Source organism: Euphorbia lathyris, chromosome 1 (genome assembly GCF_963576675.1).
Source record: "Euphorbia lathyris chromosome 1, ddEupLath1.1, whole genome shotgun sequence".
Lineage (NCBI taxonomy): Eukaryota > Viridiplantae > Streptophyta > Magnoliopsida > Malpighiales > Euphorbiaceae > Euphorbia > Euphorbia lathyris.
In genome coordinates this window covers 59,933,901-60,005,989 of record NC_088910.1, presented here as the reverse complement: position 1 = coordinate 60,005,989, position 72,089 = coordinate 59,933,901, and the positions used below count along the sequence as shown (strand labels likewise).

The following is a 72,089-nucleotide window of genomic DNA, read 5'->3' as shown; positions in this document are numbered from 1 at the left end:
CTTGTCATCAGATTTTTCCTTCACCTCAAAGTTCTTCATTGATATCTCATGGGTCAGCAATGAACCGATGAGTTCGTCATATTTGTAGGTGGTTAAATCCTGAGCTTCCTCAACTGCTGTCTTCTTTGCTTGCCAGTCTTTTGGAAGACTCCTGAGTATCTTTTTGACTTGTTCTTCCTCAGTGAAGATTTTCCCAAGTCTCTTGAGCTCATTAATGATGTTGGTGAACCTTGCGTTCATGTCTGAAATGCCCTCATCATTGTTCATCTCGAACAGCTCGTACAGTCTCATCTGCTGATTCACCTTGGATTCTTTTACTTTGTTTGTTCCCTCGTAGGTGACTTCCAGCTTTTTCCAGATCTCTTGTGCCGACTCACAACCTGAGATTTTGTTATATTCTGCAGCATCGAGCGCACAGTGAAGCATATTGATAGCCGAAGCATGGTTTTGAAGCTTCTTAAGATCATCCTCTGTCCATTCAACCTCAGCTTTAACAACTGAATGGTCATCAACAACTTTCACAGGTACAAATGGGCCTTGGACTATAGATAGCCAGACACTCATGTTTGTAGCTTGAATGAAGTTTTTCATCCTATTCTTCCAAAAGGTATAGTTTGACCCGAAGAATAGGGGAGGCCTGGTAATGGACAGCCCCTCAGGTAATATCTGAGTTGTCTGGTTTCCAGGGAGAAACCGAGTGCTGTTTTCGCCCATGGTATGGATCAACTCAAGGTTGTTAGACCTTTAGTAATGAGCTTTTAGGCTCTGATACCACTTGTTGGTCCCTTGTAAGGTTGCAAATATAGTTCCAAGGGGGGGTTAGGAACTATTTGACCTTTTTAAAATACTTTGGGCAGATTTCTTTTCTTTAAGAAAAGTTTATAAAACAGCGGCGCTTACCACTCAGCAAGACACTGGCTTAGTCAACTAGTGACTAGGACAGCTTCGTTGCTTAGGTCAGAAAATAGCACTTAGAGTCTATTCCTGAACCTTCTCGTTGGTAGCGCACAACTCAGCTTGACCTCTTTTACTTGGTCAGTTTTAGTTTGTTTTAAGCAAGCAATATGAATAAGGAGTTAAGGTTTAGAAATACTTCACTCAGCAGATTTATCCAGGTTCGGCTTCTTCTAAGCCTACGTCCTGTCCCCGGAACACCTCCGAGATTTCAAATCCTCTACTGAGCTCTTTAAAGGTAGAGCCTCAAACCTTTTACAATATCAGCAATTGAGTATGACAAGAGTACCTTCCTCTATACTTCTACTCAATCCTAATCTCTCCGCTGAGTACTTAAAACCGAGTACCCAGCCTCTCCTTTCTACTTCTAGAAATGATAAAGATTTTGTCCTAAACAACAATTGCTAGAACACATTAGATGATTGAAAAACAATCACTCTAGACTTTTACACAAATGAATAGACTTTGTAGTGTAAGAACTTTGCTTTGCTTTTGATGGAGAACTTTTGTATACGTTTGGTCAGCGTAGCGGCTCTTGCTCAAAGTTCTCTAAAGAATGTGGATTCTGAATGCTCTATTTATAGAGAGCTATGAGAGCTTCTGGTTATTTCGAATTTCGAAATAACCGTTGGAGACAAACGGCTACAGGTCGCTTTCACTGAGTCTGCCAGCAGTTCTCGTTAGCCAATCAGATTCCAGCGTCTTCTGTTCTTCGGTCAGTGAGTCAGTATGTTCCACCATTTTGGGTAATGTCAACCAGACAGCTTGTTGTGTCTTCTGACCTTTACCTAATGAGGAAATACTTTGTCTGGAAGCTGTCTTATGGTCAGTAGCTGTCCTGCACGTTTTGTCGAGACAGCTCAGCAGCTTCATACCGAAGTTGTCTACGTGGATCTTCTCGATCCTTCTTTACTCAGCATGCGTTTCATCACTTTAACGGCGACGTTTTGGAGATATGCGGGCTGAGTGATCTTTGGCTTGTTTGACTTGGGCCTTGATTTCCATATAGGGCTTGAGCCTTATGATCTTTATGTCTTATGATAAATTATAAACTCAACATTGAACAAACACATTAGTAACACTAAATCAAAGCATTTAAACTTAGTGTGTTGTAGAATATTTACTTTCACTTAATTAATTTTGTCAAATCAAAATCTTGTGGAAAGGTGTTTCAACAGGATCCACCGTATCAAGCGTGGTTTGGCGTCCTGCTTAGTCATCAAGTACTTGAGAGCTGCGTGGTCAGTGTATACGATAATTTTGGATAATACAAGATATGACCTAAATTTATCGAAAGCAAAAACAACGACAAACATTTCCTTTTCCGTGATGGAATAGTTTTGTTGGGCCTCATTGAGCGTTATGCTCGCATAATAGATAGGGCGAAAGAGTTTATCCACCCGTTGGCCCAAACAAGCGCCTACAGCCAAATCACTCGAATCACACATGAGTTCAAAGGGGAGGTTCCAATCGGGTTTCACCATGATAGGTGCATTAACTAGTTTTTCCTTTAGTGTAATAAATGCAAGTAAACATTCGGGGGAAAAACTAAATTCCACATCCTTTGCAAGGAGTTGGGTCAATGGGGTTGCTATCTTAGAGAAATCCTTGATGAATCGTCTATAGAACCCCGCATGACCCAAGAAACTCCGAATTCCCTTAACGTTGATGGGTGGAGGTAGTTTTTCAATTACCTCGATCTTGGCCGGATCGACCTCGATCCCCTCCCCGGACACCTTGTGTCCCAAAACAATGCAATCTTGAACCATAAATTGATATTTTTCCCAACTGAGCGCAAGGTTAGTGTCTTCGCAACGTTGGAGGACCTTATCAAGATTACTTAAACAAATTTCAAAGGACGACCCAAAAACAGAAAAATCGTCCATGAAGACTTCCATGAAATCCTCAATCATTTCGGAGAATATAGCCGTCATGCACCTTTGAAAGGTGGCGGGGGCGTTACAAAGCCCAAATGGCATCCGCCTATATGCAAATGTCCCATACGGACAGGTGAATGTCGTTTTTTCCTGATCCGAAGGATCGACGGGAATTTGCATATAACCGGATAAGCCATCGAGGGTGCAAAAGAATTTATGACCCGCCATTCTTTCCAACATTTGGTCGATGAACGGCAAGGGAAAATGATCTTTTCGGGTGGCTTCGTTAAGTTTTCTATAATCAATGCATACTCGCCACCCGGTTACTTTCCGTGTGGGGATTAATTCCCCTTGATCATTTTCCGTCACCGTTGTGCCTCCCTTTTTGGGAACACATTGGACCGGGCTAACCCATGGACTATCGGAGATAGGAAAGATTATACCTGCGTCGAGGAGTTTGATTACCTCGGCCTTCACTACCTCTTTCATATTGGGGTTAAGCCGTCGTTGCGGTTGCACGGAGGGCTTGACTTTATCCTCCATAAAGATGCGGTGTGTGCAAATGGTGGGGCTGATCCCTTTTATGTCGTGAATGGTCCACCTAAATGTGCCTTTATGTTTTTGTAATACCGCAATTAGTGCTTCCTCCATTTCCGCTGTCAAAAGTGAAGAAATAACAACCGGTAAGAAATTAGGAGGTTGCAAAAATACGTATTTTAAATTAGGAGGCAAGGGTTTGAGTTCCAAAGTTGGAGGTTCCTCAAGGGAGGTCTTCGGCTTTGCTTTGCTATCCCGGTCTAAACCCTCAAACCGGCTCCTTGCCAATAGACATCGTTCTATTTCGGAGGAGTATTCAAACGGCTTGTTCAATGGCTCCTCATCCAAATGCTCAACACCATCTATTTCCGAAGAGGTTCCCGCGGAAGACCTATCACAAAATTCTTCAACAAAAAGATCAATGGAGTCCACGAAATTTACAGAATTACAATCTGCCATGGTATTAGATGGAAATTTTATGGAGTTATACACGTTAAATTCTACCTCTTCGTCTTGTAACCGTAGGATGAGCTTACCTTCGTTGACGTCAATGAGAGTCCTACCTGTTGCAAGGAATGGTCGTCCTAGGAGGATTGGTACCGAATCGTCTTCCACCATATCGAGCACTACAAAATCGGCGGGGCAAATGAACTTGTCCACTTTCACTAAGACATCCTCCACAATTCCTTTTGGCCGGGCAATGGATCTATCGGCCAGCTGAAGCGTCATATTGGTAGGCTTAGGTTCTCCCAAGCCGAGCTTCCTGAATACAGATAAAGGCATTAGATTGATGCTAGCACCCAAATCACATAAAGCTCTCCTAAACTCAACATTACCAATCGTGCAAAGGATAGAAAAACTACCTAAATCCTTGAGTTTAGGTGGGAGTTTGTTCGTTATAATCGCGGAGCATTCCTCCGTGAGCGCTACCGTCTCATTATAATCCAACTTCCTCTTTTTGGCGAGGATTTCTTTAAGAAAATTCGCATATGTGGGCATTTGCTCCAATGCTTCCGCAAGTGGAATGTTAATGTGAAGTTTCTTAAAGATTTCCAAAAACTTGCCATATTGGTGGTCCAATTTTTCCTTTTTAAGTCGTTGTGGAAAAGGGAGCTTCGGCACATAAGCTCCAATTGGGTCACACACATTTTTATTCTTATCCAAGGAAGTTGAGGGTTTTGGATCCGAATCGGGGTTGCTTACCACTTCCGGTTCATTACTTACCTGTGGAGCGGGTGGAGTCGCCTTTGGAACCGGTGGTTCCAAACCCTTACCACTACGGAGAGTTATTGCTTGTGCGGTCTCCCAATCTTTTGGTCTCGGGTTTTGTTCAGTGTTAGTCGGGGGAGACCCATGTTGTCTCCCTTGTCGTTGGCGACTTAATTGGGCCACTTGCTGTCCCAAGTCCCTGCAAAATGCTTCATTGTTAGCAAGACGGGAAGATATTTCTTTAAGAATATCAATTACCATTGCGTCTTGTGCATTGCTAGGAGGTTGTGATTTTTTCCCTGCTTGGTCATGAGGGCATTTGCCCAACCCTTGTTCCACAAATTTACCATGGGGTTCGGATGGGGGCTTCAATACATTCCACTCGTTATCATAAGATGGAATGTGTTGAAGCCTCCTTCCGTTATTGTTATTGTTATCGTTATGGTGGTGATAAGCATGCGTGTTAGGATAGGAGTTATAATGAGAATTATACCTTTGTTGTCCCCCTACATAACTTACGCTTTCGGTGTCACCGGTAAAAGGGCTTCCGGCTTGACAATCCTTACCTTGGTGGCCACCACCACAACGAGAGCACACTAAGACTTGTGCTGAATTTTGGAGGCTCACTTGCGCCATTAAAGCGTCCAGTTTCTTGTTCATTTCGATCATGAAGATTGTGGGAGCCTCATTTTCTACGGCAAATGTTTGATGCTGCGAGGGTCCGACAAGGCGATCTTCTTGCCATTGGACGCTTTTCCTAGCTAATTCGTGAATGAGCTCATACGCCTCGCTTGCCGATTTGCGAAACAAATCCCCACCTGCGGCGGAATTAAAGGTTGCACGATTAGTAGGTGTTAGACCATGATAAAAAGTATTTACTAAATCATGCTTAAGGATATCATGATGGGGACAGCTTCGGAGCAGCTTTCGGAACCTAGCCCAAGCTGAGTGGAGGGCCTCGTATCCAAGTTGCCAAAAGGAAGTCATATCTTTTCTCAATTTAACCGTTTTAGAGGGCGGGAAGTAGTAAGATAGGAACTCCTTCTCGAGTTCCTTCCACGATGTGATCGATCCCGCCTCTAACGAGTGCAACCATTCCAACACCTATCCTGTCAAAGAAAAAGGGAATAGTTTTAGTTGGACGGCCTCAACTTGAATATTATTTTGCCGTGACGTTTCGGCACACATAAGAAATTTATCAAGGTGTTCGTTAGGGTTTTCATGGGGTTCCCCTCCGAATTGACCGAATTGTTGAATTAATTGGATCATGCTAGTCTTTATTTCAAATGTGTCGGCCGGAATGGTGGGGGCAACAATTCCGTGGCGGATTTGAGGACGATGTGGAGCAAGAATCTCCAACATCGAACGCGTGTCGTTGCCTTCACCATTACGGTCGTTATTCACGGGCTGTTTCGGCGCCCTTTGGTTGATCTCGGGCTGGTTAGCTTCATCGTTGAGATTTGCCATTCTCTCTTTTCGAATCCTACAAAGAGTACGTTCAATTTCGAGATCAATAGGAATAAGAGAATCACTTTTCGATCGGGTGTGCATAAAGTAAAAAGAGGTATAAAAGGTTATCAACAAGAGAGAATAATGTTAGTAAGAGTATATATAAACAATTTATACAAAAAGAATGCTTAAACTAACAATGAAACGTTTTTGTCTAATATTGTAGGAAATTATAAATCCCCGGCAACGGCGCCAAAAACTTGATAGGCGTAGGATCTAGGTGTGTAGAGCTTTTCTAATGACGACTTAAATGTGTATTGCGATGAATGTGCTACTAATATGGATGTGATCTTTCTAATGCTCTAACTCTACTAGACGCAACGACTACTTAGGGGCAAGTGTACCTCGTCGTATCAAGTAATAATCCTGTTAAGACCGGGTATCGAATCCACGGGATTTACAATTACAAGTATTAGACGACTCGATTTCGTATGTTATTTAAGCGGTAATTACGTTGGGGTGAAGTAAGACACAACTACACACTATTCCTCACTATTGGCGACACAGATTCATGTGGCTAAAACTCTATGAAGTGGGATGAATATGATAAGTTATAGCTATGATAAACAACGACTCTAAATGTATACGGATAATAGTTTACTCTTGCAAAGACGACCAAGTGTAGTAGAACTGACCCGTGAAGCACTTAACTACGTGATTCCTAGTCAAGGCGTGTCTAACGCGGGGGAATTAGAAACTAGGGCCCGTAAGTTCCGTGGCTTGTCAATTCCTGCAGTTTCTGGTTTGTCACTTCCGGTAAGGCGACACCTATATAACTCCCTAAAGATAGCCCGAATGGCGGCGGTAATCGCGTTCTCCTATACAATAATCAATTATCAATATCAAAACAAGCAATAAACATTAACACATGAAGGGAAATAGAGGTTATAAATCATAAATTATAAATATGGAAAGTGATTAGATGAAATACAACCAAGCCTAGTACATAGGAAGAGTACAAGCTAATTAGCAAGTAAAAAGGGAGAATCCGCCCTTGGAACTAGCTAACCGGACTCAAAGCCGTCTCCTAGGTCATGGAGGTGGAACTCTCGAGCTTGGTGACGAATGGTGGAACGGAACTTCGATGGAACGCCGGAACAACCGAACAAGCTCTCGAGGGGGAGAGTTTAACTACAAAATCTGAATCTAAATTACAAGGAAAGAAAAGAGTATAGTTTAGCTCTCTAATATGTAATTGGTCCCCTAGTAATGTTCAAGAGCTATCTATTTATAGACATCAAGCAAGGGCAATGTTGTAATTTCACACAACACAAGTATGGAGCAACATGATTTGGTGCAGAAATCCCATGATACGCCCCGCGTAAATTGGACTACGCCCCGCGTAAATGCCCATCCCGTTAGAAATCTCCTGCATGTGGACCAATTCCGTGTCTAATTGTCTCAAACACGCCCTGCGTAGAGTGGCATACGCCCCGCGTGTTTGAGTCTCTGAAGTTTTATTGCTTGAATTGGTGCTTTTACGCCGTGCGTAGCTGAAGTACGCCCCACGTAAATGAGTCTCTGATCTTTTTATGTTGAAGAACTGCCTTTTACGCCCCGCGTATATGGTGATACGCCATGTGTATGGAGAGTTGACTCCGGGAGACAATGCAGTCTGACTTTCAGGATTAGGCCAATTATTGCCGACATGTGTCATACGCCCCGCGTAGAGTGGCATACGCCCCGCGTAGAGTGGCATACGCCCCGCGTATGCTGAGTCAGTTCCACATGGCTTCTGCGGATAAGGCAATCATTACCGACACCATGTTTCACGCCCCGCGTAGGGGATTATACGCCCCGCGTATGGAGTGGATTTTTGCTCCTTTCTCGTACCTGAAATACAAATCTTGAGAGCCGAGTTAGCTTGACGTTTTTATTTCCTAAACTAATAAAAAACGAGGAAAATAAACTGAAAGTACGAGATTTATTTTTATTTCTTTATTTTATCAAAAACACTTTGTTTTTGTAATTAAATTTATTTATTTTATCCAAAATCAACCCGTAAATCACACTAAAAGATAAGGGTAAAATACCCCTATCAATAATTCAACTTACTTGTGGCATTGTCGTTTAGGCCATATAAACAAGAGACGCATGCTAAAGCTACATTCAGATGGGCTTATAGATCCAATCGATCCCGAATCATTGGAAACATGCGAATCATGTTTAAAAGGTAAAATGACAAAGACACCCTTTAGCAATAAAGGTGAGCGTGTATCAGGCACTCTAGGACTCATTCATTTAGATGTATGCGGTCCTATGTCAGTCCAAGCAAGAGGAGGATTCATATTCTTCATAAGCTTCATAGATGACCATACCCGATATGGTTACATCTACTTGATGAAGCACAAATCAGAAGCTTTTGAGAAATTCAAATGCTTCAAGAATGAAGTAGAAAATCAATTAGGAAAGAAAATAAAGACGCTTCGATCTGATCGAGGTGGCGAATATCTTTCAGATGATTTTCTGAATTATCTAACTGAATGTGGGATACGCTCACAATGGACACCTCCCTATACACCACAACACAATGGTGTATCCGAGAGGAGAAACCGTACCCTACTAGATATGGTGCGATCCATGATGAGCATGGCCTTACTTCCAAAGACGTTCTGGGGCTATGCCTTAGAAACTGCCCTCTTCACCCTAAACCGAGTACCAACTAAATCCGCTAGTTCCACACCATATGAATTGTTCGTTGGTAGGAAACACGTATTCTCATTTATGAGAGTATGGGGTTGTTCAGCATTTGTCAAACGCATTGCGTCCGACAAACTAGATTCGAAATCTGATAAATGTTTCTTCATTGGATACCCTAAGGAAACTAAGGGATATTACTTCTATCATCCAGATGATCAGAAAGTAATAGTATCCAGGCACGCAACCTTCTTAGAGAAAGAGTTTCTCGAAGAAACACAAAAGGGAAGCATGATTGAACTTGACGAAGTTGAAGAAGAAGAAACACCGACTGAAACAACAGAGGCGGTTGAGGTACCCGAAGGAGTCCCATTAGATGAGACTCTAGTGCCACCCATTCGTAGATCACAAAGAGTTCGTGAACTCCCAGTTAGATATGGTTTTCTAGTGGGAGATGATAATGAGGTTCTCGTGTTAGACGACGAACCCGAAAACTATGAAGAGGCTCTTACTAGTCCAGATTCTAAAGCATGGCTTGAGGCCATGGATTCTGAAATGGATTCCATGTATACAAACCAAGTGTGGACTTTGGTTGATCAACTCGAAGGGATAAAACCCATTGGGTGCAGATGGATCTTCAAAAAGAAGACAGACATGGATGGAAAGGTTAGCACCTACAAAGCTAGGTTAGTAGCGAAAGGATATCGTCAGAAGCAAGGAATTGATTATGATGAAACTTTCTCTCCTGTGGCTATGTCCAAATCAATCAGAATCATGCTTGCAATTGCCGCCCACTATGATTATGAGATTTGGCAAATGGATGTGAAAAGAGCTTTCCTAAACGGAAACCTGCTTGAGGATGTATATATGATGCAGCCTGAAGGTTTCATATCGAAGGATGCAAATAAAGTTTGCAAACTTCAGAGATCCATTTATGGACTCAAGCAAGCATCAAGAAGCTGGAATAAGCGTTTTGACGAAACCATAAAACAATTTGGTTTCGAACAAAATTGCGAAGAAGCTTGCATTTACAAGAAAGCAAGTGGGAGCTCTATAGCATTTCTCATACTATATGTGGATGATATATTATTAATGGGAAATGACATTGCTCTACTACAGTCGGTAAAAGTATGGTTATCTGGTAACTTCTTAATGAAAGACCTTGGTGAAGCAGCTTATATACTTGGTATAAAGATCTACAGAGATAGATCGAGAAGACTGCTTGGTCTTTCACAGGCTACATACATTGAAAAGGTGCTAAATCGGTTTAGCATACTTGAATCGAAACGAGGTAACTTACCCATGCTACATGGAGTAAAGTTAAACAATCATCAATGTCCTAAAACCGATGATGACAAAAGACGCATGGCTGTAGTCCCGTACGCCAGCATAATCGGTTCGATTATGTATGCTATGCTATGCACTAGACCTGACGTAGCGTTCGTGTTATCTGTAACGAGTCGTTACCAAGGAAATCCGGGAGACGAGCATTGGATTGCCGTCAAGAACATTCTTAAGTACTTGAGAAGAACTAAAGATATGTTCCTAGTGTACGGAGAAGGTGATCTGAAAATAGAAGGATTTTCAGACGCAAGTCATCTCACAGAATGATTTTAAATCCCAATCAGGATACATATTTATCTTGAATGGGGGCGCGGTCAGTTGGAAGAGTTCCAAGCAGGGAAGCGTAGCTTTCTCTACGACCGAGTCAGAGTATATTGCAGCTGCGGAAGCAGCAAAGGAAGCGGTTTGGATAAGAAAGTTTATTACATAACTTGGTGTGGTGCCTGACATTGTATATCCCATTACACTGTATTGTGATAACAATGGAGTCATTGCGCAAGCAAAGGAACCACGGTCTCATAATGCATCCAAGCATTACCTTAAGCGATACCACATCATAAGAGAGATTGTGGCTAGAGGAGATGTGAGAATAGAAAGAGTACCTACAGAGGACAACGTTGCAAATCCGTTGACAAAGCCCTTAACCCAGAAAGTACATGATCGTCATTTAACTTCTATTGGGATAAGTTTTAGAAACAATTGGCTTTAGTCCAAGTGGGAGTATGTTGGGGTTTAGTGTCCTATAGACAATTGTTCTAGGATACAAACTTAATGTAAATGAATTATTCTTTATATCATTTGTTTTAATGAGATATATGTTTTATAACTATATAAAGGCAATCCATTTTAAGCACTAAATAAAGTCTAATAAAAGGAAATCCGTAAGTTTGTTTAAACTGATTATAAAGTGTTCATACAAGCATGAAGTGAGACAAAACTTTATAATAAACTAATAAACTTAAAACCACCCCAAGTCAAGTGATATGTTTAGGATTGATATATCACTGTTGAGACTTGCATGTAACAATGTCTTCTGTCCGATAGAAAGCTGATCTCACAAGCTTCATATATACAGATATCTGGACAGTTACATGGATATGATGAAAAGTAGTTCATTAGGATTGGGGATCCGATTTGAGATAACGGGATGGGTAGATTCGTCCTTGTCACCTATTCATCTCATTGGTATTAATAGGTATAACTAATCCTCAGACTCAAAGGAATATTAATTGGTATTCTGGATTACGGAATGTGACGCTTTGACTCTGGTGTAACACGATCCTTAACAGAGATGACTCTGGGGTGTGAACAGTAGACGTTGGGTATCACAGGAAGTGATTGCGGGATCGTTATATATTGGATTGAGCATTTATCACTCCCGATAAATGGGAGATACATCCAAGGATCGCTTGTGGAAGACTCGACTCTAAATCCTTGCAAGGTGATAGCTTAAGACTTGAAATACAGATTTCACTTAACCTATCTATTTGAGTTGACTCGGCCTGTACAAGTAAAACAAACGTCTCGCTATATGTGACTTGACATCATCCATAGTCATAAGATTCAGTTCAAGGATGTAGTTGATAAAGGATCGAATTATACTATAACTAATACGGAAAGGTTAACGACAGAATCAACCTGTCTTCTTATGGCTCTGGGGGAATGATTACGGACTTGCTAATCACATACTCTGTACATCATTCCGTTATGCAAAGATTAAATATAATTCTTTGAAAATTAATTTAATAGTTGCATACGGCCAGAAGTAATAGGAACCTAATGGATCACACATAAGACTTGGAACCTAAAAGAGAGATAGATGTTAATTAATTGATGGAAGCCCAATTGAGCCCAGTAAGGCCCCTGGACTATAGGGGGTCGAAATTTATGTATGCCTACATAAATAATTAGTTTGATTTTATTAATCCTAATTAGATTATGATTATGAATTAAATTAATTAAAGGATAAATAAGTTAGGAGTTTTAATTAGATTATATTACTCCTATTATTATCCAATAAGGTTATTATTATTATCCTTGATATATTAGATATATAATGAGATAATAATTAGGAATTCTATCCCGAATTGAATTCCTATTCAGTAACCTAATTCTATCTAACTAGGGATTAGATACAAGTGATTATATATAACCCCCTATAGGTGAATTTCGGCCAGCTCAACTAAGTTAGCCCTAGTGATTTTCGAAATCCTATATTGAAGAGAGAGAGAAAATTTCGAACCCCCCAGTTCGAGGACGAGATTTTCTACGGCTTCCTTTGACCAATTGATTTCATCTATTTCTCTTTTCTTTGATCTTGTGTTGATTAATTAGAGGCAATCTATTTTGGTTGCTATTCAAACGGTTGATTCTAACTTAATCCTACCGTGTTTTATTCCGTGCTTGGAAATTCGGAGAAGAGTTGTGGGCACTTCATTAACAACGGTAGATTGATCATCAAAAGGTAATTCTTCTAATCCCTCTTTATATGAAATAACGATTAACGGATCCTAGGGTTAAATGGAAATAGGTTAAAATTTTTATATTTCCGCTGCTATACCTTAGCCTAATTTCCAACAAATGAGAAAGGTGATGATGTCATGTATGTGACATCACTTAGCATGATATCAGATGTTCCCCACCTCCTAGTCTTTAAGACATTTTTTCAGAATTCTTTTGTAAAACAAACCTTTTGTAAAAGGTTTATTTTGTTATTTTGCTTTAAAGCCGTCATTTTCTTAGAGTCATCATGAAGTTCCCTATAGTTTTGCTGACGTGTTGGCTGGAGGATGGGTCTAAAATCCGCGCTTGGAGGCTCTTTAATGAGAGTGCTTGTTCTAATGCTGGAGACGCTTCACTTCCCTTCAAGTGTTTTCTGTTTCCTTCTTCTCCTTTATCTTCTTGTCTTTAGTTGTTGGGTCTTCTGCATATTTTCTTTCTTTCCTTTTTCTGGAGACTCTCAAGCTTCTGGATTTTTCCATATCTTTACTTCTGTCGAAATCAGTTTTTTCTTCTGTTTGTCCTCCTCTTTCTTCCATTTATAATGGCTCGAGTGGGGTCCTCTCGGAGTAAAGGTAGGGGTCTTAGTAAGAAGAGAAATCCCAAAGATGAGGAAGTTATGGGGTCTCCAAAGCCCAAGGTTCCTTATTTGAAGAATTTTGAATAACCTTCCACTCTTGATGATCTTACCCTAGCCATATTGGTGTCTAACTACCCCGAATTTTCTCATCTTGAAGTTAGGGTTCATTCCATCGACCAGGTGATAATCGAAGCACCGGAGGGCCATTTGGGATTTTACGATATTTTTCTTGAAAATGGGATGCGCCTTCCCTTTTCCGACTGCATTCTGAATGTATTGGGGGAGCTTGGGATATGCCCCGCTCAATTGTCTCCAAATGCTTGGCTGTAACATTTAGGTTTGGTTAAGGTTTGTGAGGATTTGGAGTATATGTTGATAGGACGTCTTTTTTGACACATATGGACTCCTCATTAGGGACAGATCGATGATGCTTTGTATATCTCTAAGCTTTCTACCAAGATGCCTTCATTTGTAAATGATAAACCTTCGAACAATAAAAACTTCAAGCCTCGTTGGTTTTGGAATTTGTCTTCCCAGGGATGAGAATGGGAAAATTTTGGGGGACTCCCTTTAACCCATTGATTTTCCTTTCTGCTGCTCCTAGAATCCGGCTACGATGGAAAATGATGCTTTTCGAGATTCGTCTCCTCTTTCTAATGATGAAAGGGATATTTTGGATGGTTTGACCAACCTGCACCTTAGTTTCTCTAAGGATTAGCTGGTGAATCATTTGGCACGAGGTAGGCCCTTTTTAGTACTGGATGAGGAGCACATGGTTCATCTGGAAGGATCTCCTACCTATAATCGTATCCTTAGCTTGTCACTCGTCAGCTTAGAGATGTGCTAGTGAAGAGGCTGCGGCTGCGGCGAGGCGTGCCAAGGTTGCCAAGCTTCGGGTTGAGGAAGAAGTTGACGGTCCCTTGGTCATAGCTTCTTGCTTACATGTATGGTTGCCCCTTTCCCCCTCTACCACATTCTGCAGTAGTTCTTTGAGGGCGGCAGAAGGAGTGTCTCTTTTCAATAAGTATGCTGTAATTTCCGTGTTGTTTTTCTTTGATGTAATTGTTTCGATGGTTGTCTTTTGCATGTTTGCAGCTACGACCTCAGCTCCTTGTGTCATTGGAATTCATGTCGTGCCCTTGGCGACCGTTCCCATCTCCTACGATGGTCCTGTTGAATCAGTTGATATTCCAAAAAAATCTCATGTTTTTATAGATTTGGATGAAGATGAAGCAATGCACACTCCTGAAGAAGGTGGTTCTGACTGGGGCTAAAGAGAAAGTTGTGATTTTAGTCGAAGCCATGACTGCTACCGAAGCTGCTTTTATGAATGCTTCTAAACAGAAGAAGCATAATTTCACGGAGATAATCGAGCTACATATGGGATCTGAGAACTATGATCCCCAAAAGGACAATCATTTTAGTGGGCTCTATGAAATTTCCATGCATCCTCCCGCCTAAAATGAAGATTTACATGTTGGGAGATGCTCAACATGTGGAGGGGACTGAACCTGGGGCTTTAATCATAGTTCCCCTTAATGATCCTTCAGCTGCTGCTGCTGAAGCCGGTGTTGTTGAGAGTACTAAAAAGTCTCTCAAAAAATGTATTGCTATACGAATGATAAAGTGAAAAGGCTCTGCCACAAAGAAATCTGCATAAGGCGGGGCTTGAACATCACGAGATGAGGCTCCATCATTGGCCGATATAAGGATAGGAGCGAAATGAAGCTGTCTCTCTGCTCCCCCGCCTTCATCCAAAAGGACTAAAGCTGCTTCAGAAGGAAGGGAGCTTACGCATCCTACCGCTCTATTTATCCCTATGCTTTGCTGCTCTATTGTGGGTTCGAATGATTCACGTGTCCCATCTGTTGTGTTGTCCTACGCCTCTCCTTATTTAGGAGTTCTAACGATTTGTAGGGGTACAACTATGAGTGTTTTACAAATGCGCACACCCAAGGCTTCCATGAACATGAGGAATGTACACATCGGCAAAACAGGGCTAATCGGGTAATAGTGCAAACTATGCAAGTGTTGTGAAATGATGCAACAAACATATTTTTAATATAAGACAATTTTAGGTTTATTAATCGCTAGACCTTTGAAGTTGTTTAAGTCCTTTACTTTATCTCCATCGGAGTCACCACTATGAGCGGCCGCGGAACCCGATTACCTTTTACTCCCGCGAGGGAGGAGATGGATTTCTGGCAAATTAGATTCAGGTTTTATATAACACCATCACTTACCGTTTTTAAGGATGACGCTTAGCGTGTCCCTTCCGGTGTATGCATTCTTTATGTTTTATACCTTAACCTCTTATCATGTTTTAGGCTAAGGTATTTATTTCAGATTCGCACCCGAATTAGATGCTCGGGAACATATTAAAATTAGATAGCATACGGGCTCACAACATGCTACCTCTTCAGAGTTGGGTTCAGGACTTAAACTGTTATAAAAGTCTCATTAATAAACACGTAGACTTGTCTTTTATTAAGATATCATATATTTCTATTCCAGTTTCAATTTAAATATCATGAAATCGTTCGAAATCGATAACTAAATACTGGAATATAAATTATTACATCAATTGACAAATGGCACCATTCTGCCCTAATACATTAAATCTAGCCATAAAAATTAAATCTATTAAACCTGCAAGACAATAAACGTTAGCTGCGTGTGCTTTGGGACCCATCTTTCGAATTTAAATTATGATGCCAGAATCAATCAAATAGGACTAATTTATTCCTAAGATCTAACACGTAGCATGCATTTATTCCGAAGCCTAAATTAAATGTCTAGACAAATTTTAATAGAAATGCCTACAATACCCCTATCCTGGGATTGATTTTATCTTTATTTGCAGATTTGTCTTTATTTGCATATTTTGGTAGAAATAGTGTATAAAGCCCTCCTTTTCACTCACATTCACTCACTTTCAAGTGGATTTCACAAAGTTTCAAGTGATTTTCACTCCTTTTCTCTCAATTTCACTAAAGATCTTTTCTTTCTTCTTGCAAAATGTCCCCCCATTCGTCTGGTAGTTTCTTCCTATTTTAGTAATGGGAAGTGGACAAAAACTGCAAAGAAACTGACTAGAAAATGCCCGAAAACCATCAAGAATCGCCGATCGAAGACCTCGTCCTCGATCGAGGAACAGGTCTTTGATCGAAGATCATTTTTTACTTCGAGTATTTTTTATTCTAGAAATGTCAAATCCAAAATAGATTTTGATGGAAATAAATTAAAACAAACTAAAATGACTCAGAAAACTAGGCCCGGGTCCTTAGCTCGTATCTCACCCAGCGCATCGTGTGAAGTCCACCTACACCAACTATTAGCTAGAGTGCAACGTAAACTCATCACTAGGGCCGGAAAAAGTCCATGGTCACAAGTGTCGAATAAGGTTTGTATATTTAGTTCTATCTTTGCTGAAGGGAGAAGCCCTCTGGTACGTTCAACAAACTCAGGTATGGTTGGGAACATAACCATTTGGAATAAGTCGGAAAAGTTCTCTTTTATAGGTATCTATCTGTCTACCCATTATGGAAGGAGGCCATTAGAGAGTCTTCTCGTAGCCCTCATTGATAGCACACCCTTAAACAAGCCGATCACCCGAAGAGTTTCCACATTTGGGTTCATAAACAACCTATTGATAATGTCGAAACAATCGGACACTAGAGGCACTGCTATCAAAGACTCGGTGATTGCTTTATTGTGCATCATAGTTTGTATATTAGGGAAAACATGGCTCCCATGTCCTTTTTGTAACTCTGCATTGTCACAAAAAGTGTTATAATCATTAAAGGAGGAATTTAGTACCCTCAAGCAGTCATCCCCATAATCACCCACAGGGTGAGGCAACTGTCTTAGCTAGGAGGATAGAAAGACGCTACGTAAACCTTCTTTGGGGAACATGATTCAGCCTAGATACGTTTTCCTTACCTCTATCATAATGTAAATGAGGATTCTCACAATAAGCTTATATGATCTTGAATTATATAAAGACAATATTTATCAAGGGAAAAGTCTATGTATGAAATCAACCACATCACCGTAAAAAAGATAAGAAGTTATTATTAGTTGTTACTATTGGTGTAGCCATGCATACAATAACAACAGAAGTCGATAAGGTTTATGAAGAAATACAGTAACAATATACAAGCAAGGTGCATAATAATTGATATTCTTAGATATAATGAAAATGTTGGACGAACACAAAAATACCTAATACAGTCCAAGAAGGAAATAATAATAACAACAACAAAGAAAAGACACATCGGGTCCTCTATTCCTCATCTTCTAAGCCTTTTCCCTTGACATAATCTATTGAAGATACAAGCTTAAAGATAGAGTTTTGATAAACATTTACAGAAGAAGAAGAAGAACAATTCGAATAAACAAGAGAAGAAGAAGAGAGACTCTTGGTTTTCTTTCTCGAAAGAATGATGGAGTGATTAAATGTCCAAGTACAAATGACAAGATCACAAGACTTTAATTCCTCCTCTTTAACACGCAAACAGACATCCAAGGGCAGTTTGGTCCTTTTGCTTCTGCCAGGGGGAATTCCGCCTTTTCCAACCCAAAGGCACATTCTAGAAGAAGTCCACTACATTATAGTGTCCCCTACCACATCCAATTGCATCCCAAAGCCACTCCACCATTGATTACAATGGTTGTGATCAAATGGCCATCATCAAGACACTTGTCTTATTTTTTCTTGCTCACTAAGTTTACTTGATAAACAATCCTAGCATTTAGATATAAATGTAATAGTTAGAAGTCATTTTATTCTTAATGAGAAATCAAGGAGTTTAAGAATTTTACCTCATTCTACTTTAATATGGTATCAGAGCAAATTATAATCTTCTCCTTTTTGAGTAAGCATCAATGGCTGCTCCTATAATCAATTCTAGCAGTCCCTATCACATTCCACCAAATGAAACTCTGGCTTTATCCCTCGTCTCACAGGAACTCTCTGGGTCTAATTATCACCAATGGTCTCGAGCCGTCACGGTGGCCCTCATGTCCAAAAATAAGTTCTCTTTTGTCGATGGAACCATAAAGGCACCAGCTTTGGATGATGCCATGTATAATCAATGGGAGAGGTGCAACAACATAGTCATCTCATGGATACACCATGACATTTCCCCCTCCATAGCTCGGAGCATTATGTGGCTGGATAAGGCAGATCAGATATGGGCTGACTTGAAGGAGCATTTTGCTTAAGCAGACTCATTAAGGATTTTAGAACTTCGGTGAGAGATTCATAGCCTGAAACAAGGTAACGGTAATGTTACTGAGTACTACACCAATCTTAAAATACTCTATGATGAACTGCTAAACCTACGACCTATGCCCAAATGTACCTGCCGGACGGCGTGCAGCTGCGCCTTTAAGATCTTGCGAGATCAACAGGATGCAGACCAAGTGATCACCTTCCTACAGGGACTGAATGAGTCCTATTCCACCGTGTGTTGCCAGATCCTCCTTATAGAGCCACTGCCGTCGCTCAACAAAGTTTATGCTTTGTCTATCTAGCACGAATGACAGATTGGTCTTGCACCTGTCAAACAAGGAGAAGGAAATGAAAGCAATCCGTTCACAGGGTTCACCAACACACAAGGCAGACAAAATAGCAACCGCAACAACTCAAGGTATGCAAATCGTAAAAACAACAAAAAAATACATCCTTGTGCACTTATTGTGGAAATACAGGCCACACTGAAGACATTTGCTTTAAGAAACATGGTTATCCGCCAAACTATGGAAATAGAAACAAGGGAAATCCTTTCAGAACCAATCAACCCAAGGCCAACTCAGCAGTGAATCAGGGCAGAAACAATGGGGATTCTGGTGAGGAAGATAATAGGCAGGCAAACGTAGAACCGTCCACTCTAACCAAAGACCAGTATCAGACGCTAGTCTCCTTATTGCCATTGAGTCATTCAGGGAAAGCCCCGACCTCGGGCAGCAGCATCAATACCTTCGTCAAGGGAGACAGTTCTGGTAAAAGCCTAAACCCTAACTCTGTTTCATTATGCTGGATAATAGACACGGGAGCCACATACCACAACATTTGTGACACTAAACTATACAACTCATACACAAAAATAGACAAATGTTGGGTAAATCTGCCAAATGGAGAAAGGGTTAAGGTAGAGCATGTTGGTACTGTAATCCTAAGTCCACAATTTGTTTTGCATAATGTCCTATGCATACCTGCTTTCAATTACAACCTCATATCGACTAGTAAATTGTTGGATACTAGTGAACTTGCATTGTGATAACTGGGTCCATGTGTGTGATACAGGACACAACAAGTTGGAAGAAGATTGGCTTGGCTAGGGAGCATGAAGGCCTTTATTATTTAGAAAACCTATTACCCAGTAGTCATTGTTCTGTTTTTTCAATTAAAGCAAATGTATGGCACCAGCATTTTGGCCATCCCTCTTACGAAAGGATGAGAGTGTTGGTCCCGTGTAACATAATAGGATTAGTTCCAAGGGGGGGGGGTAGGAACTAATATAACTTTTTCGCTTAATAATGCTGACGTAATTGAATGTTTGATAGTTTAACTTAGTTTCAGGTCAGCAAGGCTGAGTGTGGTGTGAGACAGCTTTAATCAGATACTGACTAGAGTTGTTTCAGTTGTGAGTTGGGAAGTAACATTTAAGTCAGTTTCCAACTCAGCACTCAGATTACTCAGCTTCAGCTTGTACAGATTATTTACTGAGTAATTTTAAGCAAGCAACACATACATATATATATTAAGAGAAAGGGTTAGAAGTTACTCAGCAGACTTATCCTGGTTCGGCCGCTCCGCCTACGTCCAGGCCCCGAAATCCTTCCGAGCTTTTTCAATCCTCTACTGAGCTCTTTAAAGGTAGAGCACAAACCTTTTACAATAGCAACTGAGTATGCAAGAGTACCGTCCTCTATTCGTCTACTCAATCCTATCTACCACTGAATACTATAACCGAGTACTCAACTTCTCTCTACTACCGAGTATTATAACCGAGTACTCAGCTTCACTCTTCTAACCTTTTACAAATGATAAGAAATTGTTCTTAATACAACAAAGAACACTTTAGATGACTGAATCAATCTAGACTTTTACACAATGATTGGAGTTTGGTGTAAGAGGTTGCTTTTTCTTTTCAGACAGCTTCTATTTTGGATTTTGACTCAATAAAGATTTTCCTTTTTCTGTCTATATCTTATATCTTAATCCAAGTGATGAATTGGCCTTTATATAGTGATCTTTGGGGCGCCAATTATTTGAATTCCGACATAGCCTTTGTGGGGGAACGGTCTTCTTTCGTCATCACTCGGTCAGCTTTCAAAGCTGCAGGCCAATCCTGTCTTCTATTTCTGACAGGAGCCAAGTTTGTCTTCTTATGCCAGATTTGTCTTCATATGCCAGGTTTGTCTTCTGGCAAAAGTTAGATGGTCCATGCTCTTTCTCAAAACGGTCTCCAGGACAGATTCCAAGGCTTCTGATTTGTTTTAGAAATTTGTCAGACCTTGTCTTGCAAGTTGATGGATCATTGATGCTGACCTGACGACTACTCAGCTTGACTCAGCGGCTTTGCCTTCAAGCTTTTCTGAAGAAGACTTTTCTTTCGCAAGGCTGAGTTGCATTCTACTCAGCTTCTGCTGTGTGACTTACTTTCGCTGACTTTGTCTTGTCTTTCTCTTATAGATTCTTAGTTCTTATTCTTGTTACTTAACTTACTCAACATTGAACAAACTCATTAGTACAATTAAATCAAAACACTTAAATTTAATTGTTTAATCATGGGATTAACTTAAATAATTTTGTCAAATCAAAATCATGTGGAAAGGTGTTTCAACAGAGAGGCCTCAACTTACCCTGTAATACTTTTGATTCATCTAAGGAAATACCATGTGACATTTTCCAAAAGGCTAAACAGAAAAAGACATCATTCTCAAACAGTCATAACATAGCAAAAGAATGTTTTGACCTGATACATGTGGATATATGGGGTCCTGTCAAAGAATCATACTCTAGCAAGCGTTATTTCCTAACTATACTTGACGATCATAGCAGGTATACATGGGTAACACTAATGCAAACAAAGGGGGAAGCAAGCACAACATTACAATAGTTTTGCACATACGTAAAAGACAGTTCAACAGGGACATAAAGACGGTTATGATGGACAATGGCCTTGAGTTCATCATGAAGGATTTTTATGCAATAAACGGAATCATACATTAGACATCATGCCCAAAAACACCAACAAAATGGCAGGGTAGAAAGAAAACACCTTGACATCATGAATCCACACAGGCACTTATGTTTCGAAGTTCCTTGCCTAAGGAGTTTTGGCCAGAGGCAGTCAGCCACGCAGTCTATCTCATAAACATGTTGCCTTCGACACCTATCCTAGGACAGACTCCTTATCAAAGGGTGTACGGAGAGAAAAGCAATCTAGAGGACCTCAAGGTCTTTGGGTACCTGTCGTATGCATCATCATTAGACAGACACAAGAGCAAATTTACAGAAAGAGAAATCAAGTGTGCATTTATGGGATACAGGCATGGCACAAAGGGTTTTAGACTCTCGAATTTGAACACTAACATCTTTTTCTTTTCCAGGCATGTCAAGTTTTTTGAACAATGTTTCCCATTTTCAGAAACCAATCAAAGAACAGAATTTTTTTGCAGCGAAGAAGAGTTAGACTCTTTACATATTGCAACCATGACTGACGATGAGGATGAAGCCCCTAGCACAGACATACAAGCAAGGATACCAGAAATTACACAGCATGTAGATGCAATACAGACAGACCTAGAGTAATGTGAAACTGTAACACCTTCTCGAGGCCTTAGAAAGCATTGTTGTAGGTTGTGGTGGAATTGTACTTGTGGATACTTAAAAAATCATCAGGGAGAAGTAACATCTTGAACGAATGGTCGACAAACCTAGAGTTTCGTACATTTTTAGACTCATGAGCATATTCATGAAGCCATATCTTATACTATGCAATGATATTTTAAATGCAGGATAAAAGAAGAAAGGCAATGATGGTTGGCTTGGATTCCTTCCACTCATGAACCTTCTCCGTAGAATCAATGTTGCTTGGGTCATCTGAACTTAACTCGCTGTTGAGTTCCACAACATTTTTTCCCTTCAATATGAGCTGCTCTTAGGATACCTCTAAGATCATATAAGGAGCGGAAGAGGCCTTGGTTATGGGATGGGGATTTGATAAAAGAGGGGACACCATTTGTTGGGTTCTAACCTTTTCATTGATCTAGCCCTGCCTCTTTATCAACTTCCCTTATCTCTTTAGTGAGTCTTATTTCTTTGGTCCTTCATCGTCAGAATCATTATGATATTTATGCTTCTTTTTACCTTTCCTCTAAGAGGGGACATTAACATGATCTTTTATTTTTTACCTGTCTTGATTAACATTTAAAATCAAATGCTTAGATTTCATAGAGGATTGTGAGGAGAATGACAGTATTCATGAGTCTAACGAACATTATAAACCTCAACAAAATGGTGTAATAAAGAAAAAAAATAGAACACTTAAGAAAATATAATGAATATTATATTGTTAAGTGCGAATATATCTAGTAACAGGGGGGTGGCTGTTTTGTTTACTTGTTATATTCTTAATAGAACCCTTATGAGTTGTGGAAAGGTTTTGTCTTTAAGTTTTTTTTAAAGGTTTGGAGTTGTTTTGCTAAGGTTTTCCTACCATAAAAGATCCAATAAAGGATCTGAAACCTTTGATTGCATGTTTATTGGTCATGCTCAAAATAGTTTTGCTTGTCGTTTTAAGTCTTTGTGAGATTTTTTATTAATGAATATAAAGATTCTCAATTTTTTTGAGAATATCTTTCCTTTAAAGAAAGATGTTGTGACTAGTGATATTGTGCCCAGTGATGTTGAGCCTTTTTTTTCCTTTCTCATGCTCATGTTTTTTACATACTACTTCTAGTTCTATTGTTAATGAAATTGAAAGTGTAAATGGACTTAGGAGAATTAAAATAGGGTGTTGTTAAACATAGCCTCAATTTCACACCTCTAGCCCCGTGAAAGGACGAAAATACCCTTTGAACCTTTGAGGTGGGAAATGGGGGAAAATTTCCTCTCCCGGCACGCGGGCGTGAGGTAATCACGCCCCACCACAAGGTGAGACGTGAGGCTATCACGTCCGCACCTATGGTGAGGCGTGATAGCCTCACGCCTCACCCTGTGGTGAGGCATGATTACCTCACACCCGCGTGATTACCTCCCCGAAAAAATTGGTTGTTGATTTAGTGATTAACTCGAATTAACCTTTTAGAAATAAAAATTACGGCATTTTAACTCAGATTACCCTTTAACAAATAAAATATAACAACATAAACATTAAAATAAATTAATAAACATAAAAGAGCACATATAATCTCAAAAGTGTTAAAATGTAATAAGTTCTAATAAAATAATTTAGTTTGCTCGACGCCACGCGTCCATAAACTCATCCATCTCCCTCCTAATGAGTAGAGCCTCCTCTTCAGATCGGTGGGTAGCTGCTCGTTGGGTGATACGCCATAACCAGCTAACCCACTGCAAAAAAATAAATAAATATTAAAAAATAAACACATGTAAACTAATATTAAATAATAATAAACTTATAAATTCGCTGTTGGAACGAGCATACTAGACCGGTCCATCATGTGGTGCATGAAGGAGATGAGGATGCGAATATCGCATGTACCAGTCCATGTAAGCAGCATCACAGGCAGTGGGATCGTATCCAACTGGCCGGTATCTCCTCCGATCAATGCCCCGAGCCGATGGAAATCTCCGCCAGGTATCCTCAACTGTGACAGAGGAATGCGTGAGCCTGTACGATAAAGACTTCCATGTTCGTACTGCTTTATCAGGTCTAATACGCTCACCTGGAATAGGCTGAGTATATCCGACCTGTCGCAACGCTCGATCCAGCATATACGGCTCGACAATGTCTCTACACCGTATCCAACCGGCGTAGGACACTCAAAGCTGATCATCATCGGCTATAGGACCATAAGGCAACCACGTCACCTGTAATAAAATAATACTCAATAATAAATAATAATATACTATAAATAATACTTAAATTAATACTAAAATTTTATAAAATATTATAAAACTATAATTAATTCTAAAATTTTATAAAATACCTCGGCTGCCGTCATACGGTCCAGCTGCCCACGTATGGTATCTAGTCGGGCGGTCGTCTTCCTTGGTATCCCGACCTCCCATCAGCATGCACAGGGACGGTCAGTTGGGATCTTGTAAGGTAGTCTATGTGGCCAGAACACCGAAAAATACTCGTATATCCACGCCTGTAGTAGGGTCAAATATCCGCATATACCAGAACCGTCTCCTCTGCTCGCTATCCCCAGCTACCGATATAACGTGACAAATGTAGTAGACCCCCATGAAAGTCCAGCTGCCCCTCTGACATCGCCGTGAACCTCAACAAGATGGACCAGCCTAATCCTATCGCCACTCTTGTCAACAAACAAAGTGGATCCGAGCATAAGCCACATCCACGCCGTGGCCCGAGTCGCGTCATCCCTACCATCGCTGGTAAGTCTGTGTACAACATCGACAAATACACCTCCACCACTCCCTTAATGTCGGGTCGGCGACATCAGGTCATCCAGATTCACCCCGAACATCATCATGCACATGGCATGCAGCCGCTCAGTACTGGGAGACTCGGACACAATCGCACCATCGATCGGGATATGCAGAATCTGTCATACATCGTGCAATAGAATAGTCATCTCCCCGAATGGCATGTGGAAGGAGTTCGTATCGGGCTGCCACCGCTCCACGAACGCAGTTAATAGCGGAGTGTCGAGGTTCCTAAACATGGTGGATGGAAGGTGAGACAACACAGTATTCTCGATCATATCCTTCAGCTGTAAAATGACACATATACAATTACTGAATGTTTTTTAGGTTTATAGTTAAAAATACAAATTAAAATAAATTTTGACAAACTAAATTATTCTTACCTCGGGTGACGCACCAGAAAACCACACCCCCAAATTATGACATGCTGATGCTCTGTTGTAGCATGTCAGAAACGACCGAAGCTCCTCTCCCAGCATCCGTGAGGCAACATGTCTTAGAAAACTAGGAATCACGGAACCATCAATGGGGCCACCATCCACCGGTCTAGTAACAATCCAGCTTTGGTCCTCACTAGCTTTGGGACATTTGCTGGTCCCTGAAATATAAAATTATACTAAAATTATAAAATTATACTAAAACTATACTAAAATTATAAAACTATTATAAAATTATACTAAAATTATAAAATTATACTAAAACTATACTAAAATTATAAAATTATACTAATACTATACTAAAATTATAAAATTATACTAAAATACTAATACTATACTAAAATTATAAAATTATACTAAAACTATACTAAAAGTATAAAATTATACTAAAACTATACTAAAATTATAAAATTATACTAAAAATATACTAAAATACTAATACTATACTAAAACTATACTAAAATTATACTAAAACTATAAAATTATACTAAAAGTACTAAAATTATACTAAAATATTATACTATACTACAATTTAAAATACTAGCCTTCAAATTAAAAATACTTGTACTCGCATCGCCATCCTCACCCTCGCCATCACCACCAGCTGCAGACTGTCGCAATACCTGGGCTATCACCTCCAAATAGTCCTCCACAGAATCGCTATCACGATCTCGGTCATCATAATTCGTCGCCCCCTCTTCTCCACGAATATCGGGCTGATCCACAATCGGACCCCTCCGCACCTGCTCCGTCGCAGCCCCTCTCCGCCTACAACCAGATATATCAATACCACGCAGTCTCGTATACCGTGGTGTATCCTCCTCCCCGTCCATATCTAGACGACGAGCAGATGACGGGATGGATTTCCCCCCGATAGTAGGCCGCTCCGTCTACAAAAATTACGCTAAATTAATCTAAAACTTTAACATATAAATTATAGGGTAAATTCCAAAAACAACCCCTGTGGTTTCATGTTGTTCCAAAAAAACCCTTGTGGTTTGTTAATACAAAAAAAAAAAAGGACTGTGGTTTGCGCCGTTACCCGAAAAAACGGAAAATGGCTTAACACCGTTAGTTTTGATGACGTGGCAAAGGGTAAAATTGTCCAAATTAAAATAAATAAATAAAATAACAAAATTAAAATTAAAATAAATAAATAAAATCTCCAAATGACCACCTTCTCTCTTCTTCTTCTCTCTTCTTCCTGGATTTTCTTCTTCTTTTGTTACAGATACTATCTTCTTCTTCTTCTAATTTCATTATTTTCACTTTCTTTTTAATCACCGATTATCAGTTGAAGATGAAAATAACTCTGCAAATCTCAGGAAGCAAACCACAAAACACAGCAATAACACCACAGAAAATAACTCTGCATATCTTAGGAAAAAACCACAAGAGAAGAACTGTGCTGAACAGAAACGGCGAACTCAGAATAGAGGAAGTGCTGGCAAAAAATCGCAAACGCAGAGAAGAATCCCAGGAGATTGATTCGCAAAGTTCAAATAGCGCAGAAGAAGAACTGTGTAGAGAGAGAACGACTGCGCTAAAGGAAGAAATCGACAATGAAATCGCGATTTTCAAATGGCACAGAAGATTAATTTGTCTTGGGAAAGGAAGGGAGCTATGGTGACTGGAAATTTCCAAACGTCCCAGGAAAATCAAAACATCCCGGGAACCAAAATGCCCAAACCAAAACGTCCAGAATTTCTCAATTATGGCGTCGATTCTCGAGGAATTCAGATCGATTCTCGAAGAAGAAGGCTGCTTCTGGAATGATCAGATTTCTGCTGTTTGCGCGAAGAGGAAGAAGAAGATTTCTGCTGTTCGTCGCGCCGGATCGCTGCTGGAGGAGAGGAGAAAAGAAGAATCTCACCAGAAGAAGAGAAGAATGGCGAGGGATGCAGGAAAGAAGAAGAGAAGAGAAAAGAAAAAGAAAAAAATAAAAAAAAATCTCACGCAGGAAAGAAGGGTTTTAATTCATTCCTGTTTTAATTCGTGAAAAGAATGGCAACAGAAGAAGAGAAGAATCTCACGCAGGAAAGAAGAAGAGAAGAGAAAAGGAAAAGAAAAAAATAAAAAAAAAAATCATTTTTCCAATTTTACCCCTTGCCACGTCAGCACTTTAACGGTGTTAAGCCATTTTCCGTTTTTCGGGTAACGGCGCAAACCACAGTCCTTTTTTTTTTGTATTAACAAACCACAAGGTTTTTTTTGGAACAACATGAAACCACAGGGGTTGTTTTTGGAATTTACCCTAAATTATAATCAAATTAATCTAAACATTTAACAATTTAATTAAAATGTAATTATAATTTAAAAAAAAAAATTCAAAAACCCAACGGGCGTATGAACATCACGCCGGAACCACCGGTCGTGCGTATGAACATCACGCCCGACCTATGGTGCGTCCATGAGGCTATCACGTCCGCACCACAGGTCGAGCGTGATGTTCATACGCCGGAACCATAGATCGGGCGTGATGTTCATACGCCCGACTGCGATTGCGGCGTTTTTTTAAAATCGCTCACAGATTCAAATTTGAAGCTTAAATAAAAAAACCCGTAAATCTTACCATTTTCGCTTTCCCTTTATGGCCTCTGTCACGATCCATGTTTTGGTTCACAAATTAGTCCGGATTTGATTGAAGAGTCTATAGGGTTTTTGAGAGGTTTTGTGTTTTTCCAAATTTTGGGCAAAAGGTAGTTCGGTCTATTCCCGAGGCTAGAGGTAGGAATAAGTGGCTAGATATAGTAATTCACTTAAAATAAGAAGAATATCTAGTAGTTTTGGATCTTAATTTATAACTATTTTTCTATTAGAAAATCATGACAGAATATATGATGAAATAATGTTAGCTTATCTATATAAGAAGATCCAAAAACATATGAAAAGACAATAACCTCTATCGATTCCAATTACTAGAAAGAAGCAATAAAAAATGAATTAGATTCCATAATATAAAATCATACGTGGGACTTATTAGACCTACCAAAAGGGATCAAACTTATAAAATAAAATGGATCTTCAAAAGGAAGAGAATACCAGATGCACCATTGTGAAGTTTAAAACTATACTCGTTATTGTAGGTTACAGTCAAAAGAAAGGTATTGATTATTTTGATACTTTTTCTCGTGTTACTAAATTTTTTACCACTGTAACTTTTATTATTGTTGCAGTTATACACACAATCTTATGGTACATCAAATGGATGTAAAAACTACAATTCTCAATGGTGATTTAAAAAATGAAATTATGTGCTACAACTCGAAGGACATATTCTCGAGAAGAAGGTATGTAATTTGAAAGAAGTCCTTGTATGGATATGAACAAGCTCCCAAGCAATGATATAAAAAATTTGGTGGAACTCTAGTATCGAATGGGTATGTTGTGGATGGTTCGGATACATGTGTTTACTGCAAATCCTTTTGAACCAATTATTTCATTATGTACTTATATGTGGATAAAATGCTAATTTTGGGCACTAATATAGATGTAGTCAAGAGTTTTTATCTCATCATTTTGACATGAAAGATGTGGTAGAAGCATATGTAATACTTGGAATAAAGGTTATAAGAACTAAAAATGGTTTTTCATTTGGGAAGTCAGATTACATTGAAAAAAATGCAATAATTTTTATGTGGTGCATGCTAGAACACCTTATGACCCTAGAATATCACTTAAGGAAAATAAACGAGATAGGGTTTCACAAGAAGAATATGCTAAAATCATATGTAGTGTTTTGTTTTTAATAAATCATGCCAGAACAGACATAACATATGCGATTAGTAGACTGAGTAATATAATTATAATCCTAATATTGAACATGGGAATGCATTTCATCGTCTTCTTTCATACTTGAAAGGTACTATGAATTTGAGTTCACAATTTAATAATTAAGAAATGCAATTAATTTTAACCAAAAAACTTTGTTACTTTTGTATTAATTGCATCCATTAACTAATTTTTATCTATTCCCAAAGTAAACATACAACTTAAATAGAGATATATTGGGTAAAATTCAATTAGTGTGCATAGATTGAATCAAAACATCATGTATTATGGAACAAACAAAATTCTCTAAAAAGACATCTATTGTGGAACAGAGAGAGTATGTTTTTGTCTTGAGTGATAGAGTCATTTCATACAAATTGTCCAAACAAACAAGCATTGCACGTTCAACTATGGAATATGGATTTATAACTTTTGAATTGGCATGTCAAGAAGCAAAATAGTTGAGAAGTTGGTTAGCCCACATTCCATTATGGGGGAGGTAAGATGCACATATATTACTACAATGTGATTCACAAGTAGCCATGGGAATTGCTAAAGAGAGTGTCTATAATGAAAAGAGAACGCACATAAGTTTTACACATAATGCGGTTGATGAATGGGGTAATTGCTGAGGATATGCGAGGCCCGAGCAAAATTTAGTGGATCCTCTTACAAATGGCTTACCTGTAAGAGTTCTTGAAACGTAGAGAGAAATGTGACTAAAATCCACATATTGACGTTGTGTATTATCTCTCTCATTCCTATGACGTAAGTTAGTGCATGTTATATTCATAGTCCGTTGTGTGGTGCTTCATTATATTAAACTTGATAAATGTTTATCAGATGATGAATTATGAGAAACTCTTACTGATTTCATATTGAAATCACTTACGTGAATGTGAAAATGGACCGCCTTTTATGAAAGACTTGAGTTGTGTTTCTAGAATACTCATAAGACTTAAGATATGTGCATGACCATTATAAGCGCTATATATTCATCTCCTTATAAGTGTTGTGGAGGTCTGAATTTAAGTTACTAAAATACAAGAGTAATTCACTTCCCTTAACATTATAGATCTGAAATATATTAATATTTTAAGTTTCTTAAAAACTTTACTTTCCCTAAATCTTTTTGTTTTTTTTTTTTTGTTTGCTTTCTGTTTCCCAAAAAAACTCACCTGTATCAATGGTAGAATTTGTTGTCATTGAAGTCTTTATTTTTATATTTTTTCAGCCATATCTGGAGCGCAGTCAATATTTGTCTGTCAGACTCAAAACCACCTACAATTTAACAATCGAAATCGAAGAGATTAAAATGACACTGGATTGAGGCCCGTCTATTTACCATCTCCCATAGTTATCCACAAAATTATGATTAGTTGTACATCGCCAACAATTTCTTAACGTGAAAACCAGTTATCAACTTGGATAAAAGAAAGGGTAACATAAATAAAATGAAATAAAATTAAAATTAGATTTGAGTAGTTAAAGATCTCAAGGAGCTAAATTCCTTGTTTGCTTTGAGTAGTTAAAGATTTCAACGAACTATAGAACCAATTCCTCAGTGAGATTACAAACCAAAGTGAGTTTATTGAACTCAGAACAGATCTACAATCATCTATAGGAGTGTCAATGGAAGATAAAATAGGAATTATCGAGTAAATGAGAGACATTGTTGTGGAATCTAACTCCAAAATGACTTTACTCGCACCCAACTATGAGCTTCTGTGCAACACAATGCTTCCCTCATGTCTGGGTCCTGAGAAAATCTAGCTGCTAAACCCCCAATACAGTAACCTCATAAAATACAACCATGGCTAATTGATACCCCATGACTAAAGATTGCTGTATCAAGGTTCATTTTCAGCCAATCATGACTCCAACTTAGAAGAGAAACATTAGAAGGCCACTAGATTCATCATAACTGGATCATACATCATTAACTAATTAGTCTTCCTGATTAACTACTCCCAATCCCATGTGCACATTGTCTGCTATGTAATAATTAAAATTAGCTCTCAATATGTACTTATAATTCTCAAGGACTCGTTTTACTCTGGATTTTGTTCCCTCTTAAATAGAATCTATTATTAACTCATAAAGTTGCCTCCAGGCATGTTAGTTGGCCCCTGCGAGGAAACTTGTCCTTGAGAAACCAGTTGTGACCGGCTTGGACCTTGAACATATGCTTGACCCATTCCTGTTCCCACCATTTGCTGCTGTTGTGGAAGTTGTTGCTGCTGCAATTGTGGAAGCTGCTGTTGCTGTTGCTGTTGAAGCTGCGAGAGTTGCTGCTGTTGATGTTGAGGAAGCTGCTGCTGATGTTGCAGTTGCGAAAGCTGCTGCTGCTGTGGAAGTTGTTGTTGCTGCTGTTGTTGTTGTTGTTGCATCTGGGAAAGCTGCTGCTGCTGCTGCAGCTGCGGGAGTTGCTGTTGGTGCTGCTGCAGCTGTGCGAGTTGCTGTTGCTGCGGCTGTAACTGTGAGAGCTGTTGCTGCTGCGGCTGTAACTGTGGGAGTTGCTGCTGCTGCTGCAACTGTGGGAGTTGCTGCTGCAACTGTGGGAGTTGCTGCTGCTGTAGCTGGGTTAGTTGCTGCTGTTGTAGCTGCGGATGCTGTTGCTGTTGCGATTGCATCTGCTGGTGATGCTGTTGTTGCATTTGTAGCTGTTGTTGCTGACTCGGTACTTGAGGCTTAAACACAACCATATCCTGATTCCATAAAAAGCTTATATAGAATACAAAAGAAAAAAAATACAGCAACTTGGCAGCGATACCTAAATAACGAAGGATATGTTCATTGCAGGCTTAAGCACATAGTATCACAACTTTATCAAGCAATTTGAACAAAGAATAGTATTTGAAAAGAAAGAGAGGATATAGGGTTATGCAGGAAACTTCTTCAATTTGAGATATTAAAAGAACTTCTTGGTACTGCAGATCTTACCCCAGGAAAAAGCATCCCTATCAAGCGACAGGCTTTGTCTGAAACAGAAAGCAGTAATGTCTGTGATGGCAACTGGATCACTGCACACTTGAGAAATTAAGGACATTATGTCAGAAAAGTCGATCAAATAATATCTAACTAACGGATTAATTACACCCATGTCCTCCAAGTATAAGGGATGGAACACTAATGTCATAAAACTTAATTTCTTAACATCAATATCATCAAACTTTTCATTTGATATCTCATGTGGTCCTTCTACCCAGATTCCAGCAATGACAATCACATGAAAAGACTCATAAACCACACGTAAGCCAGATTTTTATACATGAAACAGAAAATAATAAAAAATACATGTCACGAAATCCAATCCAGTCAATTTCATTCACCCCTCCCTTTCGATATCTCAACATTAGCAGAACCTAGTAAGGCCAAACTAAGTACTCTTTTTATTATTTTTTAATCTACGTGCAAAAATATGGATTATGTGTCATCCATGTGTCCTTTCGAACTGTTATTGACAGAATCCGGACAAAATGACTACAAGAGAAAGCAAATGTGAAGTTAGATGATTTTGATGTAAGAAATTAAGTTTTGTGAAATTAGTGTTCCATTCCTGATAATTGAAAGACTGCGGATGTAATTAACCCTATAACTATCCTAAATAACCATTATTGACACACAAAATTTGGCGTCGAAGCTGGATGCTTTTATGGAACAAATGTCGTCTCATCATCGTGCACTGGAGGAACAAATTGCAAAATTATCAGTTTCAATTCGGGAAAAAGAGAAGGGATCTAGCAGTAATAATATAGAGGGACAAAACAATGGAATTTCTGGTAGCAGCAGAACCTCGGGTTTAGGTGGCAGACGTGAACCAAAGATGGGAGGATCTATGGTACCTCATTATTCCAAGATGGAATTTCTGACCTATGACAGCACTGATGACCCTCTAGGATGGCTGAAAAGGTGTGAGAAATTCTTCATCAATCAAAAAACTGCTTAAGGAGATAAGGTGGGCCTAGCTGCATTCCATCTATTGGGTGAGGCCCAACTATGGTTTGATCAAATTGAGCAGGAGTGTTGTCACGTAAGGTTTGGGCCAGCTATGAGTAATAATCCCTTTGGAGAATTAGCCAACTTCAAGCAGTCTGGTTCAATTGAAGAATATCAACGACAATTCCAAACATTATTGGCTCCGACTTCAGGACTTCTTCCTCGCCAACGAGTGGATCTTTTTACCGCTGGGTTGAAAGAAGAACTCCGGATTGATGTTGAGTTCCAACAACCAGGTAACCTCAGAATTGCTATGCATATGGCTCGGACATTAGAACATAAACAAAGAATCTCACAATAAACCCTAGCCTCGCGATCCAACACAAACTGGTCCATCTCCAAATCTAACAAAAGCGAAATTGTTATCTCCACTAGCAAGAACATGGTTGCAAAAGGTGGGGAAAAAATTGTCCAATCAATAGGAGGTGGTAGTAAATTGCACTCTTCCACACCATTTTTCAAGAAGCTGACACGAGCAGAAGTGTCAGAAAAGAGGGCCAATGGACTGTGCTATAATTGTGATGAATCTTATACACAGGAACATAAATGCAAGCGGTTATTTTGGATTGAGGTAGTAGATACAAATAATGAAGAGGAAGAGACGACAGGAGATCTTGAGCTTTCTCTAAATGCCATTAGCGGAACCTGCAATTCTCCTACCATGCAGATACTAGCAAAGATATCGGGTGTCAGTGTTTCAGTGTTGGTCGATTGGGGCAGCACACACAACTTTCTTCATGAGGGCTTGCTTGCAAGTTTGGGACTAAAGTTTGGGAAGCGACAAAGGCTGCAACTCCCAGTGGCAAATGGAGAGCGTGTTTCAAGCATGGGAATATGCAAGTTAGTATCTCTTCAGGTTGCAGACGATATTGTCCAGGCTGATTTTTATACTATACCATTAGAGGGATTCGACGCGGGTTTGGGAGTCAAATGGTTGTATACTCTTGGACATATTTTGTGGGACTTTAGCTCCTTGACTATGAAATTTAACCTTAACGGAAACAAGATTTTATGGCGAGGACAACCTCCTATGGCAAAACCCCGACTCAGTTTGATGCAAACGCAAAACTCAGCCACGACTCATAAAAGTCAAAACTTGCAACCTACAGGACTACTTCAACCTCTTGAGGTCCCGCAACAAATTTGGGTGGATATCTCTATAGACTTTGTGGAGGGCTTACCTAAAGATCGAGGGAAGTCAGTGCTATTGTTGGTAGTAGATCTTTTTACGAAGTATTCTCATTTTATACCCTTGGCCCATCCATTTACTGATATCTTCGGGCTGGTATATTCTTTGTTGAGGTATTTCATCTCCATGGATTGCCTCAATCAATAGTCTTTGATCGCGACAAGATTTTCCTTAACATGTTTTGGAAAGAGTTATTTCACCTTAGTGGTTCTAAGTTGGCTTTCTCTTCTGCTTACCATCCTCAATCTGATGGTCAAACAACGAAGGTGGTTGATCGAACAATTGAGATGTACTTGCGATATCTCACTGGCGACCAACCGCAAAGTTGGGTGGATTGGATACCTTGGGCTGAGTATTGCTATAATACATCTTATCACACTTCTCTCCTCTCGACACTACCCCTTTCCGGCTGGTAGAGAACCCCCTCGACTTCTTTCTTATAGATGCAACATGGGAGCCATTAGAACACTTTCAAGAAGCTTATCGAGGGTTTGAGCTTGAGGACAACCTCAAAATCGAGTTAGGGAGTGATGATATGAACACTCTTATTGGAAGGCATTACTAAGGAAAGAAGAAATATCCAGCCTAATTACTTTCCTATTGCATACTTTCCTATTAAATACTTTCCTATTACTTCCCTATTAATTGCTTTCCTATTCCAGAATTTAGATTTATTTCCTTTTGTTATTTCAGATATTATTTTGTTACCTTTAATTGTTAGTCTTGATTCCTATAATTTAAGGGGTGATATAATTATCCCTATAATTTAGGATCTAGAACTCTCTTGTATCTGCAGCCTATATATATAAAGGCTTTTCTATTCAATAAAATATCAACTTTTATTCTCTCAAAATTCAAAATTAGAAAGGGGCTCTGTCAAGGACAAGTCTGCTTTTTGTCAATTCAATATAGATCCAAAGAAGAATTTTCTGGTGTCTAGACCTGTGACTAGATGCTACGCCAAGGTTCATAACATATTCATCTTCATTATCCCTAAGCAAAAATTTTGGGCTTTGATGAAGATCAATGCAACATGAATATAGCATGCTATATTAGGAACCTATAGCATAATTCATAATTGTGAGAGGTTTTGAAATCAATTTCCTAATACCATGTTCCAGTAACTTACTTACCCATTGCACTAATATCTCACAAAACAATATCCATAATTTAAGTTCAATATGAATGGATATTTACCAGAAATTTCATAAGCCAAACATAAAATGCAACATTCATTCTTGATATACACAGCTAAAGCTGATGATGAAATCAGAAAAAAATAAAAACAAAAACAAGTTAATCATAGGAGCCAACAAGATATAAGCATGAATGCAACTTACAAGCTTCTTTTCCTGCAGCTGTCCAAGAAAACCATGCTGATTCATTGCCCGAAATACTAAAAAATCAGCCTTGCCAACATACTGCCTGCAAGAAAATGAGAGTAGGAAAGATAAGGAAAAAAACAAATCCAACCAGACAAGCAAATGAAATATATATATATATATATATATATATATATATATATATATATATATATATAGAGAGAGAGAGAGAGAGAGAGAGAGGGAGTAAAGAAGGAAATTTCCATCAAGCACTTACTTGTTATTCATATGGTCCTGTGATATAAGCCGAACTATTTGCATTGTTGCTGGCCAGTTTGCTGCAAGCCTAATAAGGATAACAGAAAGTTTATCAATCAGTTGCATACTTGCATTGTTTCCTTCCTAGTGTATGCAAGTGAGGTGTTTAATGCACATGCCCCATAGGAAATCAGAACAGTTCAAGAAAAAATCGAAGGCATAGAAAAACATGATGGAAATACAACATAAACCTTTTCACTCTTTCTTTATGGTGCTTTCAAAGACAATAAATAGTATGTTCCAAAGATTCAGCAACTGTACACTTATAATTAAGCGTTTAGAACTTCAGTTGCACAGGGTTAGCAAGGCTGCCGTATATCTCTATAAAATGGGTAAATTACCATGTGTATTTCAGTTCAACTTCAGGCAGGCACTAATAAGAACAAAATTTACAATTTTGTTACTTAAATTCCTACTGCCTTTTACACCAACAATTAACTCTGCTTCACTCCAGGTGTTGTCGAGTTGCTAACTGCTAATTCACTCCATAATCTACTTTCCTACTGTTGGATTCTAAATCCTCCTTACTTACTTCATGAATCATTCTTGATCCATCTGTGATTTTGTTTATTCCTATGACTGTTGTCTTTGATATAGCCAGCCTTTTTTCATAGATGCATCATCTACCAGTCTAAAATCAATGTGGACACACCACCTTGATTTACGTTCTCTCAGGTTACATTGAATGTCACTTTCACCTTCCTACAGATAAATTATATTTTAATTTAATCTTTTATGACCTCTTTATACTTGCACCTTAGCATATTTGTAGATGATATCTACTGCCAAACAGTTATGATGACACATAATAACTGGTTGAATTGCACCTTATAGAACTTCAACAAGAAGATTTTAGAATCACGTAACACTTAACTTCTATATTATAATCATGTTATCATTTATCAGTTGTGTAGAACTATTTCTGAAATAATTTATGCTTGAATTACTCAATAGAAAAGACACAATATATATACACAGAGAGTCCTAAACCAATACTAATTAGGACAACCAAAAACCTAACCTAACTCTAGGAGAACCGATTTGTACAAAGTTCTAACTAGGTTTAACGTGTAATAACAAACTTAGGAACGACATCCTTATCACCCTCTCAAGCTGTACTGGCCGAGACTGCACTGTAAGCTTGTCACAAAGCAATTGAAATCTGCCGTGATGTAATTGTTTGGTAAAAACATCTGCTGTCTGATCCACGGTAGAAATGTATCGTACGACGACAGCTTTTGAACGAATTTTATCCTGAACGAAATTGAAATCAATTTCCAAGTGTTTGTTGTTGTCATGGAACTCAAGATTTGCAGTTAAATATACTGCACTCAAATTATCACACCATAAGATAGGTGGAGAGGTTAGTGGAAAACCATCTTCGCAGAGTAACATTTGTATCCATCTTAGCTCTGACGTAGCAGATGCGATCAAACGATATTGTGCCTCTATGGACGAACGTGAAACTGTATGTTGCTTATGTGATGACCAAGAGAGAAGGCATCTGCCTAAAAAATAGCATATCCAATGGTGGATTTTCGATCATCTTGATCTCTACCCCAATCGGCATCTGAAAAACAGTGCAATTGGCCAAGCCGGTCACCTCGATGTAGTGTCAGCCCAAACGAACTAGTCCCATTTAGATAACACAAGATGTGTTCGACAACTAACCAATGTGATTCACGAGGCGCATGCATATACTAAGAGACTTTATTTACTACAAAGGAAATGTTAGGACGAGTGAAGGTATTGGAGACTGCCCACAATACTCCTGTACATGCATGGATCGGGTAACAAAACCCCATTCTGGATGCTCAATTTCTCGGTTGGATTTGTTGGACTCGAAACTGATTTACTGTTGTGCATTTTCGATTTCTCAAGGATGGCTTTACAATATTTGGTTTGATGAAGAAAAGGTCCCTTGGAACTCCAGTCAAATTCCACACCTAAAAAATAATGTAATCGTGCCAAGTTCCGAATGGAAAATTGGGACTCCAAAAACTGAACGAGCTTGGCAATCATAATTGGATCATTTTTAGTGACTAGTAAATCATCGACATAAATCAAACAAAACAGTCGAACAATACCATAGTGAAAATAATACAAGGAGTTGTCCGTCTTTGATCCCTAGAAACCAAACATAAAGAGTATTGAAGTTAACTTCTCATGCCACATACGTAGTGATTGTTTGAGACCAAAGAGAGATTTGTGCAACTTGCAGACAGGTAAGCAGCGTTTGGGATCCACAAACCCAGGTGGTTGTGTCATATAAACCTCCTATAAATCACCGTGCAAAAACGCATTTGACACATCAAGTTGAGTAATACGCCACCCAAAGGAAACAGCTAATGTTAGGATGAGGCGAATAGTAGTGGGTTTGACCACTGGACTGAAAGTTTCGGAGTAGTCATTCCCGGTCTCTGATGATAGCCCTTGGCCACTAATCGTGCCTTATACCTCTCAATGCTGCCATCCACCTTTGTTTTGATTTTGAAAAATCCATCTACAACCAATTTGATTGGCATTTGAAGGTAACGGAACCAAGCTCTACGTGCCATTTTCCATCAACGCATTGTATTCTGATCCCATAACATCTCTCCATTCATGTGATTTTGAAGCCTGTAGGAAGGTTGTGGGCTCTCTCTGTACTGTAGTTGTGAGTATCCGGAGTTTTAATGCCCCAACTTGGGATCTAGTGACCATCCGATGGAGACGAGACGAAGGTTCCTGAAGAGCCTAAACCAGTGGGGAAGAAGAGACACTATTCGTTGTATCAGCTGATAGCTCAGGATCAATTGGAATGGCAGACAACGCCCGTGGATGAGCAATCAGAGTCTTAACTGCTTCTTTTGATGGACGATCCTGCGATGACTGTTTGTCTGGTAGACGTTGCGGTCAAACCGGTGTGATGATGTTTAGGCGAGACTGGTGATGTGGCCGGAATTTGTAACGCTATACCATCAGAACTAGCCGCAAACGGGACCGAAGTGGAAAAATCTGGTTTACGTATCAGGAGAGGAACAGTGATTGTAGAAGTTGCTAATAAGGTTGGTCGAGAGTCATGGATACCAGTAACTTTCTTTCTCAACTCTTCAAATGGAAAATCATGTTCATCAAATAACACATGGCGTGAGACATAGATTTTTCCTAAGACAGGATCAAAACAACGATACCCTTTATAAAGTTGATGATAACCTAAGAATACACATTTCATAGACCGAGATGCAAGTTTATGTGGACTATAAGGACGAAGCCAAGGATAACATAAGCAACCAAAGATACGAATTTGTATATAATCTGGAAGTTTTCCCAATAGTAACTGAAATGGAATTGCAAAGTTAATAGTAGATGTGGGCAATCGATTGATTACATACACGGCAGTATCAAACGCATAAGACCAAAAGGAAACAGTCATACGAGCATGATTTAATAGTGCCAAACCAGTTTCAACAATATGATGGTGTTTTCTTTCCGCACAACCATTTTGTTCTAAGAGGATCTCTGATGTATTCCATTATCTGAAAAATATTTTGTGAGGGCCTGGAACTCGCCACCCCAATCTGACTAGAAGGATTTGATAGGGAGTCCAAAGTAGTTTTCCACAAGCAAACGAAACTTAATAAATGTGTCATACACATCAGATTTCTTTTTCAGAAAGAAGATCCATGAATATTTTGTAAAATGATAAAAAAAGAGAACATAGTATGAATAACCATCATGAGATTTAATACGTGCAGGACCCCACACACCGGAACAAATCAACTCTAATGGTTGTTTAGCAGCATAATTGGATTTGGCGAAAGGAAGTTTATGAATTATGCTTAAAGAACATGGTTCACAAAGTGAATGCTTTTTATTATCTGAAGCTAAAATAACATTAGAAGAAACGAGTTTTCTAACAACTGGAATTGCTGCATGGCCTAAACAAGCATGGCACATAGATAAAGCAGCAAAATTTATTGAAACTCGAACTGAAGCTTGAACTGGAAGGTAATATAAGCCATCCTTACTCTGCCCCCTTGAGGATGATTTCCTCGTTGCCAAATCCTTTACCAAAAAAAATTAGCAAAAAATTCAACAGAAATATTGTTAGATGAGGTAAGAGATCTAACAGAGATTAAATTTTGAGAAGCAGAAGGAACAAATAACACATCTTTGAATTAAAGATTTTTACCGTTCATCTGACAATCAAAGGCACCAACAAAATGAATAAGGAGTTATGAATAAGGAGTTTAGAACCATTACATATAGTGACTTCCTCAGGACCATGATATTCGGAATGCAAAGCAAGATTTTCCAAATCAGAGGTGAGATGATGAGTAGCACCGGTATCCATGACCCAAGGCTGATTTCGATTAGCAGTTGCAAGATGTCATGAAGGTTGATTGTTCTGTCGTTGGCCTTGATTGAAATTTGGTGAAGAACAATTACGAGAATAGTGGCCTTTGCCGTTACAGTTATAACATGTTATTGCAGAGTAATCGGTGTTAGACACCGTTGAATTCAAATTGCCACGTCCATGCTGAAATCGTTGTCCATATCCGCGGGATGCAACTTGGTTGTTGGACCGTCCACCTCGGGACTGCCTTCCACGGCCGCGTTGTCGTCCACAATTGTTATATCCTCCACGAGAAACAAACTGAGCAGACAGGGAGAGATTTAAATCCATTGTCGTATCTCGAGCAAGCTGGATTTCTTCACTGATCAATAAGCCAAACAGGTTATCATAAGTAATAGGCTTGCGTCGAGCTTCTATGGAGCGACAAAACGGTCAGTAAGTAGCCAATTGATTAAACAAATTTTAGCCTTTTGCATATAAGTAGAAACAGAATTTGAGGGTGTAGAAGTTGATTCCTTATCTGTCGAATTTGAGGACGAGTGCATGTAGCAAAAGTTGTATGAAGCTTGTCCCATGCTTCTTTGGCAGTTTCGGAACCCACTAACTGTGGGAGCATGTTATTAGAGACGGACCCATAGATCATTGCAAGGACTTGGGAATTCTGAGCTTCCCAATCATCTACATTCATGCCTATTGGAGGAGCTGTAGCGGAGATGTGAGAAAATAAACGAGCTCCTTTCAGAATATTGTTCAGTTGGCTCATCCATAGTAGAAAGTTAGAGGGGGTGAGTTTGACTGATAAATTGTGACTTAATCTGTCAGTTTGTGATTGAGAAAAACCAGTATTGTTTCCACTGGAAACTCCGGATGAGTGAGACCCCAATGAGGAAGAAGAGGAACCCTGCTGATGAGGAGGAATCCATAGACATTGTTTTTTTTAGAGTTTTGTGGTGAGGGAGAATATTTTTTTTACTCAACAGATGTCTGCTCCCTCACTTCTCAACCAAAACAACATAATACCTATTTAAATAGTGGAGAAATCCACACTTCTCAGACTAAAGCAAATTAATACTTATTTAAGTAGTGGAGGAATCTAGAACCATTGAGCAGTAACCAACTGAAGAGAGGAACGATCCCTACAAAGCAAAGAAGAGAAAAGAAAAAAAAAAAGGAAAAGAACGATCGAGCAGCAAGGAGAAGAACCGGTCGATCGCAAAAGAAAGCCAAGGAAGCCGATAGTCATATTCGACTATTACCAACGAATCAGAAACAGGGAGATGATGTCGCAGAGAAGAAGATCGGGAGAAGAAGATCGAACCAGAAATAGGGAGAAGAAGATCGACCAATTGAGGAAAGGATCGGAATCGGGAATTGAACCCTTAATGCTATGATACCATGTAATCGCGAATTGAACCCTTAATGCACTGATACCATGTAAGAGAACTGTTTCTGAAATAATCTATGCTTGAATTACTCAATAGAATAGACCCAATATATACACATAGAGTCCTAAACCAATAGAATAGACCCAATATATATACACATAGAGTCCTAAACCAATACTAATTAGGAGAACCAAAAACCTTACCTAACTCTATCTAGGAGAACCTATTTATACAAAGTTCTAACTAGGTTTAACGTGTAATAACAAACTTAGGAACGACATCCTTATGAAGTTGCAACATTGGATTTTATACTATTATAATCATTTAACGATGATATTAATTTTATGATACCATCAAAATTCAAACTGCATGTAAACTAACTATAAAATTCAATATGGCTTAACCAGACAAGACAAATATTCATCCTTCAATTAGGTTTTCACAGATGGCAGCGTAACTCTGCATAGTTGGTAGTAAATAGCTGAAAATTCTGCATACTAGTACCAAATTTATAGAAATATTTCTCTAATAGAAAAACAAGCTTCATCTTAGGGAAGTAAATTTATTTTTTCCCTAGCAGATAACTTCGTTTCGGAAGAACCAATAGAGCCTAAAAACCAATATACAGATGAGTGAACAATATGCTCAAGGTGATCAAACCTAAACTCAAAAAGATGCCCAAGAGAACAGAATTCATAGAGGTGATACATGGTAACTAATTTGTATGCTGATCTATAAAAGTTAAAGAGTTGAGTAGTAAAGCAAACTTTAAGAATGGACATATGGATCAATTATCAATGGAGTTATCTTGTAATCCTAAACTTACGATTCTGAAGCTGAAGAACTCCTGTAACCCTGCAAGCAAATGACAAGGCATAAGGTACTTGCATTCTGTGACATCTAGATTGAATAGCAAGAGTAAAGTAGATGAAGCAGAACACCATGCAATTGTACTTATAAAAGAGACATATCTATGTGAATATTTTATTAGCTGTTTTATACATACTTCCAATCTGGTGATGAAGACAGGCTGTCCTTGACGCTGCCCAGACAAATTTCCCTGCATGGATTTTGGAGTTCAATCACAATCACACCCCATCAGATGATGAAGTAAATTAGAGCAAAAAAATGCAGTGATGATAGATAGATGAAACCACTTTAAAGAGAAGTTCCGGCTATATCAAGAATCAACAAGAGCTTATAAAAGTCATCAAAAGCTAATAAATACAAGTCAATTTGTAAGAGAGTATATAATGTTCTAAATAATTGGCAGATTGATCCACTGAATTTTACCTTTTCCTATCCCAGAGAAATTTCAAGGCACTATGCGAAAATAAATATCCTGATAGTTCCTGACTGGACAAAGAGTATCAAAACTATAGTCAAACAGAAAGCGCCATACGACAGCATCATTTTAAGCAAACAAACTCGTAAGGGAAAAAAGAGAAGCTAGGATGTGTATGGACTATGGAATGACCTCAACTTGATTAGGGGTATTATTCTTCCCTTTTCAATCAAGTAGAGAGGGCATTATTGTTTAGGTGCCTTGGCTTTGATAAGGAAATAAGGTCACCTTAAAGAATGACACAATTTGGTCCTGTTGGTTCATTTGACACCCATAAATTGCTAAGGAGTACTACGGCAACAAGATAACAGAAAGGAATATCAAAGACGGTTCTTATACTTAACCACATGTTTGGCACAAGTTTAATGAATAGAAGTCTAGTCAGAAACTGAACTATACTTCTGCAGTCGTAGGACAGGTAATATAGTCTAAATCTTAAGGTTTAGCATTGCTTTGCACATGCAATGTATTTTAGATTTCAGTTATTAAAGAACTCCAACAATCATGGCTTTGGGTTCTGTGATATGATTCCTCGTGAGGCCATTGGGCCCTTAGATGTATTCACTTCACAGATACAGTTCAGTAAGACTACTCGTGATACGGTACATGAGGACTGTTGACAGAGCCTAGATTACTTGTCTTACCTCAAATTTTGGATCTTAAGATTTTCTCTCCATTTCAATATCAGGCAGTCTGTAGATGGAGAGATATTGGAGGGGAAGGGCAAGCACCAACTGCCAGTGCTAGGTTCTATCAAACCCTCACCCACCTTAACAATTTGCACTAAAGTGCAGGTCACGTTAATCTAGCATTCGCTGATTATTTTGTGAAAAAATAACAGAATCGGTTAACTTCCAAGCTGAGATTACCCAAGCATGACCATTGCATTTCAACAGACTATATAACACGAGACAAATTATAAGTGGGAAATTGTTAGATTACCAAAGTCAACATCACAGGTAGCTAAAAAGGTAAAATATCTTTTGAAAAACCAAGAAATCCATGCTCAAAGTTCAACAATGCAATCAGTATTTTACAACTCCATCTTACACCTTTATAACCAGACTTACCTCCCAGACTTTGACATATTTGGATTGTGCTGATTGTAGAGCACTTGTTGTCTGCTGAGACAATGCCATATTAGCTGAGGAGTTGTTATTGACACCAAGCGATGGAATCCCATTCTGTGCTTGTTGAGTCATTCCTGGAGTTGGAATCATGGTGCTGGGTCCAGAAGAAACACCTGATGGACCCATACCATTCATTATGTTCTGATTCATCCCAATTCCATTCTGAACCATTTGTGCTCCTGAAAGGGTTCCTTGACTCATGCCCGGTACTGATTGGGCCATGCTAATACCTGATTGAAGGTTACCCATTGGTTGTGATATCCCAATGTTTGAATTTCCTGACATATTAGGGGCAGAAGCGAATGAACCAAGACCAGAGTTCGGTGCAATTTGCGAAGTTCCTGTTACAGTTCCTGATCCAGTAATTGAATTGATAGCTGGTTGTCCAGAGGAAAATACAGATTGAGCAGCAGGCACAGTAGATGCCATTCCACTAGATATCATATTTGACATATGCATAGCCACTGGAGTTTGATTTATTGATGGGAGACCAATAGAACTTCCTCCAGATAGGGCAGCCGAGTTCATCACCCGTGCTTGAGAGATATTATTCAATATGCTAACATTTGCTGCAGCAGGAGGCACAGGACGTACAGATTGTGGCATCCCATTCAGAGTAGGTTTTAATTCTGGCACATTATCTCCAGTGGTAATCATCTCTTGAGTAGTGGTAGGCGGCGAAGAAGTCTGCAAGCTTGGAACTGCTTGAGAAGTAGGTCGCACAGATGGAATATGTGGAAAAGCAGGTCCAGGTGCTATGGAAGTTACAGTGGTTGGTTCCTGAATTTATAAGATCAGTAATCTGTAACTATAATCACGAGACATGATAGCAACAAAATTTTAGACAGTGAACTTATTTCCCATATACAAGAGAAAAAAATAGAATAAGGAACAAGTTACACTTACGACTTTTACAGTTGCGGTGGGAACATTTGCAACAGAAATAGGTGACCGGTTAATCATAGATCCATTGACTGAAATTTTTAAAAGTAGAAAGTAAGCTTTCAAAAAGCAGAAAGGAAAAAGGTCATTTTTGACAATTTACTTGGCAAAAGTTGTCTATTAAGTCTTGTACTCTTATTCGGTAATATTTGACCTTGTTACTTTTCATCATGTGAACAATTATTTAGCCTTCTATACAGGACCATCAAGTGTATTAGCCTTGCTCCATTTAAAGATATACATTACCATCGATGTACTTTTTACAAGAACATTAAAGCTCATGCTTGAAGGTCCCGTTAGAGAAAAGCTACATGTTAATATAAATAAAATGTTCAAACCTAACCAAATAAAAGTACAGGGTAGATACAGAAATTTTGTCAATCTCAGGGGCCAAAAAAAGTTAAGCCTGTTTTTGAAAAGGAGAACACCAAATCAAGAATTTAGTAGTGGCAGTTTCTAACATGCCTTTGAAGTTTAAATAATGGCCCTTGCCCAGATGCCTCACTCAAACACATGCCCACTTAATTTTAGATTTATGCTTGATATTAAAATGCATAGAACTCGACAAATGGCACTAATATGACATCACCTTGCAGGAAAATCTTAACTATGAATTTGCCAACAATTTTTCAAATATGGATATGACTCACAATAAGCTCACAGCCTCTGCAACAAGCAGGCAGTAACATGCCTTGAGTTGCAGAGCGGAAGTATATCTTCAGTATATATTTAAATGTCCCAAAAAATCTCTGAAGTTCAAGTTTACAAGAGGCTGAACAGATAATACATGAAGGAAATGCTAAATGATACAGCATTTCTTTTTCCACTCGTAAGCAAAACGTAAAATAATATATTTGAGAGGAGAAAAGTAACAAATCAAGCACATAGTTAACTGCACTAGATCACTAAAAAGCTGATATCATTGGGCAAATAACCTGATGGTATTGAAGATGGAGGTGGCCCTGCAACAGAGGTTACTGAAGAGACATCCATTTTTACAGGACTCTGGTTGGAAGGCAGATTTGCTACTCCAGAGCGACTTAAAGCAGCACGAGCCTCAAGGAAGTTCTCAGATATTAGAACAAGAAAATGTGGGTTTTTAACATTGTCAACTGCAGGATCTGCTGCTCGAGTGTTGCGTTTTCCCTGTACAAAGTGGTGCATGGGATTGCCCATTCATCAATGCAGATGAAACATTTCTGGATTTATTTTAATGATGGAAATGCAAATAATATTGTCATGGAACCGTTTGAACTAAAAGCTCGAACTGATAGTTAAAGGTCCACTCCATATTAATATCTGACACACCCCCACATGCGAATGCCCACTGGGCTTGAAGCTTGCACAACACAGGCCCAAATTACCATGTCCTGCAAATAACTCAACAAATGGGGCTGCCAGGAATCGAACCTTGGACCACTTGCTCACACTGGCTCTGATACCATGTAATGGAACCGTTTGAACTAAAAGCTCGAACTGATAGATAAAGGTCCACTCCATATTAATATCTGACAAAATATCATTCATTGCAACACCGTAGGCTCCCTCATATTTCTCATTTTCATGTATCCATTGTTTAAAAACTGATTTAGGATTTTGTTAGTCTTTCATCCATGTGAGGCTTCATTGCCCAAGGTGCCATGACTGCTAAATCCTTGTCAGAGATAATAATAATAATAAAAGTTATTTTTGGACCTTAACTATCAACTTAAGCTTTTGGTTCAATTGGTTCCTTAACATGGTATCAAAGCCTCACTTCAAGCCCAAGGAGCATTCGCTTGAGGGAGTGTGTCAAAGATAATAATAAAAGCTATTCTTAGGCCTTAACTACCAGCTTAAGCTTTAGTTTTGACAATCTATGTGCAGTTTCATCGTTTATTGAACAAGTTATGGGAGTAATAGTTTAACAAATAGAAGTCCAGTTGAGATGCCTCCAGCAGTATATAGAAGTTTTTTTCCATCCAATCTGGTACAAATTTAAAAAAGAAAAATGAGATCAAGTAATAACTAACTTCCTTACAGCATTGTATATCGCCCTTAGTTTTGGAAGCTGTTTTGGGCAAATGACAGACAGAGATATAGAGCACTGCAGTGCAAACTAGGAGTCAGTAGGAAAAAAAAAGTAATAAACATTCATGAGAGAGTACAAGAACAAAACTAGTTGATTAGATAGGAAATCAAAACAAGTACCAAAGGGAATGATTGCACAACTGTCTCTGCATCAGATAGGCGACTTTCTGTTTGCGAATCAACATTTTCACTCTGCTCCAAATTGTGTATCTGTGGTCGATACACTGGAGTCGGTAAGGGGTATGGGTTACTTGCAGCTATAAGAACACAATGCCTTTGACCATCTATATTCTGTTGACCTTGGCTTCCATTTGAAGGAAAAGGAAACATCTGAGTTAAGTAAAAAAGTGAAAATGAGAAGTATCCATGTTTATATGAACACTTTTTTTTTTTGTTGTTGAGAATGGAAGTAAAGTAAACCAGTGAGGGCAAGGAATCATCCTGAAATAACTGAGAAGACAGATGCAGAGAAACAAATAACTAAGAACAAACTGAAAAGGAATGCCCCCAATCTAGTTAAATAACATTCAAAGGAACAAGCCCCCTCCACTCTAGAAATGCTCTGTGTGCCAAAAATTGAACCTTTTTTCAACACACAATTAACTTAGCAGGGAAAATACAAGTTAGAAATTTTAGCAGTAGAATAATTGATTTTGAAATCTAGCTTATAGTATGATAAAAGAATTCCAAAAGTAAAATTATAGACAGCTTCATCTGACTAACATGAGTTGAGAGGACAGCAGTTAAAATGAATTGCATTTTCAGTACAGATAAACAAACTCACCAATATGGAAAATTGAACATAAATGAGAACAAAGAGACGTAGTGAAGTGTCAGGATTAGGATTCCTGTCAATAGAAGATTAGGGCAGAAATAGAATATAGGGAAGAGAAGAATAAGGAAGAAGAGAGAAACACAGAAATACGGAGAGAATCGTAGAGAATGAAGTCAGAGAGAGGGAGAATAAAATCAGAGAGAGAAGTGAGGGGAAGGAAGAAATAGAATATTCATTGATTTCATAATGATCCTGATAATGGTAGGATAGACCTCATATAAATAGCTTTACCAGCTACGAGGTGGCACCCGTTGCAGAAAAGGACAATTCTAGTATTAACTCAGACAACCACATTAGTTACTGGTCTTAACTCAGTCAACCATATTAATTACTGGGCTTAACTCGGTCAACCACATTAAATAACAGCTAATGAACAACTTAATCTAAGACAATTAACTGCCTAAATAATACCTAAAATGTTTTCCCTTAATTACTATAATAATCGTGTCATGAAGTCTAGATTGAGTAGGGGTAACGTAGAGAAGGCGCCAGTGGCATGAAACTTTTCTGTGAATGCAGCCCTAGACTCAGGGGAACGAGAGAAAACGGCTTATACCATGGACCCTTTTTAACATTGAGACTACTTGGTTAATTTTAGCCACTAGAAAATGGACTAAAGAAAATAATAATTTAAAATCATCATAACTAAAAAAAAGTAAGAATATGAACACTTGTACCATTAAAGCTTCAGAAAGCCCTTCTGCAATAGCAGCATCGTTGAAGCCACCACCAGCAAAAGGAATGGCTGACAACCATTGCAAAAAGATGTCAACATCCTTTGTCCAGCCACTTCGTTGCACTAGGCAAGCTACAGAAAGAACAGAGTAACTAAGACTCCTATTTTTGTTAATTAGAAAAGCATAGCAGAAATATAGCAGGGTAAAACCAAGATTTCAACTCTACATTACTATCAAGCAAACTACAGAATTTTGGTTTATTGCAATTTTAGTCGTAGCAAGGGTTAAAGTAATCTTAAATAACCAGTAGCAATCTAATTCTTCTTATTATGCTGTCTAAATTTTCCCAATTAAAATCAAAATAGGGGAATTAATTGTATGTTAGCGAGCGTAAATTTGAAAGGAACTTCAATACAAAAGCATCAAATACATGCATAGTATGTTCTTTGGACTTCGACTTGAGCTAAAAGACCAAAAAATAAAAATCACAAGTTTCACTTGAATCCTAAATCAATGATATAGAGAATAAAGCAAAAACATAAAACCTTGCATTGGCCGAATGAGTACTTTAAATGAATGTAGAATAGAAGAGGGATGCAACCAAAAACATAACATTATAGATTATTTTTCAGGGTAAAAAAACTCTAACATGCAACCAAACCATCAATCGAGAAACAAGTTTCATAAGCTGAGTCAAGAGAATAAAGCAAAAGCTATACCAGAATAAGATCCATGTGCATAAAATGTTACCAGAGCAAAATCAACACTAGAAGTGGCAAGCTTCTGCATTTTGTGGAAAGATATAGAAGGCGATTAGCAATCTCAAACACTTCATGGTTAGAAGAAATTCATTAAAAAAAATTATGGTAACACCTTCAATTAAAAATCTAAAACACTTAAACTGATTAAGGTAGATGGAAGTTCAATGGAATATTCCATCTAAATAATTGCATGATCTGATTAACACAATAGCTAGTTTAGGTAAACAATATTCCTATCAAGTCAAACCAGATTTAAAAAAACTAAGTAAATATGGATACAAAAATCTGATTTCTTCTATTTCAGAATATATTGAAAAGAAGCTAGAAACGATGGCCCAATACAATAACAGGGAAGCTTCTTAAAATAATCCAAAAGATACTGTAAGATATAATTCAAGAACCAATTTAGCCCATAAAACAACCAGCTCTCATAAAATGCAACAGAAAAGAAATTAACAAATTCAGACAGAATTACAGATGCTCAAGAATAATATGTCAGGTATGAAGCTGACAGTTAGGAATTTTAGAAGATAGGAGAGAGAAAATAGAATTAGGAGGAGAGAATAGAAAGAGAAGGAGGAAATAGATTCTTCATTAATATTTTTGATGATTCCTAACAATGACAAAAAGCCTCATTTATAGTTGTACTTAGCTATGAGGTGGCAAAAAGTTACTTAAAGAAAAAGAAATGACGCCTAGCAAAAACTTAATAATTAAATAACTAAGACTTCGCAACTAAGAAACTAATAAAAGGAACTAAAAGCTTAACAACTAAGAAACTAATAGTTAATTACTTAGCTGTCCTATGTTTATACATAACAAAACCCCCTCCTTTTGCACAATCTTGTCCCCAAGAGTGAAAAAACTCGGGAAATTGAGCTGCAATCATAGTCGAATCCTCCCAACTGGCATCGATAGAGGGCAAGCCAAGCCATTGGATGAGCAGCTGGGGTGTAGCTGTGTTGTCAATGACAGCATTGCGAGTATTGAGGACCTTGTTTGTCTAAATGACAAAAACATCATCTTGAAGGGGTGGTAAGGTAGTCAAGACAGGCAATGTTGGAGGTTTCTTCTTCAATAGGCAGATGTGAAATTCAGGATGCACCCGACAAGTGGCAGGAAGCTGCAGCTTGTAAGCAACCTTCCCAATTCGTTCTAGGATTTGAAAAGGCCCACAATATTTAGCGGTAAGCTTAAGGGAACTCCTGACTGCAACTGTGGACTGGCGATAGGGTTGGAGCTTTAAATAGACCCAATCTCCAACAGAAACTCTCTATCTGTCCTTTTTATGTCTGCTGTCTATTTCATTCGATTTTGAGCAGATGTAAGACATTCCTTCAACAGAGAATTCATGCGCTGCCTGACCTCTAATAGGTCCCCTACAGCTGCTACATTAGATTGACTAGAGGGAAACACAGTCAAAGCAAGGTTAACCCCATAAAGTGCTTGAAAAGGGGTCATGCAAATAGCACTATGGTAGTTTGAATTGTACCAATACTCCGCTAAGCGGAACCAATTGGCCCATTTTTTTGGGAAAAGGAAACTCATACTGTGAAGGTAGTTCTCTAAACACTGGTTTAGCCTCTCAGACTGCCCATCAGTCTGAGGATGATAAGCACTGCCATATAATAAGCTTGTTCCTAGCAGCTTCATAAATTCCTTCCAGAAAATACCAGTAGAAATCTTGTCCCTTTCAGATACTATTGTCTTGGGCATTCCATGAAGCTTGAAGATAGTATCAAGGAAAACCTTTGTTACAGAAGCAGCATCCAAGCGATGAGTGAGAGGAATAAAATGAACAGACTTAGTGAACCTATCCACGACTACCAAAATCATGTCAAACCCTTTTGACTTGGGCAGCCTTTCAATAAAGTCAATGGCAATGTCTTGCCAAGCACCCTGTGCAACAGGTAAGGGTTGAAGTAATACTGGGTAGGCTGAATTGTCAGCCTTACATCTTAAGCAAGTGTCACAAAAAGCAACCCAATTAGTGACATGAGGCAACATTCTAGGCCAATAGAAGGCCTGCTGAAGCCTGGAGAAGGTACCACGTATGCCTGAATGACCACCAATGAGCGAGTTATGACAAGCCTCAATCAACTGAGACCGTAGGTTAGTTGCTGACCCAATATAGATTTGGGATTTAAACTTGAGGAACCTTGTTTGTAAGAGTATTGAGAGACTTGGTTAGGCTGAACTGTCAGCTGTTGTATGAGCTGCAATACTGCATCACCTCCATCGTAGGAGGCATGGACCTCTTCCAACCATGTAGGCACTGCTATAGTAATAGTCAAAGTGTGTGAAGTGTCTGTTGTTTCTTCAAGTTGCCTTGATAGAGCATCGGTTACCTTGTTGTTAATTCCACTCTTGTATTGAATGGTGTAATCCAATCCTAACAACTTGGAGACTCCCTTTTATTGCAAATATGTATGAAGCCTTTGCTTAAGCAGGTGCTTCATACTTTCATGGTCAGTTTTGATGATTAAAGTCATATTTCCTTGGAAGTGCCTCCAAGTGGTGCAGGCTTGAATAATTGCCAAAACTCTATCTTAAGCAGAGAGGTGTTGGTTCCTTGGACTGCGTGCCTTGGATAGATAACATAGAGGTCTGTTGCCCTGCATTAGGACTGCTCCAACTCCCTAGCATCGCATTCCAAAATGAAGGGTTTAGAAAAATCTGGCATTGCAAGGACCGAGGCTTGTGTCATTAAATTCTTAAGAAGTTCAAAACTTGTAAGTCGCCTCCTCAGTCCATTGGAAGTTGTCTTTCTTAAGGAGATCGGTTTAGGATCTACTAATGGTCCCATAGTTCTTGACAAATTGTCTGTAGTATCCAGGGAGCCCTAGGAACCCCCTTAGTCCTTTGGTTGGGGCCAATTAACCATGGCTTCAATCTTGACAGGATTGGTTGCAACTCCTTCACTCAAGATAATGTGTCCTAAATAAGACACTTGTTGAACTCCAAATTCACATTTAGAGGCTTTGATGAACAACTGATGTTGAGTTAGCAAGTCAAATACTAATTGAAGATGATGCAAATGGGTAGATAGGGAATGATTGTATATCAGGATGTCATCAAAGAAAACAAGGACAAATCTCCTAAGATGTGACTTAAATAGAGTATTCATTAGGGATTGGAAAGTAGCTGGAGCATTAGTGAGGCCAAATGGCATAACTAGGAATTCAAAGTGCCCTCATTTTAATCTGGTGGTAGCCTGCCCTCAAATCCAATTTAGTAAAGAATTTGGCCCCTTGAGTTCATCAATTAACTCTTGGATCACTGGAATTGGAAATTTATCCTTAATGGTTGCCTTGTTGAGCTCTCTGTAATCAATATAGAACTGCCATGTTCCATCCTTTTTCTTCACTAGTAACACAGGAGAAGCAAAAGGGTTGTTGCTTGGCCTAATGATCCCATTGGTCAACATCTCCTCAATGAGTTTCTCTATCTCATTCTTCTGGTGATGAGAGTATCTATAAGGTCGGACCTTGATAGGTCCAATGCTTGCTTTTAAGGGTATTACATGGCCATGTGTCCTAGAAGGAGGCAGAGTAGTAGGAGTTTGAAACAAATGTTGGTATTATTGTAAGAGTGGTTGTAAGGCAGGGTTAGGTGGAAGAGGGATATTTGAAACTGGGGTTTGGGCATTTTGGGCACTAGTATCATTCACTGATATGAGGAATAGTTTTGAAGTAACACTCTTCCATCCTTTGGCCACCATTTGATTAGCTGATTTAAGAGTCATCAATCTAAGAGTGACTTTTTCTGTCATTCCCTTTAAGGCCAATTGTTTATTATCCTTTTGGATCAATAGCTTGTTTTGACCAAAATTAAAGGTCACTGGAGAGTGACTTCTCATCCAGTCCACTCTAAGAATAAGGTCATACTCTTCTAGTTCTAGAACCCTGACATGAAATTTGAACTCAGCATTCTGCATAGACCATGCGCAGTCATTGCATTTCGAATTAACAGTCAATTGCCTGCCATCCGCTATAGATACTACTGCTGGTTGGATGCTTTCCAGAGGTAGTTTAGCCTCCTTAGCAAGTTTAGTACCCACAAAACTGTGGGTACTTCAGTGTTGTTAAAGGCGCAAGGCGCACTAAGGCGCAAGGGGGGTCCTGGAGCCTTGGCGCAAGGCGCAACTTAAGGCGCGCGCCCGAGCGACTCGAGGCGCACCAAAAAAAAAATCATAAATTTATAAAACTAGTCATAAATAATCAAAAACCAACAATAAACCATAAAATACACTAGTTAAGTTCTAGTTAACTACTAAGACATAATCTAAAACTCATAATTCTAACTTAAAACAACTAATAGTCTTGACTCTAGAAAACTACTAATCTTTAACTTCCTAGTCTTCCTTCCTAATCTTCATCAGAATCATCATCATCATCATCATTGTCACTTCCATCATCATATGCTTCTTGAATAAGGTTCTCAATCTCCTCATCATTGTCACCTTCCTCATCAATGTACTCATCATCTACAAAGTCGGGTTCATCATCTATAAGATGCATTTTACCCTTATCTTTCTCCTTAGCCTTAGACCTAACACTTGAACTAGATGCATTTGCAGCTGCGAGTTATGTGCGATGATGTCTGCTATTCTTTTCTTTTCTTTTCTTTTTTGAAGTTAGAAAACCCTAAAATACCCTAAAAAACCTAATATACCCTCAACTCAACCCTAAAATACCATAAGGAAGCCAAGGCGCGCGCCTTGTGCCTGGCTTGAGGCGCACAAAGGCGCACCAAGGCGCGCGCCTTACTGCCCGCGCTCGCCTTTGGTCACCAGAGGCGCTAAGGCTGGAGCCTTAGCCGAGGCGCGCCTCAGGCGCGCCTTTAACAACACTGGGGTACTTCCACTGTGAATGAGTATCATGATGGTCTTCTTGTTCAGGACTCCTTTCAACTTTAGAGTGCCATCCAACTCAATGTGCTCTACTTCTATATTACCAGCCTCCTCAATCTCCTTTCAAGCTTTGTTGTTGTTGTAGAATTGCGGAAGGAAGGAATACCTTTGATACCAATGTCAGGTATGAAGCAGGCAGTTAGGAATTTTAGAAGATAGGAGAGAGAATAGAATTAGGAGGAGAGAATAGAAAGAGGAGGAGAGAATAGATTCTTCATTAACATTTTTTATGATTCCTAACAATGAGGTCGCAAAAGTTACTTCAAGCTAGCAAAAACTTAACAATTAAGTAATTAAGACTTAGCATCTAATAAACTAATAAAAGGAACTAAATACTTAACAACTAAGAAACTAATAGCTAATTACTTAGCTGCCCTACATTTATATGTAACATAATATTGCAATAGATTCTTCATTAACATTTTTCATGATTCCTAACAATTAGGTCGCAAAAGTTACTTCAAGCTAGCAAAAACTCAACAATTAAGTAATTAAGACTTAGCAACTAATAAACTAATAAAAGGAACTAAATACTTAACAGCTAAGAAACTAATAGCTAATTACTTAGCTGCCCTACATTTATATGTAACATAATATTGCCATACAGTAGAAATTTTGAAGATTAATTTGAGACTCAAAATGAATTTACGTATTTTAAAATGCAATCATCATATCGAATTTGCAAAAAGAATACTAGAAATTCTGCATAGCACACTGCTTGGCCTCTAAAAAGGATTGTGGTCCATGTTAAGTAAAAAGTAGTTTGCATTAGAGATCTAATAGATTACACTTACAAAAGATATCTACTTATCTTAGGATGTAGAGCTACTTTTTTTTTTTCTCGTCACAAGTAAACCAGGTTAAATGCACCATTGGTCACTAAACTTACATGGTTGTCTCAAAATGACCACTCAACTTCAATTTGTCTCAATTAGGTCACTCTGGTGATTTTAGCGATTAAAAAGCATCAGAATGATGGCATAGCTGACACGTCAACACGAGTCAACTCAGATCTCTGACCGAAACGACACATGACATCCACATATGCGCCACATGGCTATCACGTGTCAGTTACTTTTATGAAAAAAAAACAAAATTTAGTTTTTTTTCATAAAAATAACCGACACGTGGGTATCACGTTTCAATTCTGTCAGACTTCTGAGTTTACTCATGTTCACGTGTCACCCATGTCATTATTTCGATGTGTTTTAACCACTGAAATCGGCAGAGTGACCTAATTGAAACAAAACTCAAAGTTGAGTGATTTTATTGAGACAAATTGAAATTAAGTGACCATTTTGAGACAATCATGTAAGTTCAGTGACCAATAGTGCATTTAACCCCTAAACCTTATATGTATGCACAAGTATGAAGCCACAAATAGTGGGCATTTGAAATAATTAGCAATTTCTTCTGTCAGAAGCAACTTGTAATGTTTATGTCTCACTTGGTAAACAAATCAAACAAAAGAGATTTATGTGTACTATACTTAACTAGGATGCAAACTTGGAAGAGGGTGATTGAGAGTGATATGAGTTTATTGGGGATTGAAGAAAATATGGCAGTAGATAGGTTTCATATGACGGTTCATGTTAGCCAACCCCGAGCCATTTCGGGACTAAGACTTTGTTGTTGTTGTTGTTTATACTTAACTAGGATGTTGTAGTGGAAGGAATAAGAACATTATTATAATGCATTCTTGAAAGTTCAAAAGAAAATGGGTAGAAGCAATCATATTCTGCTCAAGAAAATTACTTCATATCACAAAATAGAATTGCTAGGGTCATTCCATTAACAACACCATCAGAAAGTTTCTTCTCTAATTATATGTTGCCTGACATCGTAATGACACACTGGCAACCCAAAACCAAACATGTAAGCGCAAGAAAGAGTTGGCATAAACTAAGCGATTAAAAGCACAAATGGTCACTCAACTTTGTCTGATGTTTCAAATATGGCCTCAAAAGTTTAATATTTTTCGATAAAATGACTGAAGTTTCATTTGTGTTTCAATAAAATCGGTTTGACAAATTTTCCAACAATTTCAGTACCGGAATGCTGGCTTGGGAGGGATGGTTTATGAAACAAATATTACGTCATGTTAGCTCCACATGTCAAAAATACTGTGAACCTATATTTGTGTTGCAAACATCCGAGTTAGAATTCCAACATTGAAATCACACAAAAAATTGCCAAAGTGACTTTACTGAAAAAAAAGAAGATAAAAACTCCAGTTTTTTTATTGACACAAATTGAACTTTAGTGACCATACTGGATTATTAGGCAAAGTTGAGTGACCATCAGTGTATTTAACCCTAAAATAAGGTGAATGGGGAACTAACTCTCATAAACCAACAAAAGAACCAACTATAGGAACTTAAAGATGACATGCTATGCTCTAAATTAAAAGATATCAAACCATTCCTAATAGATATATCAGTTCTCCATTAAATAAATTTTTTTTTACCCCTAGTGTCTCAGATGATGTTTTATAAAATTAGATAACAGCGATAAGGTCAAGATTTTCATAAGTTCATCAAGGTGAAAATAGACTTACCTGCCCAGTCAAGTCGGTACCACAAAAAGACCTGCAATAAGTGATCAAGGATTATAATGTGCATACGCCTAAAAACACATAAGAAAGTAATAATAGAGAAACGGATAAGCATAAGACCATCTTTAGTACTTGCAAATGCTAACAAAATAAGTTTGCAGTTGGTCAAAATCCCATTTACGAAAATTTTAACTACTATAGTTTCTATCGAATGGCGTATATGAATTAAGTGGTAATGATTGTAGGAGGGAGAAATGCAAAAACTAATTTATTCTCCAACCTTATTTGGGAAAGTATCATTAACGCATCCTCCCTTTTGCTCATTCATGGAGTTGATTTAGCAATAATTCGCCATTTGTTAATGATGTGATGGGAAATTTTAGGTGATAAAAACTGACCAAATACTCATCAAATGAAGTAAATATTATCCTAGCTCCAGATAAGATAGTAAGCTCTTGTAGCATGAACATTTGTGAAGGCAAAGTCTTATCAGTGCATAGCCCCAAAGGCAGCGAAGCAAAGATGGTAAGAATTTTATGGTTGAGAAGAAAAAAAAAATACTGAGAATCTGATCACCTTTTCCAAGTGATCATTCTTCACCAATAGTTTCCCAGGAAGAGAGAGAGAAAATATAGTCATAGTTGTAGTCTCTTGAACAATAATAATCAGTTTCCAAACATTATCTTCTAAATTCTCAAAGGGATCTTTTGATCAGAAAAAGGCACCCGCTGCTACCTTTTATCTAGTATAGAACACATGCTAGAAAGAATTATCTTCGGCATAAATTTTTATTTCAACAAAAAAAAAAAAAGGAAAAGCAAAAATTCAGAGCTACTATGGATAATAGAAAACCAAATCATTGTGATAAGAACAAAAGTGAAAAATGTTCAATGTTATTATAATTTACATGCCTCCCAACTTCCCATTCAAATTGAGACATTGATGATTGGTAATATGGAATGAAGTATTCAACTTTAGACAGATGTTTAAATTATTCTCAAAGCCCCTTAATTTAAGGTTTCTTTATAATCCATGAACTAAATAGTCTTTTTCAAGTATTTATGCTGCAGAAATGCTCACATGTTTTGAGCAGCCGCACTAAAGAATTCTAGCCCAACACGTGCATCTCTTGATTACAGAATGATTTGCAGAAAGTTTCCAAATTACTAATATGAGAGGAAGTACATTGTGAAATGCAACAGTGTTAGAGTACGAATTGTTGGGCTTATGGAGACTAATATATAGAGGCCCAACTGATGCGATGGGCCCAACTGCAGCGATTAGGGTTTCAGACGGTTAGGGTTTCAGTAGTATAAATGTAACCTCTTTCTGGTTTGGTAGTGCCCCCAGACGTAGTCATTCATATTGAGTAGCGAACTGGGTAAACAATTCTTGTGTGTTTGCTTATTTTCGTTTATCGTAATTTCAATTATTCCTAACACGAAAGATATTAAATGTACAGTAAATGAATCCCATCTGCCCAATAGTATGTATGGCTCTCACAGAACTACTTTTCCAGGAAAAAACTTCCGCTAGGAAACCTTCAGTTATCTATTCCGACTTCTAAGAACAAATAGACCTCAAACTGCACCTAGTCCTTTATTCATGTAAGAAACTTGTGAAAGATCCACTTCAATGGAGCTCAAGGGATCAAACGCTGGATTCAGCCAGTTTGTTGCATATTTCAGTCATTTTTTACTTGTGCGATCCATTGGAAATTGGTCACGGAGAAGAAAAGAGATCTCACAATAAAAAAAAAATCCAATATATAAAGAACTTAACAACTAAATGTTCCTTTATTAAAGTGATAATTTAAGAGAATCAAATTTCAACCGTCAATCTTGCTCATAACAAGTACTGGTTAAATAATCAAACGGCAACCGAAAACATGAATAGCTAAGCCATTAATCAAGTCTCATAATGCCGACGTAAGACCAACTAAAAATTATTAAACTGTTTATCCAATTGAGAGGACTCTACAAACAAATAAACAAGCATACGGAAAAACCAGAATCCCAAAAACGAGCTGGTTAGCCCTAGCGAAGAAAATGCACATTTGAACTTTTTTCCACAACACTGTATCAATCAAGTAAAAAAAACTACCTGATAATCTTCTCAAGATAATCAGAGAGGATGGATTGCCAGAAGGGACCCATGGCCGCTGACCCTTCAACGGCCACGATCAGTTGTTTCTCCGTCATCAGGCGGGCTTAGCGAAGGAAAAAACAGATGAGCTTTTCTACTGGCGGTCTGGCGCTGAATTTTACTCTTACTATATTGGACTCGTTGTGTTGCGCTCCTGAACAAAAATGGAATTGTTCTCTTTTTTTCTTCTATTATAATCTGTGGGTTTCTCTTCCCATCTTTACAATTTGAATGGCGTGAGCTAGCTACAAATACGTTCAAGGCTCTGCATAAACAACGAAAAATTTGGGCGAAAGAGGAAAGCATAAAACGGTGCGTTTATGGAACCCAAACAAGAAAATGTCAGACATTATTTTCAAGGGAGATTTACAAGAAAATTCAAAATTTAAAATTGATTTCCAGTTTTATCAAACATTAATTTGTAGGGTTAAGGTGTAAAAATACCCTTAACGTTTTGGGTAAGGAGTAATTTTACCCCTAACGTTAATTTTACCTCTAATGTTTGTAGCCAAGAGCAATTTTACCCTAACATTGATAAATTTGATCAATTTCATACACTATTATAAAATACAGTCATTTTTTTCCTTTATTTTGCACCAATTGCATATCAATTTGTTCTTAAAAAAAAGATATAATGTTTTTTGTAATTTAATAATAAAATTGGAGATTAATATTTATAAATTCGGTGAACTTTTTGAATTTTTGTTGTCTAATTCGTACAAAAGACAGTATATTTTTAATATTTTTTTCTTATTTTTTTCAATTCCCAATATATGTTTGTGATTTGTTACTGATAAAATAACGCATGTGTGAAGTGTAGATGATAAGATTCATGATCGAGAAGACAGTTAGATGAATTATTTCTCAAATTGACCCAATTTATCAACGTTAGGGATAAAATTGCTCTTGGCTTCTAACATTAGGGGTAAAATTGCACTATTTTAAACGTTAGGGGTAAAATTACTCCTGACCCAAAACGTTAAGGGTATTTTTGCACCTTAACCCTAATTTCTATTATATCATATAAAGAATATTGACACTTATGATTTTTATGTAAATGACCCTATTTTCACCTGCTTCGCAGGAGCCCACTGGGCCCACACTCGCCAAAGTCTTCTTTTTAGCCACTGTTATAATCTTGGCACAGAAGGAAACGATTTTTTTTTTTTTTTTTTATAAGCAAGAAGGAAACGAAATTAAATACGAATCGCGCTTTGAAAAGGACACCATTTCTGCCACTTTCCATACATTAATTGACTCATAGTTAATTCCATAATTATTGGATTGAAGGGTTTTCGAATAAGAATGTGCAAGGAGATGAATGCGCTTCTTTCTAAATCAACCTGAGTTTCGTATTTCGTTCTTAACTATTTTTCTCCGTTCTCATATTCTTTCGGCAAAGATGATGCTGCAATATCGAGACCTCGCTAAGCTTAAAACCAAGAAGGTAAGTATCTGTCTTTCTACTGTTTACCACTTCGTTTCTCCCTAAATACTTGGGTTTTACTGCAATCGAGTTTGGCAAAGTTTTCCGGTACTCTTGATTGTTCTAAGCTTAATGTGTTGATCGATTTCAATATGAATTTTGTTGTCCTTGCAAAGTTTTCCCTTTTCAAAAGCTGCTTCCCTAAAGCATGTACATGCTAAATTTACTGGATAAATATAAACATAGTAATAACAAAAGGGACCATTGCAGATTTTTAATTGAACATAAACTGCATATTTTGCGATAGTTGTCTAAAACAATTCAGCTTAGGAAATACTTCATTTATGTATTGTGTTTATCATATAATATGATCTTCAGTGATTTCTTTTCTTGATTTGTCATGTGTTGAGTATTATTTATTTATTTTCTGTAGTTGATGTCTTTTACGGGGTTATGTTCTATAATGTGACTTGTTTTTACCAATGTTAACAGATTATGTTCGAGGATGTATTTGCTGCACGTGATTCTGTTACTCTTGAGCATCTTAAAGAGTTGAGCTCCAAGCGTAGGGTGATTGAGGACTCAATTAACCAAACCAGCTTCATCACAGAAGCAATTGCAAGAGAAATGTATGGTGGATCTACTTCTCGATGTGAGCAGGTAATGTTTAATCGCTTAAATATTCCCTTTTTCAGGAAATGGACAAATTTCTTTGCATATTAATTAGTGGAGGCTAGCCTTCTTTTCTCTGTGTATTTACTATTTACCTAGTAATCACCATTAAACTTTTAACGACTGGATGATTGTTGATATATTAGCTTAGATGGATTTTTTATGTTTGAAGGTAATTTAAGACTCGTCTCATATTCAATTGTATTTTAAGCAACAAACTATTGTTCTACTTGCCATATGCAGTTAACAGTATGTTTTCTCTTCAATTTTCCTTGGCTCTGAGTTCAGGTTATGCAGAAATTTGCATGTACATGTTAACTTTATAGCCAAATCATGTGATGTTATTTTCAAGTGATGACTATATTCTCCGCCAGCTTATAGCATTATGTGATGAGTTGATGTTTTGTACAAATTGCCTCAGGAACGTCTCAGGTTGGAACAGTATCTACCATTATTGGAAAATTTCATTTATCATGTCGATTTTGTTGGAAGAAATAGTCAAATAGACCGGTGGATCTCACAACTCAAGATACAATGGAGCAGTGTTCTTGGTCTGTCATCTTTTTTTAACCTTACAGGTCCTAAGTTTGCTCAAATTGATAACTTGAGGTTTGAGCTTGGTATGACTCTTTTCCTTTATGGAGCCATACTTAGAGAGAGGGCTTTGGAGTTTCTGCCTGCTGGTAGGTTTTATGTAACCAAATTTACTTCTCATTGTTATGAGTTTATAGTTTAAAGGTCCTGATAACTAGCTATGCTTTGTTGTAGATTTAAAGCAATCAGCCTTCATATTCAGAGAAGCTGCAGGAGTTTTTGATTATCTGGCTCATGAGGTTATTCCTTCTATACATCCCACGCCATCTACAGAAAGGCCACCAGAAGCTACACCATCTGTGGCTGCTGCTATAAGTCTCATTTGTTTAGCTGAGGCTCAGGTTAGAATACAGCTGTTTCCTTCTTTTTCTTTTCTTCTTGAAAAATAATTTGAACTTTCAGAAGTTTTGCATATTTTTCACTTAATAGTTGATGCTTAATGATGTTACAATGAGACAGGCTGTATACATAACAAAGGCTGAGGAAATCGGAAATACTGGTTTTGGTGTTTTGGCGAAGCTGCACCTTGGTGTTGCAGAGCTTCTGAATGATGCTACCACTTGTTTAAATTCAGGGGTTGGAGAGTATAAGTCTATTTCATCACGCTTTTTGGTATGTATACATTGCTTGGTGGTTGTCTAGATTATTTCTTTTTTTCTCATTGTTGGCTGAGAAACAGAAATATGTAATTTATGTTGCAACTAAGAAAGTTTATACCTGTGGATAGTCTGTACAGTTACATACTAAGATACAACATAGAGCCATCTTTGAAGATGAAAATGTTGACAAGAAACTTGATTTTAATTAAACAAGAGATTTAGTTTTCTTTATATGTCTGACTGAAGTTTATAACAATTGCCTTTAAAGTTGGCACATTCTATGGCTTGCTAACTGTACTTTTTTTGAGTAAGAAGATATATGAAGTCGAAATTCTGACAATTGAGCTTTTCTTTATACATGTGTCTTTGTGTTTATGATTTCATTTGCAAGAGTTATGCACAAGCATGTAAAAGAAGCGTCAAATTCAGGTGACTTCAGTTTTTCAAATCAAATTTTGAATTGAAAGAACTTGTAGACTTCTGGGAGTAAGGGCAAAGATGCAATCTTCTATATTTGCAGAAGTTTCTGTATAATTGTGCTTGTAGCGTCATGTACTCTAAGAATCTATCTTCAATGGTTTCCCTGGTATTTTCTTTTTAGGTTACATTGAAAACTGCAATTTTGTATTTTTGTTTGTATCTAGTAGACAGCTACTTGATCTCCCTCCCACCTATCTAGCATCTCCTTTATTGAAAAGAATTAAAATCCCCAGTTCTTACATTCAGTGTTAACCTCTTAAAAAAAAAATTTGATGGTGTTTGATTGGCATGTGTGCTTGAAGATCTAGATATTTATGGGTCCTTTTATGTGTTGTGTAGGAATTTATATCATCTTGCACAGCTCTACATGAATTACGAAGCCAGAAATACTTTGCAGAAAGTTTAAAGACAGATGGCCAAGTTGGAGTTGCAATTGGAGTTATTCGTGATGCAGTAAACAAGGCAGAGAAGAAAATGCCAGGAGATTATTTGTGGAAATCTGTGTGTAGAAGGGAGATTGAAAATGCAGCAGATAGTCTGAGAAAGTATGAAAGTGAAAATGAATTTGTTTGGCATGAAAAGATTCCAAATGGGGATGAATTGCCATTACTCCAGGGTAACAAAATAGTGAAAATAGAGCCTTATAAGCCCAAAAGATGGGAGAGAGAACTTGCTTTCAAGACATAGTTAAAATGTACAGAGAAGTCTTGAATGGAATTGCTTGCTGGTGAGAAAAATTGTGAGCTTCTTGTTTTCATCCCTTGTTAATGTGAAACAGTTAGAACAGCTTCTTTTTTCTTAACATTGACCGGCCAAATAGCCAAAGGATTCATAGACAGGTTGATGTGTCTGGACATAACTGTGGAGCTGTTGATTATATGTGTATATATATTGTCTAGAAGAGTCCATTAAAGGGTTCTGAAAGGCTTCCACCAGCTTTGTTGAAGCCAATGTTGTGGTATGAATTTGTTGTGCTACAGGGGTCATGCTTTTTAACTGCAAAAGTGTGCAGTTGTTCTGTATACAAAGCAATTCAAATTTTGGTTCTTATGAGGATATGGAGGAAGTCCAAACTCCAATAAGCAAACCTTATTGTGAGAATCTCCCATTGCTTTTCAAGGATTCAATTATTAAGAAGTTTATAGCTTCTTTCTGTTGATTTCAACTGATACATTATCGGGGCGTTCGGTATTCTATTGGGATAGAGATAAGGATAAAGGTCGAGATATGGACAAGGATAAATAGTTGGGATAAGGATAAAAATATAATTCGAGAATTATTATTCAATGTTTGGTACATGGGATAGGGATAGGGATAAAATAATACATTTTACTATTTTAACCTTATTTAAACTACATAACATTAATTTGAGGGATAAGATGGACTTTTCCATCCTATTAAAATCGCAGGAGCTTATCCCACCTCCTTATATCATCCCCTCCTGGGTATAGGATTTGAGGGATAAGAGACTTATCCCCTGTCTGTCTCACTCTTCTATCTCACAAACAAACGCGGGATAACTTATCTCGTGTTTTTTATCCCTATCCCACCTCTTATATCCCTCATAACAAACACCCCGTATTATTATTATTAATTCTCCTCCCATGTATCTAATTATTTTTATTAAGAGGGTTAACGAGCATTTGTTACCTACTTATTATTAGAAGATATAGGCAAAGTTATTTCAAGTTTTACCTTCAGTTTCTTGCTAGGGGATTAAAAACAACCACATTCACTAAAATGGGGAGTAATGTACATGATAGTCACTAAAGTAGATTTTAAGATAACAAAGTCATCACAATATTACATTTATGTCAATAAAGTCACTCAGACGGGATCCGATGCCAAGAAAACCTGGTATGACATTCATATAAAGAAAATTTTACAATCCATTTTTAACATTTGCCACGTGAAGTGACATAAAAAATTAAAATGATTATTTTTGTAAATATTTTAATTTTAATTTCTAATAATCATTTTGATTTTTTATATATACTATAATGTTTCATTTAAGTGACATTGTCAAAAGTTGATTATGATTATGTTAGCTTTTACTTTAGTGACCAATAACGCACGTATCTCATATTTTAGTGGTTACAAATGGATATATTGCGTCAATGATAATTGAAGTTTGAGATCAGTTTCAAAGAGGTTATTGAGCTTAATTTTGTTGCGATAAAATCGTTAAATTTTATTTTATTATTTCAATAAAATCACTCCAACCAATTTAGATATAAAAAAATCACTAATGATACACAATCCCATTAAAAAGAACTACATTACATATAACATGATAACTGTATAGCAACCACATGACAACTAAGAAAATAAATATTTTTTTTCTACATAACAGTTGCAAAGAGTTAAATTAGATAAATAACAAATATAATATAATTTTTTTTTATCGCATTCATCTATTTATCATATGATATGTAAAAAAATAAATAATTTTTGATATGATTGCTATGTTACTACCCGCGTAACAATTTTACTGAAATAAAACCGTAATTAACTGGGATGTGGGTGCATTACAAACATTAAGAACGCTGATTCAAACTCGGTCGGACTTCGCTAACCATATCAGTCTGAGTTAATCGACTAGCGAGTTAAGAAATATAGGGTCATCATTTGCCACGTGGTAGAATTAAATCCATTGGAGTAAATGATTTGATCATAACCCAAAAGGAGTGAGACAAGCAAAAGAATTCGCGGGAACAAAAATTGATTGAGCCAAACTGCAATTAAACACACCTTTTATTGTTATTATTATTATTATTTAGCTTAGCCTCTCATGGCTGTCCACTGCAATTCTCTTCCCTATAATCCTTGTAGAACCAGACCCTTATCTCCATTCAAGCTATATCTTCCCACTTGTTTTTCTTCAGGTTGTAATACTGCTCGCTTCATCCATTCCAGCTCCTTGAAGCTGCCACGAAATAGGTCTTTTCTCCTCTTTCTCATAAAATATGGCTTTTTTTTTTTTTTGAAGAAAATACTGTGATTGGAGCTTAGTTAACACTCCTATGCAGGTTGCATACGGCTATTTCTGCAGTAATTTCCCAAGAAAATGTAATTGGGTCGAGTTCTGCTGGCACTGATACCTTCAAACTTACCTACTTAGAGGTTCTTTTTTAGGTTTCTTTGATGTGGGTTTCAGTTCAATTGGTTCGAATTTCGTTTTGGTTTAACCTTTTGTTGATCTTTTTATGAATTTAATTTATTCTTTAGGGAAATAGTTGGTTATGGGAGGTGAATGGGGTGAACATTTTGGTTGATCCAATTTTGGTGGGTAACTTGGATTTTGGAATTCCCTGGTTATATGATGCAGCCAAGAAGTTCTTAAACAATTTCCAGGTATTTTGTACACTCATCTTCTATGATACATATACTATCTGTTTGGATTACCTTCATAAACCTATTTGGTGGTATTATGGCTTTTATTTGATTTCAGCATTTATAGATTTTTTATAGTGGTAAATTTTTAATGCAGCTTAGTGATCTTCCTGAATTGGATTGCTTATTGATCACTCAAAGCCTTGACGACCATTGCCACTTGAAAACTTTAAAGCCACTTTCTGAAATGTTGCCAAGCCTCAGAGTCATTGCAACTCCTAATGCTCAGCCTTTGCTGGATCCCCTTTTCAGCTCTGTAAGTTATTTTCAGTTTCAGCTGTTATCTGCTTTCTGTTTTGGGGCTTCAGCGACTGAATTATATTTTGTAAAGTGCATATTTATTACAGTGCCTGTGTGTGAATACTCCACTTTTATATGGCTCTTATTTTGATATTGTCATGTGATACTTTCACTGCGATGGATTTGCTTTGAAGTTGTAAACAAGGAAGACTCAAATTTAGGCAGCTGTTTACGTTTCAGCTCAAAGAAGCAAAGTTGTTAACAGTATTTTAATTGTGAGAAAGTTAGTAATTGAGTTCTGTTATAGAATAAGTCAATGTAATAAATGTAAGCATGGCTAAGTCATCTAAAGCATGCCTAAGTCAACTAAAGCATTGTTAGAGGCTGCTGTGGGCTTACTATGTCTCCTTGATTGAAGGAGAACCTTGTATATATATATGTGTATTGTTCTTAAGTAAAATATATCAATGTAGACTCTTAATCCACATGGTATCCTATGGATTTCTCTCTATTTCCATGGTCTGTAACATGGTATCAGAGCCTAAGGTCTAAGGTTTCTGAATTCTTTTTTCTGGGTAGTATTTCCAGAGTTGAGTTGTGTTTCTGAAAGAGTCCAATGTTTTCTGGGTAGTATTTCCCAAGGTTTGATATTTTCTGGGTAGTATTTCTAGAGTTGTGTTTCTACATGGGTTCAATGTTTTCTGGGTAGTATTTCCCAGGGTTCCATTTCTGTCAAGAGCTTGGGTCTCTTGAATACTCACTGTTGGGACGTCATTTTATCTCACCACCCCGCTGGTTCATCCTCTCCACCTCCGATCAGCGTTTCCTCAGATTCCGGCCACCCCGTGTCATCATCGCCGTAAGAAAAGTCCCCCTTACATGGGGATCAGAGCCTTGTTTCGGCTTCAGTCTTGGGTTTCTGGATTGAGATTCCAGAATTTGTTTTCGGCTTTATGAGCAGAATTTCTGGGTTTGTAATTTTGGGTTGTTTCTTTCAGCATTTCTGTCTGCCTTGTGAGCAGAGTCTGATTTCCCCTCAACGGATTGTCGTTGTTCCTCTTCTGCTGCCATCGCCTCTCTGTTTCCGACCTGTCTGTCCGGTTAGTTTGCCGGTGAATCTCCTTTTATGCAATTACGTTGCTGGCAGCCTCTTACGTGTTGCTTCGATTGAGTTTTGCTTGTCTGTTTCCTACGAAGTTTGATGTTCCTCTGGCGTCTCTCCTGTTCGATTTGTTCTTCTGAGTTGCATCTCCCCTGTTTTATATCCTGAAGTATCTTCAGTTTCTTATGTTTTATTTTGTTTTGAGTGGTATTGTCTTAAGACTGTGTTATCTCTATATGTAGCAAGCTGAGCATGATTAAAAACCATGCTTCAGCTGCAGGGGGAGTGTTATAGAATAAGTCAATGTAATAAATGTAAGCATGGCTAAGTCAACTAAAGCATGCCTAAGTCAACTAAAGCATTGTTAGAGGCTGTTGTGGGCTTACTATGTCTCCTTGATTGAAGGAGAACCTTGTATATATATGTGTATTGTTCTTAAGTAAAATATATCAATGTAGACTCTTAATCTACATGGTATCCCATGGATTTCTCTCTATTTCCATGGTGTGTAACAAGTTCAAATTGTTCTTTTCAAAACAGCCTTTTGCAGTCTTGGAATTAACTAGTAATTAGTAGATAGAGAAAACAAAAGGGTTGAATGATGCCTTTTTGTTGTATATGACAAAATCTATATTAATACCAATTTGTCTACAGAAATGTGTAGCTTTACAGCTGTATATTTGTGGATGCGTTTTCCTTGCCTGATTTACGCTTGTTCATTTACATATATATATATGCTCCGAGTTAAGATTATATTCAACATGAGTTTGTTAGGCCAAAATCATAGGTGCCAGGATAGAAATTTTGAGGTTGATTGCCATGATATCACTATAAAGGTTGAAGATGGGAAATAGTACTAGGAATTTCGTTTTTGCACATATTCTTTTTAACTTCAAAGTGATTTGCACTCAGAGTTGAATGCCCAATGCTAAATTCAAATGTATTAACAAATTTCAGCATCTCTGTATTCAAACCCAAACATCATTTCAGATTCTTTCAGGTCACATATGTAGAACCTGGTCAGAGCTCAGAAATTGAGGGTAGAAATGGTTGTAAAATCAGAGTTAAAGCTACTGCAGGACCAGTTCTGGGCCCTCCTTGGCAGCGTCCCGAGAATGGGTAATTTTTCCGTGCCTGATTGCATATATGTGTTACTTAAACGTATTTCAGTTTAATAAATCATGAGTACTATATTTGATTCAGATATCTAGTCAGTTCTTCTCAAGGTCAACTCACTCTTTACTATGAACCACACTGTGTATATAAGGAGAATTTGCTTGAGAAGGAGCGTGCTGATATCATAATCACACCAGTCATAAAGCAGCTTCTGCCAAAGTTTACCTTGGTTTCTGGACAAGAAGATGCAGTGAAACTTGCAAAGTTGCTGAATGCCAAGTACACAACATTCTATATGTTCCCTTTAGTTATATAGATGTACTAGTTAACAGTATTGACTTTTTTTAATTCACTTGTTTCCTAGGTTTATTGTGCCAATGCAGAATGGAGACCTTGATAGCAAAGGGTTTCTCGCCAGTATCATCCAGGCAGAGGGAACAATGGCATCATTCAAGGTTTGCTTTCATTTCTTTGCGACTTATAAGTCATTTTTTCTTCACAAATGATTGCTGAAATGCATATTAATTTTGTTGCATGTATAAGTTATAAAGGAAGGATCAAGTTATTGATTATTCATTTAATGTAGGTGCTTTTGGCAAAGGAAGTACCAGATGCTGAGGTATTAGAGCCCACGGCCGGGGTACCACTCCAAGTTTCAGCGCCTTGAAATTTATTTTCCTTTTTATCATTGTGTCTTTTGATGAAATCTTAATATTACATACCTAGTCTTTCAAGTATCAACATCTATCTGCCTTAAATAAGTTAGGTTTCCGCTGTGTATTATTTTTCAAATCTATCTAATTAATTTAAAGACTTTTCTTTTCTGGACAGTTTTCTCTGCGGTTTTCTCTGGAAAAAAAAACTTACATCATTCTCATTTTCCTCTTTCTAAATCAAAGCGGATCTACTTTGAGGAGGAAGAAGGATTCCTTCTTCCTCCAACCGGGTTAGAGTGTATTCTTTTTTTTGTTTTTTTATTCAGTATCCATATATTTTTGCAGATCTCTATATCTGTCTGGATTGTATTTTATACGTGAATCAATAGATCTATATGGTTGCAACAAAAAAAGGACTCTGATCCGAATATTCGAAAGGATCTGAATGATGAAGATCGGATTGCAGTTGCTGTTCTCCAGATTTTGATTTCCAAGAAGTATATGTTTCATTGTTTTTTGTGTTTTTTATACATTTTATGGATTTTTCATGCTCTTTGTAGTCAATTTTATCCCTTTGTGGTTTTGTTAGGATTTTATTCCTTATGGTTTTTTGATTGTGTTTGTACTCTTTCCATCTAATGAAGAAGTATGTTCATCAAAAAAAAAAAAGAAAAAAAAGAAAAAAAAAAAACATCTATCTGCAAAACCTCTACTGAAATCCTTGTTTAGTTTCATCACTCCAATTAACGTAAATAATAGAAAATGATTCTGTAATTTGCATTGGTGCAAGTAGATATCATTCTTTTATTAGATGCCTATTGATATGCTTATAATTGTAAATATGATATTACCAAAAAAAATGTAAATCAAGCAAGAAATTACAAATGCAACCCTAATTAATTATGGATTAAATAATTGTGGCTCATGTGTTTAATTTATGAAATAAATAAACACATAACCCCCACAACTTTAGTCCTAAAAAATACAAAGTTTAAGACTTGGAGACTGAATTGAAATTTTACCATAAAAAGTAAAGAAATGGGATTTTTCATGCGGGCCTTCATGCTACTGCAACTTTCTCTTTTCACCTCCTTTTTTTTAATTGCATAAACTTTCAAATGTTCCACCAATTTCTTCTAACTTTATAGCTTAAGTTCTTCGATTCCAGACGTCAAATCATTCAAGGAAGTCCATTTCTTCTCCCAATTTACAGATTTTTAAAAAACTCTCCTCATTCCTCTCTAGTTGGCAGAAGCCTCCATGGTGAAATATGGGTATTGAGTTTGGAATTTTTCTCTTCAATTGGAATTAATTGGTGATGTGAATGGCTAATTGCGTGTTCATTTTGCTTAATTTGATGTCTATAATTGTATTGTCAAGAATCATGCATGATAATTAATGTAGCAAATCCTCATGAATATGGATGCTCTCACTGTGTTTCATAAAAGGCTTGAATGAATGAATGAAATTTTGTCTAAGCGTGTTGAACCATAGTTCCCTTTTGATGTTTTGAAATAACATTTGACATGCTTGAAAAAACTGCAGAATTTTTGGAACTAGAAATGAAGGTGACAGTGGTAAAAAAAAACCTGCAATTTTCGATTTTTGGCTCTAACGTACCATTTGTGAACTCTAGCTTAAATACAAAAATGAGTATGATAAACATGAAAAATACTCTTCCCCCTCCTTGGTATGATCACCAATGGATTTTGGGTTTTAAGAATAAAGCTTAAAATATGTTACGATGACTTTCATTTGCAACCGATGGAATTTTTAGCTAATTGAACCTATGAGGGTGATCCCTTTGAAAACTTATATGTTATGCTCTTTCACTAAAAATGGGATGAAAACTATACATGTTTTCTGAGCTTCAATAGATATCTGTCGCGATTAGGTAGAAAAGATCTTAGGAGAAGAGAAAAATAGAGAAAGAAAAGAGAAGGTCAGAGAAAGATTAAGAGAATTGGCCTCCTAAATTCATGGTCCTAATAATTCTAACTTACCTTATTAATTCTAGTGGGTTGTTAAATACCGCCCACAAATTACTTATCACCACCTCAATTTGGACTTTTTTGCCCTTCTCATAATTTTGATCAAAAACTGAAAATTCTCCCTCCAAAATCATAAACCCGAACAACAATAATTGAAATTATGAAAATAATTGATGTGTGACAACCCGAACCCTGGAAATGGATGATTACAAGTCGGAAACATTAAAATTTACGTTTTTTTTATCAAAGAACTCATGAAAATAATATATATATTTTTATGACGATTTTGTATTTTTCGTCACAAAAAATTGAACGATTTAATATTTTTCGTCACTAAAAATTTTACGATTTTACACCGGCCAAAATTTGGCCTAAACGGATGCCGCATCCGTTCGGCCCATGGCGGGAACGGATGCCGCATTCGTTTAGGCTAAATTTTGACCGATTCTCTTAAAAGAAATCAATTTTGAAAATAAATTACGAAAATAGCATAATTGTCCAAATAGGGGCGGTGATAAGTAATTTGGGAGTGGTAAATAGTAAAACCCTAATTCTAATTTACCTTAAATAATAATAGGAAATATACAATTCACTAAATAGGAAAAAACAACTAAAGATGGTAAAAAGCTATTTTAATCATTCTTCTTTCGCACACATGTGACAATACTCCTTCCATTAGCACATTCATATCCCCAACAATGCATAAATTCTGGAAACTAAGCCTTGAGCATGACCTCTGACTCCCAAGTAGCATCAATGCTTGGCATACCAACCCATTGCACCAGTAATTGGGAAATAGACTTTCCATCAATGTAAGCGTTGCGAGAATTAATTATCTTGGTAGGCTCAATATAGAATTCTCCATCTTTAACAGAAGGTAGGGTAGGGATATGAGT

At 37.7% G+C, this 72,089-nt stretch overlaps 3 protein-coding genes across 4 annotated transcripts; 2 read left to right on the top strand and 1 right to left on the bottom strand.

Moving 5' to 3' along the window:
• Window positions 1–30,451: 30,451 nt before the first annotated feature.
• LOC136234796 (mediator of RNA polymerase II transcription subunit 25) lies at window positions 30,452–59,195 on the bottom strand. 2 transcript variants are annotated; one of them, XM_066024285.1, is made up of 15 exons: window positions 58,883–59,195; window positions 56,783–56,813; window positions 49,272–49,335; window positions 48,553–48,683; window positions 47,161–47,370; window positions 46,991–47,056; window positions 45,906–46,116; window positions 44,935–45,002; window positions 43,969–44,808; window positions 42,560–42,613; window positions 42,380–42,408; window positions 35,789–35,857; window positions 35,530–35,614; window positions 31,945–32,031; window positions 30,452–31,691 (listed from the first exon to the last, which is right to left on the bottom strand). In XM_066024285.1, exons 1-15 carry the CDS (start codon window positions 58,978–58,980, stop codon window positions 31,092–31,094), a joined length of 2,643 nt encoding a protein of 880 aa, XP_065880357.1. In that variant the 5' UTR covers window positions 58,981–59,195; the 3' UTR covers window positions 30,452–31,091. The 2 variants fall into 2 exon arrangements, with proteins under 2 accessions (XP_065880357.1, XP_065880349.1); XM_066024277.1 differs by having other exon boundaries at window positions 30,452–31,709; window positions 58,883–59,193.
• A 933-nt stretch (window positions 59,196–60,128) lies between these two features.
• Window positions 60,129–63,630, top strand: LOC136234790 (vacuolar-sorting protein BRO1). The gene is made up of 6 exons (XM_066024267.1): window positions 60,129–60,371; window positions 60,843–61,010; window positions 61,444–61,705; window positions 61,791–61,957; window positions 62,076–62,228; window positions 63,035–63,630. The coding sequence occupies exons 1-6, from the start codon at window positions 60,246–60,248 to the stop codon at window positions 63,380–63,382; spliced, it is 1,224 nt and encodes a 407-aa protein (XP_065880339.1). The 5' UTR covers window positions 60,129–60,245; the 3' UTR covers window positions 63,383–63,630.
• Window positions 63,631–65,385: 1,755 nt separating this feature from the next.
• Window positions 65,386–69,376, top strand: LOC136234780 (uncharacterized). The gene is made up of 8 exons (XM_066024256.1): window positions 65,386–65,635; window positions 65,725–65,818; window positions 65,924–66,049; window positions 66,186–66,344; window positions 68,431–68,549; window positions 68,634–68,825; window positions 68,911–69,001; window positions 69,133–69,376. The coding sequence occupies exons 1-8, from the start codon at window positions 65,487–65,489 to the stop codon at window positions 69,211–69,213; spliced, it is 1,011 nt and encodes a 336-aa protein (XP_065880328.1). The 5' UTR covers window positions 65,386–65,486; the 3' UTR covers window positions 69,214–69,376.
• Window positions 69,377–72,089: the final 2,713 nt, after the last annotated feature.

What these genes read in the sequence shown, in the direction of transcription:
- LOC136234796 (XM_066024277.1), bottom strand. Translation starts at nt 58,980, where the DNA reads ATGACGGAGAAACAACTGATCGTGGCCGTTGAAGGGTCAGCGGCCATG. An exon ending in GGCTTTCTGAAGCTTTAATG is followed by an intron (nt 47,371 to 48,552) that starts GTACAAGTGTTC and finishes TACTTAACTCAG; the next exon opens with ATGTTTCCTTTTCCTTCAAA. An exon ending in TCTTCATCACCAGATTGGAA is followed by an intron (nt 42,409 to 42,559) that starts GTATGTATAAAA and finishes ATTTGCTTGCAG; the next exon opens with GGTTACAGGAGTTCTTCAGC.
- LOC136234790 (XM_066024267.1), top strand. Translation starts at nt 60,246, where the DNA reads ATGCGCTTCTTTCTAAATCAACCTGAGTTTCGTATTTCGTTCTTAACT. An exon ending in TTTGGAGTTTCTGCCTGCTG is followed by an intron (nt 61,706 to 61,790) that starts GTAGGTTTTATG and finishes GCTTTGTTGTAG; the next exon opens with ATTTAAAGCAATCAGCCTTC. An exon ending in CTATTTCATCACGCTTTTTG is followed by an intron (nt 62,229 to 63,034) that starts GTATGTATACAT and finishes TGTGTTGTGTAG; the next exon opens with GAATTTATATCATCTTGCAC.
- LOC136234780 (XM_066024256.1), top strand. Translation starts at nt 65,487, where the DNA reads ATGGCTGTCCACTGCAATTCTCTTCCCTATAATCCTTGTAGAACCAGA. An exon ending in AGTTCTTAAACAATTTCCAG is followed by an intron (nt 66,050 to 66,185) that starts GTATTTTGTACA and finishes TTTTTAATGCAG; the next exon opens with CTTAGTGATCTTCCTGAATT. An exon ending in GCAAAGTTGCTGAATGCCAA is followed by an intron (nt 68,826 to 68,910) that starts GTACACAACATT and finishes CTTGTTTCCTAG; the next exon opens with GTTTATTGTGCCAATGCAGA.